Source organism: Cryptotermes secundus, unplaced genomic scaffold (assembly GCF_002891405.2).
Source record: "Cryptotermes secundus unplaced genomic scaffold, Csec_1.0 scaffold883, whole genome shotgun sequence".
Taxonomy (NCBI): domain Eukaryota; kingdom Metazoa; phylum Arthropoda; class Insecta; order Blattodea; family Kalotermitidae; genus Cryptotermes; species Cryptotermes secundus.
This window is the reverse complement of record NW_019720722.1, coordinates 359,766-422,323: the sequence shown is the minus strand read 5'-3', so window position 1 is coordinate 422,323 and position 62,558 is coordinate 359,766. Positions and strand designations below refer to the sequence as shown.

Genomic DNA, 62,558 nt, shown 5'->3' with positions numbered 1-62,558 from the left:
CGTTAATGCAAATCCCCAAACAATTTTATTTGCGGATGATACTAGTGTAATCTTCAGTAATCAAAACAATACTGTACTAGGAAATAACTTGAAGTCTGTCTTCACTAATGTGAGGAAATGGTTTAAGGCAAATTTACTCTCACTAAATCTGGACAAAACCTACTGTATGGGATTCCACTCTAAGTATATTATTAATTCTGAAATACAAATTAAATATAACAACAAAATTATTGCCAATACTACCGAACTAAAGTTTCTTGGGCTAGTACTTCACAATACTACGTCTTGGAAGAGTCACATTGATATGTAGGCTTCCAGATTAAACCAAGCGTGTTATATTGCAAGAGCAGTTAGACCTTTCTTATCATTAAATTCCCTGAAGATAATCTATCACGCTTATTTTCATTCGGTTATAACATATAGTTTAATTTTATGGGGAACTTCTTCCCAGAATATCAATATTTTCAAACTCCAAAAGCAAATTGTTAGAATATTAATGGAAGCAAGACCCAGGGATTCTTGCATAATTTTTTTTTTTAATTTTAAATATACTACCTCTAGCATCCAAGTACATACTCTCCTTGGCTCTGTTTATGGTTACCAATAAGTCATTGTTTAGACAAAATTCTGAAATTCATAATTTTAATAAAATGAGTAATTCATGTTGGTCTGTATTGTATATTTGTGCTACATTTCCAGATGTTACTTGTCAGTAATCTTATTGATTATTCACACTAGAATAATGGAAATATTTTAAAAATTGATCACATGCAATGTAGCGTCACAGATCCATTTAAAACAAAACTATAAAGGTTCATTCAGTACTGAAGTGCACAGAGTTTCCATGAGAGGTCTTAATGCAGTTCTCCCTTGTAAGAATATATTTATATGATAATCATCTTTATAAGGACCGCTGCTGTGGTCTAGTGGTCAGAGTTCCTGGCTACAGATCCAGAGGACCCAAGTTCGGTTCCCGGCACTACTAGATTTTCTGAGAAGTGGTGGGTCTGGAGTGGGGTCCACTCAGCCTTATGAGGATAATTCTAGGAAATAGCGGCTCCGGTCTAGAAAACCGAGATTAACTACCGTGGGGATCCATTGCGCTGACACCCTCTATCCGCAAAAGTTGGCACTAACTTTGCTGACAAGCTGCCATGGCTTGGTCAGTATAGTATGCTTTCGGACCACAGGCCACGGAGTAAAAGTATAATGATCTTTATAACATTTTAAAGGGTACTATAACTTTAATGAGGAAATCTAATATCAGATTTCGTTCTGTTTTGTTGTTCTGGAGTGCAGTGTGCAGATAGACTGACACAAAAAACAAATGAATACAAATAAATATTAATACACAGGAAATTATTTTATTTTTTTAAACAATTTTGTCTTTTTGGTTATTTGGGGTTTTGTTATTATGTTAGTAAATTACTGGGAACACAGCCCTTGGTCGTGTTAATCTCTAAGTGGCAAGACAGCTTTGTCACCTGTACCATTTCTTCATCACTGTTACATAACAGCTGTGTGGTAGCAGAACTTGAAGATTGAACAAACCTACCTTTATATCAGGTTTCATAATAAAAATGTCGTTGATGGTACAGATATTAAAACCAGTAAAATAAAATGGTTAATGTTGAAGTCATGATGTATATAAACATTACTGTGTAAAAACACTTCACTCCTTGTTTCATCCTAGCTACATGCCCAACCCATCATGGCCTTCAGGATTTCACTACTCTGACAATACCAGGCCATCTGTATAGATCAAGTTCATCATTATATTGTAAATTTCACATTTCATTCCTTTGTCATTGTGTAGGACATTTTATTTTGACACTTGTGCGTTATTAATTTCAAAATATTGTTTCAAAATATGTTGTTTTCTCACATTGCTGATGTAATCGTGTAATGTTCTTTTCACTTGCAGGTTGCAATTCGTGCTGCTTTTCTTGGTTTTATTTTCTCTCTGGGACTATTCTTGGCAGACTTGGCGCCACCATCATATCATGTACTTGGATGGTACATGTGTTTCATGTCGTTCTTCCATTATTCAGAGTTCTTGATGATAGCATTTACAAACCCAAGAACTCTGTCACTTGACTCCTTCATACTGAACCATAGTATAGAGTACGGTATTGCTGCTGTTGCCAGTTGGATGGAATTCTTGATAGAACGATGGTTGTTTCCAAGTAAGTCAGCAGTTAATGCATTTAGTGTAGTAGCTAGGCAATGGGCTGGATGACCAGCAGCAGGAGCAAGTATTATCTGGAGTATTCAGCGAAAATTGAAGTTCTTCCTCTTCCTCTTCGGAACTGGATCGAGAGTATATCCACATGAACCCACAGAGGTTGTATCCGAATCTACTGAAGAGTTTTCGTCCAAAAGATCAAGCACTTGTTCTTCAGACAAGTTACAAGAGCAAGATGCCATGGTGAACTAAATAGCTCAGCTAAGGGATGGTCCCAAGGCAGAAAGGAAATAAATGCTGACATAGGCGTCTGGCAACCTCGCCAGGCAACCTCGATCCCTAGGTTCATAACATCGTAAATAAGACAACGGATACTAAGTGGTTGAATAATTTTTCATACCACACTTTTTCCCTTGTTTCCTACTAAAATACTTCTGAGGTTTGGTTTCTGAATTCCCATCAGCATAAGAAAACCTAGGAATACCCTAATTTCATTCAAAGTTGTGGGAACGCACTTTTGAAAGTGTGATTTTATTTGCGTCAGGGGCAAGAAACTGTCCCGCCAGACAAGTTACGTGACCAAGATGCGATGGGGCTCCACTAAGAGAGTGTTGCAAGGCAGAAAAGAAATAACAAATTCATAAATGTTGACACAGGCGTCAGGCAACTTCGGCCCCTAGGTTTGTAACATCGTAAATCAGACACCGCTGCTTTGTCGCCAGTAAGCCAAGCCAGTAAAAAAAAAATACACACACAAACACAGATAACAAGCACTCAGTGGACGTTAGCTAACAAATTATCTCTCTGAAAGCAACTCAGAGTGTGAGTGGGAACATTTCTTTCATAAGCAGCAGACACCAGATGCTTTGTCCCAAGCAAAGTGAGTAAAAAAATACCACACACAAACAGATAGCGAGGAATGAAAGAAGTCAGTATTAACTCACATATACATTCACTGGAAGTACATACATCAGAGCGTAGGCATTAAGAATTCTTAGTGAAAAGTTTGGATGCAACATATGCGACGCGCATGCTTACAGCATGGGTTTGAGCGGATGCAGACGGTGCGTCGCACGTGCTTACGGATTTAAATGTCTCCACGTAAAGTCATGCTCAAGCGGTTAATACCTCTTCAATTTATTTTGTACAGCTTTAGTCACCTCAAAAGGTTTAGGTATCTACTTCAGGTACTTCTCCTGTGGAGTTTATATGGGGTGTTTGAACAAAAATAAATGGCCTGTTAAGATTAAGTAAGGTTGTACCCCTTAGTGTCACACCATGGATGCATATAGGTGAAATGGAGATGTTCACATGCTCTTCACCCCTTTATTAGATGGAGGTGAGTGGTTAGCACCACATGTGGAGTACAGTACCCTCACAGAAAGAGCCTCCAGTAGCCTATATTGGTTGGGATGCTCTGTGGCCCCTATATGATGGTAAAGAGATCTCTTCCAGAAATCAAACTTTACCTGTGATAATTTACTCACTAATAGATGTTCTGTACTCTATGCAGTATTACTGAACTTGTAAGTGCTGCTTAACAAATATTTTGAAGGTTTGTCTTACAATTTCTTGCAGATTTGAAGGAAGTCACCTCTGTGAGCCTTATTGGTGTGCTGCTCTGTGTGGGTGGTGAGTTTCTTCGTAAACTTGCAATGTTCACTGCCAAAACGAACTTCAATCACGTTGTTCAGAGTGTTCATGAGGAGGGTCATCAGTTAGTGACCCATGGAGTTTATAACTACTGCAGACATCCTAGTTATGTAGGTTGGTTCTACTGGTCTATAGGCACTCAGGTATGCATATAACTGGAAAATTATCCTGTTTTTGTATGCTTGCTTGGCACAAAAGCATAAAGAAGCAAGCATGTCATAGGAAGATCATATGTTGCTCTCCACATGTTCTGAAATTATTTTAAAAACCTTCAGTGAAATTTTTTTTTATTTTGGATTTATGCTAAAAGTCAGCAAACTTAATTTGTTTCATATCATTCCAGTATTGTCGGTTGGAGGTGCACTTTGTCCCTCGAGAAACATCCTGTAATATCCATCAGATATCAGGTTGGATGGCCCAGATGCCTATCTTGATATTGTGGAAAAGAGAAAAAGTCTTACCCATGCTGGGGATTAAACTCTTGATTCCTCATAAGGCACAAAAACAGCCTACAACATGTATTAAATGGGTTTTGCTATAGGTGTTGAGGTTTACTGCAAGTGATTGTCCAGATTGTAGTCTCTTAGGTGGTGAAACTGTGTAGTCTTGTAGGCAGACATGAATATTTTAGAGGAAAATGCAGCATCCATGCTCAAGGTGTTCCTCCTGTGATGAAAAACTACTGTGGCCATGGAAAGGCCCATTTTCCTGTTGGCCTTGGGCATTCCTCCATGTCCTCTTTCCCTCCGTTGTATCTAAATGAGATCTGTGGTTTTTCTCAGTTTCTACAGGCAAATGCTGGGACTGTACCTTCATTATACCATGACCACATCCTGTCAGCTGACACTACATAGTCTCAGTACTGACAGCATCATTAAGTAACCAAATAAAAGAAATATTGCCTACCCTGCACACTTCATCAACTCTGAAGATAAGGGTTGCATGCTCACCCAAAACATTGATATCTGCTTACAAGTTTACGTAGTGTCAACCCAAAAGATCACAATCTGAACTGAGTTTCACTGTAGTTATTTACATATTTCCTCTGTGGACTTCATTTAGAAAGTTCATGGCGTCAGTGAACTATGTGTTGCTGTTTTTTATTGATTAGTCTCTTACTCTCAGTAACTGCTCCTCTGTTTATCTTTTGTCATACGGGGTGTTCATCGCATTTCACTGACATTTCCACCAGGATGAATAGTCATATGACAGAGCCTTCTGTATTCTTCTTTATCCTCTTATAAGTGATTCTGTTTTATCTCTGTCCACTCTTTTCCTTGGCTGTTTTGTATATCCTTCATCACTCAGTCCTTCTGCCTTGTCCCTGTTCTCAATTTGATATCTTCATTTTTCATAGTGTCAGACGAACCCTCATCCTTGCATAACATGTCTATACAACTGAAACCTTAAGGATATGGTATTCCATATGATATAAACCCAGCTTATGTAATATTTTAATCCAGGAATAATTTTGTGTACTGTTTTTTTTTTTGTAACAGCTGATATTAGTCAACCCGGTGTGCATAGTTGCTTATGTAGTGGCCAGTTGGAAATTCTTTAATGAACGTGTGTTCATAGAAGAGAATATGCTTCTTCACTTCTTTGGAGATGACTACTACCAGTATCAAAAACGAGTGAGCACAGGTCTGCCCTTTATACAGGGTTATAAACTTGAGCTGTGAGAATGTGTTATATGATTGATTGTGTTCATCACTGCAGTCTTCTAGCAAATGTTCTTCCATACACATATTACTGTTCCTTTTGTATGGAATGCATACAAAGTGGTTATTTGTAATATTTGGTTTCTAACATTTTATGAGACCAGTTTTTATGTTGACTGTTGTATAGAGAATTTATTGAGAGCCATTAAAATACAGGAAATCCATTTGAAATTACATAAAAGTAAAACAGTTTATTGTAACACTGAAAGTGCTTCCTGTATTTTATTGCAACTTTGAGAAAAGGCTACAAGAAACCCTGAAAGGCTATTACACTTGAACATGGCCTCCTCATGTTCATGACAAAGAGTTTTCTGGTCTTGTTTAGAATTAGTGTGGTTTATTATGTAGTAGAATCTTGCCCCTCATATCTCTAATGTATCTTGGGCATTATGCATAAGCAGTGTTTTTTATGTACTCTCATACAGAAGTGTTCAGTGAATATGGGGATGAAGTACTAGGTCTCCCATAAGCAGACCAGTTTAACATTTCCCTTATAAATGACTTCCAGGGACATAGAACCATAGCTTTTCAAATTCATTCTTCAGTGCAAACTTCACGCCCTTAACCATCATATCTCGTCATTAGAACGGAGCCAGTTTCTTACAACATTATGTACTGTCTCTTGATATTTTGGTATAAAGGAACTTCGTGAAAGCTATACACATATCTACACCCTTTTAATATTTTTAAACTGCAAACCATTGAAATTGTTTTGCCCTCTGCTGTGGAGTTGATGACATTTTGTAATTTCTGTGACATGACCTCTACTTGCCATGCCCTGCAGTAACATATCTGTTCATACACATTCAGGGTTCCTTCATGTGTATAGAAACAATGGGAAATATTATATGTGGAGTGATGGGTTAATGGCTTTTTACTTTTATATCATTTCAAATGGATCTCATGTATAGTACAGTGAAATACCATCATAGGTCATGTCTGTTTCTGTGCATGTTTCATTTTTCAAACCTCTGGATCAATTTAAATTAAATTTAATATTGAAGACATGCAGTGTTGCCAGTATTTCATTTTAGTTCATACCAGTATATCTTCCTCACCATACAAAGTGGCATAAATTAATATTTTGTTGTATTGCAAAATAAAATTGAAAAGAAATCAACTCGGATAAAAGTTTCAGATATTGATGAAACTTATATTTATGTCATTTATTTTTGTGTGATATAAGTTCTCCCTCCCCATGTTTTCCTTCATAAATTTCATGAAGTTATGTCTGAATTTGGGGAACACCATTGAGTACTGCATATTATTTTCCTTTGGTTTATTTTGCCAATCCTTTATGCACAGAAATCTTTTCCCTCACCCTTTATTTGTCAGCATGTATGCATTGTTGTCTTTACACAATTGAAGCAATAATATTCACAGTTAGGCATGAATGAGTAACATCAGCAAGACAGTAATGCTGAATAATTTTTATTACTTGTTGTTTCTGCAGAGAATGCATTTCACTACTATGGTGCGATGATCTGAGAGTTTTCAGCACACTCTTCAGCTGCAAGCATCCAACACTTCCACCTGGTGGGCTGAATGATCTGTAAGCTCTCAGTTTTTTGCACTTAGGTAGTTAATAATACACCCCATAGCAGCACCGAACCCATCATGTTTGGAATAATGAATGAATGAATGCATAAGGTATTAGCCTTAATAATCTGGCCCTTGCACTGCAACCTTCAATGATCTATATGTATGGAATAATCTTATGTGCTGTATTTGACTTCCATGTGAAGATGTGCCAGCATGAGCAGGGACAGTGCTTCTTTGTCACACATTGTCATCTACTGTAGTTTATTCTATAACATTCATGGAAACATAATAACCTCGCCTCAAAAGTTGGACATCCAGGTACTTTTGTAAAATTGATTGTATGCTTAGAATGTATTGGCACAATGACTTTTCTGCTGTGAGTCTCTGTTATATAATTTTGTCATTACATTCAGACATGCTAGCAAGCAATTTGCCTGAAGTGGTAATGTATTTGACTTGTATTCATGAGTTGCCTGATTCAAACTTCCCTGAGGCTTCAACTATCCTAACTGTTTTTATAACTTTCATGCCCCCTTCCATATAAATGTTGGAATAGTAACTTGAAGTAGCATGACTGATTTTTCCCCAATTCTTTCAAGTTAATCAAAAAGGATTATCCTTTTATATTACTTAATGCTCAATAACCTCTGCAGTTGATACAGCATAATTAGATAACCTGTGATCCATCAATGTGCAGACATTCTTCATTTTATATCATTTGCAAATGTGAGTTTTAAATAAAGGCGTTGATAATAAATGCAGTACTATGATTCAGTTAGGAGGGAAGTGTTGTGCAATATTCCGATACAGTTTGGGATACCCGTGAAACTAGTTAGGTTGATTAAAATGTGTTTAAACGAAACATATAGTAAAGTCCATGTAGGTAAACATTTGTCTGATAAATTTCATATCCAGAATGGTCTAAAACAAGGAGATGCTTTATCGCCACTCCTTTTAAACTTTGCTTTAGAATATGCCATTAAGAAGGTCCAGGGAAACCAGGTGGGACTGAAATTAAATGGGACACATCAGCCATTGGTTTATGCTGATGATGTGAATCTATTGGGTAATAATGTAGATACCATAAAGAAAAACACAGAAACTTTAATTGACGCAAGTAAATAGGTCGGTCTAGAAGTAAACACAGAGAAAACTAAGTATATATTGCTGTCTCATCACCAAAATGCAGGGCAAAATCATGACATGAAGATAGGAAACAGATGTTTTGAAAATGGGGCACAGTTCAGATACTTGGGAACAATGATAACAGATCGAAACCTGATTCAGGAGGAAATTAAGAGGAGATTGAACTGAGGTGTAATGCTTGCTACCATTCAGTCCAGAACCTTTTGTCTTCTCGTCCACTGTCCAAAAACATAAAAATTAAAATATACAAAACTATAATTTTGCCTGTGATTTTGTATGGGTGCAAAACTTGGTCTCTGACATTAAGGGAGGAACATAGACTGAGGGTGTTTGAGAACAGAGTTTTGAGGAGAATATTTGGACCAAAGAGAGATGAAGTGACAGGAGGTTGGAGAAAACTGCACAAAGAAGAGCTTCATAACTTGTACTCTTCTCCAAGTATAATTAGAATGATCAAGTCAAGGAGGATGAAGTGGGCAGGGCATGTAACACGATTGCGGAAGACAAATGTGTATAGGATATTGGTAGGGAAAGCCAGAATGAAAGAGACCACTGTGAAGACCAAGGCGTAGGTGGGTGGACAATATTAAAATGGATCTTAGAGAGATGGGATGGTATGGATTGGATTGATTTGGCTCAGGATAGGGACCAATGGAGGACTCTCGTGAACACGGGATTGAACCTTCGGGTTCCATAAAATACTGGGAAATTCTTGAGTAGCTGCAGAAGGGCTCAGCTCCATGAGTAATCTTTTCCCTATTGAACTGGAATGTGAATAAATACCAGATTTTCAATATTCATTGTATTTGTTTAAGATGTGTTATTATTTTTGCCATATAATCCTTTCCATTACTGAACTAGAATATGAAAAGATTTCAGATTTTCAGTATTCATTATATTTCTGTAAGCTATGTTATTATTTTTGCCATATTCTGCCCTGTACCTAACTGGTGAAGGTGAATATACCAGATTTTCATGTATCATTAAATGTAGTCTTAATCTTGTTGACAAGGATGTAGTTCACATTCTTGAGTTCCATCATTCTAATGAAATTAATAATAAATGGGTACCTGAGTATTGTTGCTTACTGTGCATGATTTATAATACTTAAACATAACCAAAAAATATGTTCTGTGCGGCTTTCAAGTGTAAGTTTTGAGCAGGTAACGAGGTATATAAGTGTGTCTGATTAAAACAGAATTTTCTTTCATATTTCCCCATCTTCAGCTTTCCTAAATACATGTATTCCATGTATGTTACAGCTCACAATGTTCAGTGCATTTGGATAAAGAGGTGTGTGATGTGAAAGAAAGCTTATTATTTTCCAGGCACTTGTGAGAAAAATAATTTGCAACCTGATATATACTGCAGATGGTCCCACTACGTTTTTTTTTTTTTAGGGGGAAACAAGATTAATATCACTTCACTCATATCCCTCTTCAAAAGATATGGGTGAAGTGATACTGAACTGATTTAAAAAAGGGGGTGTAAGAACCTCAGCAGTGCAAGAGATCTGGTTGCAAAATTATTTATTGCTATTCCTCCAAAAAAAAAAAAAGGCTCTCTGGGAAGGGGGGAGCGAGGAGCAACCAAAAGGTGATATGTTAGCACGCCTTCTTATCGTTTGTGCTGTCGGATCTGGCTGCCATTTTGTATTTTGTTAGGGGTGAATGCGTAGAGATGGCAGAAGCATTGCATCGTGGTATCATGGCGGCCATGTTGCTAACCAATAAAATGAGAGTGTCAGTTCTTGACGTTCTTGACAGAGGGCAGGAGGAAATAGAATGGCAGACAGTGGTAGTGGCAACGACTTTCTAGGACAATATCGAGCAATTTCGAATAAATTGAAGAAGTACGTAAAGAAGACTAGTATTATTATGTAGTTGAATGGTGTCGTGAAGGTTTGAGGTTGTGTTGAAGAAGTTGTCATATGTCAAATGAAAGTAGGGATTAAAAGTAATTTTTGTGTTTCAGGCGATTTCTTAGAAAACCAAATGTAACTGAAGCGAGTGACCAGTTTGGTGAGTTTGTTTTGTTTGTTTTTTGTTTGATTCGTGGTTTGGTGGACTAGGGAAGTCTTTGGTTTGAAAATTTAGTTTTGTTTATAACATGGATATTTTTAATGTGGTGTGTATATTATGCAGGAAAACTTGCCCTTCAGTGTGAGCGTGAGGAACTACCACAGTACGCAGGGTTGTGTTGGGTGGCAGCTGCCAGGTGTGAAAGTTCCTTAGGAAATGGTTCTGGCGAAGCATGGGACGTAGTTCGTGCGGGAAGACAATTTTTGACAGCAGAAATTAGTGCGAAAGACCTAGGTTGTCCAAGTCCTGGAGGTGAACATGTGCAGGTAATATGAATATGTTTTGCATCAGAAATATTTCCTGTTTACTTGAAATAAAAGTAAGGCTAGGATCGACCCCCTCAGGTCAGTGTTGAATTCTGTATGATATGTTAACTCAATGAGGAACGAATTAGTGATAAATGTTGTAGTTAACCCTTGATATAGTGCAGGTTTCAGGGGACAGCTTAAATATCCCAATTATATGTTAAACTGCTATTTATCTGATTTTGGAATCCCTGATATGTATATTTGGCCCATGACAAAAATATGTGAAATTTAAGGTACGTTTCAGAGGTATGTTTCACCAATGCTGCTGGCCCAGACCAGTAGATTACTTACATTTATACCTTCTTAGAAAAGTCATATTAGAGTAAACAGAATCATACTTTTGTACAGCAAATTATGGATCTTACCCTCTGTACCCACACACACTATAGCAAGGAATATTGTACTCTCACAATATAATCAGAACAATTCATAGAAGTGTGGACGATGTAAAATATATGTGTGGTCATATTGGAGGACATCATCACCACTGCAATATACCTGAAGGTAAAGTTGTCCCTCTGCTTAACTAAATAAGCACTATGCTATTAAGGTGAATGGGGAAGTGGATGTACAGATCCATATTTTCTTGACCTCAGCACTATTTGGAGGTGAGTTTTCAGCTTCATGCTCTGGCCGCTTTATGCCTGGGGATCCGAGACACCTTGTCCCGTGATATCATTCCTGTTGTGTTTCATCTTCCTCTTCATTTTGACTGTTATAACAGTGCAGTTGAAGTCTGTTATCTCTGTGAATATAAATATTCCTTCTTCCCCCTACGTTACACATATGTATATATGCAGTAGAGTAATAGAATTATAAATTTTTGTGCTAAAATAATAAAATATAATAGTCACATTAATAACAATGATCAGCTTTGGTAATTGTCAAATATCTTTTGTATAATAGCTAGTTAGAAATTTAGTTTGATATATTTAGAAGTTAGATAAATATAGTGAAGAATTATGCTACAAGCTGAAACTTTGCAGGTTGGATTGCCGATGAGGTCATTGGATTTTTCAATTGACCTAATCAACTCAGTCTCTAATAGAAATGAGTACCAGGAATCTTCCTGTTGAAAAAGGGTGGTCAGTACATAAGGCTGACAGCCTCATCGCCATCTGTGGGCCAGCTGTCTAGAAAATGTGGGAGTCTTGACACCTCACAACCTGATGGGCCTCCTTGGCCTGTTACAGGGATAGCTTTACCTTTAAAGACATAATTTTCTATTTAGTGGCAATAGCTCAGTAAGTACAGCCATGGGCTATGGACTGGATTGCTAGCATTTGATTCCCTGCAGGGGTGAGATTTTTTTATCTCTTCAGTGCCCAGACTAGTTCTGGGGCCCACCCAGCCTCGTATTCAGTGGGTACCATAGTCTCTTTCCCTGGGGGCTAAGTGGCCGGGATATGAAGCTGACCGCTCACCTCCATCTTGTGCTCAGATCAAGTATGTGGAACTATACATCCACTCTGTCACAGGTCCGCATGTCATAATGCTTAATTAACCGAGCACAGGGATGCTTCCATTATTGCGTGTTCTTTTTTGCCATGGAAACATGTCCCCAAAGGTGTACCCTATCAACAGCTGTTGTACTGTTGACTGTTTGCACACCTCTTATTTTACAATGGGTCTATATGCCACATTATATGTGTGTGTGTGTTGTGGCATACCACCTAAAAGCTACGAGGGTCGTACTGAAAGTCATGAGCAACAGTTTTTTGTAAAGTATCATGCTTTATTATTAACAAACCAAATACAACATCTCAATCTACAGACCTTTCTTTATTTTTCCACATAATCGCCACTTCTTTGTACACATTTCTCCCAGCGTTCTGGGAGTTTGAAAATTCCCCTTCTGTAAAATTCCGTTCCAGCCATCCGAAGACACTGATGCACTGCTTTCTGAATTGCCTCCCTTGTCTCAAAACGTCCACGCAGCTGATCCTTCACAAATCTGAAAAGATGGTAGTCAGATGGTGCTAGATCAGGGCTATAGGAGGGGTGTGGAAGAACTTCCCACCCCATCTTTGCAATTGCTTCCAAAGTGAGGCGAGTGGCATGGGGGCAAGCATTGTCATGCAGGATGATGATGTTTCATCCTGGACGTTTATCGCGCAATGCACGACGGAGCTTGTGCTCTGTCTGGACATAACGAGTAGCATTGATGGTTTGTCCAGGAACTCTGCCAGAATAAACCCCTCTGCATCCCAGAAGACTGTGCCCATCACCTTCACAGCTGATGACACTGTCTTTGCCTTCTTTTTTGATCGAGAATGCAAATCCATACTCTGCCGTTCCATTTCAGGATCAAAATGGTGAAACCAGCTTTTGTCACCCGTCACAATACAGAGCAAAAAATCATCGCCTTCGTGTCGATATCTCTGCAGCAGTTCTGAGGTGATGGCTTTTTGCTGACCTTTGTGGTCTTCGGTCAATAACAGCAGGACCCAATGAGCACAAACTTTCCTATAGCACAAGCTTTCAATCATCTCCTGTACTGCACTCTTCCCTATTCCAAGTTTTCGGGCTATTGTGTCCACAGTCACACGCCTGTCATCTTGAATGATCTCATCCACTCTTTCCTTGTTGCATTCAGTTGAGGCTGTTCGAGGATGACCGCTCCGAGGCTCATCTTTAAAATGTTTCACCCATCTTCGAACACTGCTTGCAGCCATTCACACACTTCCATAAGCACGCTGAAGTCTCTGGTGAAATTCTGCAGCAGGGATTTCCTCATTCACAAGAAATTCCATGACAGCATGCTGGCGAAATGACATATCGTTGTCAGCCATTTTGTTAGGAGTGATACTGGTCACGTGATGCAAGCTATTAACGTCACAAGACACTCAAGGTTAACACAACAGCTGGTTCCACCTAGTGTATCTGAGTCAAAGCAGATGCCTACTGTTAGGCAATGGCTAGGTATCCACGGTTCTGTAGCGTTGTTGGGGTGACAATGAAACAGGTTGAAGCAATAATGCATATGTAAGAGTTGTTACCATGCAAGTGAAAACCCAAAACTAGTGAAGTTCCCACAGCAACATATACACTAGCTAACTAGTGGAGTTCCTGCTGCAATGGATACACTAGCTAACACATGAAACGGGATCCTTGAACAAGATGTCTTCTAGTCTGTCCAACTGTCGGTTGTAACAGACCAAGAGAGGTCAGAATTGAGATCAGAGAGAGAGAAGTGAGAGCAGAGAAGACTGGAACAGTGAGCAGACCAAAGGGAAGACCAGATCAGAGGTCAGTTCAGCGACAGTGGACTAGTCAGGTCGCATCATCTGGAAGACATTATTTTGGAGTGATTTAGTTCAGACTGTAAACGAGTTATCCAATAAAACAGCTTTATGTAATGCAAAATCCACAATTATTTGTCATGGAACCCCAAACACATTACAAAACATATATAATTTCCTCTTTTCTGATTGAATTCTATGTCTGGATACTGGTTGCACCACATTTTCCATAATCTTGATCCATAGCTCACCGATTTCATTAGAGTATATCCGTTATATGGTCAGGTATGACACTTCTGTACAATTTTGTTCAGTCAGAATATTTATTGAGGACTACTTACTATCTTCATTGTCACTGCTATAAGTTCTGCAAAATAAATATAATATAAACATGAAATATAATATATATATATAATAAATATGCCACCATTTGACCGGGATTCGTGTAGATTGGTTTGCCAGTTTTTTTCCTTTTTCTGTGCTTATTGGCAATGATTGTACATTTCCTCTTAACCCATTGTTTTATTCTATAAGTATTGTCTTTACTTGCACAGCATTTCCCTATAGCTTCTAGCTGTTTCCATCTCACATTCTTGAAGTATGCTTTGTTATTCAGTCTGTCATGTCAGAAATATTGAGAGACAGGGCATGAAGAAGTGTCAGTAATGCATCTAATCATTTTCTCCATCTGGTGTCACATTTTCTCACTTTGTTTTATGGCCTGCACTACTTACTAGAACTGAATTGTTCCCCACTTTTAGTGGAATTTTGGCATATTTCACAATTTGGATACAGTTGGCAACCAAAATGAGTTATAATAAATTTTGCTTCAAAATAGTACAAGTCACATACCACCAAATTGCACAGAAATGCAGTCATTTATTTAAATTTATTCATTGTATTCTTTGTCTGTTTGATTTGTTGCAGGCAGCAATCAGCTCTTTTTCACATGCTGCCAGCCGGTGGCAACACCAGCATACCCAAGACCAGCCACTGGGTGGGACCCACCAGTCCCAGTGTCCACTGGCTGCAGGACTTGCCCTAGAATTGGGGCAGGCACTGAGGGTAGACTTGGACAGGATAGCAGAGGCAGCAGCACAGTACAGACATGCAGCAGATCTGCAGCAGAACAGCCCCCTTGAGCAGCTGAACAGTTTGGGTCTGTTAGCAACCTGCAAAATTGAACTAGGTCAGAATCATTAGTTAGAACTACTTCTCATCACTTATCTCACACTCAATTATGGTGCTTTTGCCATATGTAATAAAGGTTTTTTTACAATGTTTGGGTGAAGTCTGTCTTGACAGTTTATCACAGTCACTTTCATTGAGGCCTATGGAAAAATGATCTTCCTGAATAACATTCATTTTTGTAATGTCTTTAACTTTAATGTTAAAAGGAGAAGTAAGTGTTGCATTAAGTAGTAATAATGGGTTTAGAGGTGCTTCAGCAGCATGGTTATTCACGCCTCTAGGTAAAAAAGTAAAGTTATCCCTGTAACAGGCCATGGACGCCCATAGAGTTGTGAGAGGTTGAGACTCCCACGTTTTCTAGACAGTTGGCTCACAGATGGCGGTAAGGTTGTCGGCCTTACAGCCTGGCCACCCTTTACCCCCAAGAACATTCCAAGATTGTCCTGGTACTCATTTCTGTTGGAGGCTGAGTCTACCCCAGGGCCATAGTGTGGCTGGAAGGGCTAGGTAAATTGAAAAGATCCGCCTCATTGGGATTTGATCTCGCAACCTTCCAGCTTGCAGCATAGTGCCTCAACCAAATACACTACTGCATGCCCCTACCTGTGTTACATTGAAATATAATATGTTTCAAACTACAGTTGTATCTTATCCATAAAATATATTCATACTTTTCCTTCTCTTCTCTGTTTTCTGCAGCAGTCAAGTTGTAATTGTGTTTGGATATGTCATGATATTGTCACCAGTCTCTGATTACAGATATTTCTATCTCCTCTTTTATAGCAGTGGTTATTTGAAAACTGTGACATCATGCGGTCAGATTACAAGTGGTCTTATGCTATATCAAAGGAAATAACAACCTGAAAAATAATATTAACAGTGAGAGGGACTGACTTAGTTCTTTCAACAAATCACTTTAGAGGTTGGCCCTGAAAGTATGCATCTCCCATCAAGGAAGTATCATATTTACTCAAATACAGCAGCAGATTGGAAAGTTAGTGTCATAAATTTATTTCTCTCATCACATAAAAAACAACACATCCAAGGTTGTAGTCCACACTAAAGCCACTTTTCAGCATAATTGTCCTAGGCATTGAGACATTTATTCCACTGATACACCAGTTTATTGAAGCCATCCTTAAAGAACTTGTGTGCCCTTTGCCTGGAGTTATGCCCTAGTGTGGTTTCATGACCTTNGTGTGATTGTGAAATTGTGTTCGTACACCTGATGATGACCTCCTGAGGTCGAAACATGTAGTGTGGCAGTAAATAAAAAACGTGTTGTGTGGTCGGTAGATTAACTTTAACATTTTTATGTTTTGCTATAACCCAAACAAGTGGTAGTCACTTGGGGTGAGATCAGGGCTGTACGATGGATGATGCATACTCTCCGTCTGCAGGCAGTTTGCTGTTCTTGAAAGCAACTTTTGAATCCATCGTCCTGTACACAGTTTTCTTCTGATATTCCTGCTTCGAATATCAGGGCCCAAAATATTCACTTTTTTGACTTAGGAGAATTGTCATCATTCAAATTACTGTCACAGTTGTGCCTGAGAGTGTGTATATGCCATATCCTAAATTCCTATGATCTGTTATGCACTGATGACATATTTGTTGTTGTGTTGCATTTAACTTTCCTGAAGGCTGCATTGTGGCATCAAGTGTGTCTGAACTCTGGTAAAAGAATATTTGTACTGAATAAATGTCTCATGCACAAGGGCATGATGAAGATGAATTTGTCATTCATGACTTAAGTTTTTAAGTGGTTCTATCTATTTAACTTTATTATCTGGGAACAGGGGATGGTAAAACTCCAAAATATCAAATTTCATATAATCTACTTATCAGGTGTTGAATTACTTGTGGACTGATGGATTGATAAACAGAACAGACATGGCAAAGTGAGTAGGTGCATTTTTACAGCTTTTCATTGTAGATCCCTGTGTACCTGCTTCTCTTTCCCATTGCTATACAAATGGACGTAAGCAACACCATATTCTTAATATATATGACATTTTTCCTGGTGGCTCCAGTACCTCTGCAAGAGGTTCAATAGCATATGGAGGTTCCTTTTAAAAGTGCCAAGCCAGTAGATGGCCATGTGCTAGCAGATTTCCATTGTACTTCACAATAAGCTATATTTATTTTGTTGCATAATTGTTAGTTGGTGTACAACAGTCTTGACCAGAAATTTGTCATATAAATCTGTGGAAACAAAATTTCTAACCTCATTGGATTGGTGGAATGCATAGAGAAATCAGAATATGCACTGTTTCAGGTGACTATGATGGGGCACTATCTGTATTTAATGAGATGGTGTCAGTTTTGGAATATGCTGGGAAGCCACTCTTAGGTGTTTACTGTGATATCATGCACAGGTATGCAGTACACACTTCCTTATCTTGTTAAACATATGCATTTGTATTTCACTGCAGACTCATGAACTGCTTTGCTGAAACTGAGTATTCAACACTGTAGGAAAGCATCCTAATTTCTATAATGAAATGCTGGTCCATCTATTTGATAGCACACTGAACCATTCCTCTAATGGTATTTATACTTCATTCTTGCAAATATTTTCGCAGTGGAGTTCTGACTGTACACTAATTACCTCGCATAACTGTTTTGTATATGTGGAAAAAATCTCATTATGTGTGATAAATATAGTTGCCAGGATATCTGGCCAAGTGCTTCAATCTCACAGCAGCATCAAGCACATTAAGCACACATCCAACAATTCCCAGCACTTCTCACTTTCAGTGTAGTTAATTCAGTTCGTGTATGGCATTATTTGCATCATTTATGCAAGTCAGTCATATGAAAACAACTACTTTTATTGTAAAAATAAATGGAAACAGCCTTTTCCAAGTTTCTTAATCCTTGTTTGTTTTGTAGATGCTTAGGTTACAGAATGTGACCCTTAGTAAAAAAAAAAAAAGTAAAGCTATTCCTGTAACAGGCCGTGAAGGCCCATAGGGTTGTGAGACGTTAAGGGCCCCACATTACCTTGACATTTGGCTCAAAGATGGCGGTAAGGTTGTCAGCCTTATGTGCTGGCCACGCTTCACTCCTCAGGAAAATCATTTAATTAATTCCTGGTACTCATTTCTGTTAAGAGGCTGAGCAAACCCCAGGGCCTAGTGCGGCCAGAAGGGTTAGGTCAATAGAAAAAAATCCAATGCCAGAATGTGACCCTTGCATTCACTAAATACGTATTTATTGTCTCCATGCTTTTGGGGTTGAAAGTGATGACAGTCTTTGAGTTCCATGTTCAGGAATGTGAACTAAAATCCAGTACATGACATGTGACTTCTTCCCCTAGAATTTTATATTATTTATTCTTTCATATTGTTTAATAAATAATGGAGGTCTGTATACAATCTTTTGGGTTGTGATGCTGTGTGGCATTGAATCTGTACCCCCTAATCTTGCCATTTCTGCCCTGAAGGTAGGGGCAGTGGGTTTTTCCTGAACAGTTGGAAAGTTGTACTTCTTTTGGCTTATTTTGGACTTCACCCATCGTCCGGTATATAAAAAGACAAAAAACCACAACGTTTCGGAGACTGGATCTGTCTCCGTCTTCAGGTGTATAGGGAAGGTTTAACCTACTCAGTTGGGCCCCTTAGAAAGAGCTAGTCTCAATCACTGGACAAACCTTGATCTCTAGAAACAACCTATGAACAACCGACAACCGGTTCTGTCAGTGGGAGGAAAGAATAAAATCGCAGTAAAAACACGATAGAAAATTTGTGCCAAACATGCACTTGTCAACAATGTAAAGAAACAGAAGTATGGGTTGGAAAGTTCTAATGGTACATGGCATTAGAACCCAAATGACTCTGTGGACTGACTTGGAAAATGTCAACTCTTTAAATACTGTTTGTCAGTAGCACTCTTAAGCTGTTGTTGCTTTTCTTCTGTGGGAAAATATAATTATTCCTTTTTTGAATCGAGAAGGCTATTACTTTACTTTCATATCATTCTCTTAAAAAACTAGCACAGCAGAACGATAGAATTCAGTTTTGGCCTTTCATATCTTTGTTGATTTGAGACACAATAGCCATGAAGTTGTGTAGTAATATGAACAGTTAACAGAATTTGTGTGAAAGTGAATTCTCTTTTCAAGGTGTGAAATAACACGGGTGCTACTCCTGTTAATTTTGCAACCTACAGCACAACGCCTGCCTCCAAATCTAGCCCAAGTGTTAGAGAAGTATGCCTGGGGTGAGGATGGAAGTGTGCCAGGTAACTGAAATCAAAGTTCTTTCAGCTGTCATTGAAAGTAATTTCTTTATTAGCTTTTACAAAGGTTTGAGTTTGGTACCCATAGTAGGGAAGGTTTGTATTACCATCCGCACAAAAGCATTGAAACTGCTGTCAGAATTATGCTCTAGAATGCTGTGGGAAAGGTACAAATTTTCTCCCCCCCCCCCAGTTTAAATATATGTTTCATTGAATTTAGTATGGTTTTCTGTTTTCAAAACAATAACAATTAATATGGGCTGTATATTCCTCATGATTGAGCCTTATTGATTGTTTAACATTTATGTCATGCTTGTTGTGTGACTGGTCCAACTGGCTGAGTGTTGCTATATCACAATGCTAAAATACACCTTTATTTTTGAATGATGTCGACTGCTGCATACAGACTTCCATTATGCTTTTTTGCTGCGAGTTATTTGTAAATGTCAACCCTATGAGGGTGAACATGGACATTGATCTGCATAATCTTATTATGCATGTGTGCAAGGATGATGTACAGACTGTATTACTGCCAGTAGAATATGTTATTCTCTGCTCATGGCACAAATTTTTAAGACTAAAAAGATATATGAACAGGAGCTCACTTCATAAAGTTATTTGAAGCACTCTCACCTGACAGTGAAAGTGAGCTTGATGAAGATTCAGTAGCATTGAGTTTTAACAATAATTAAGAGGTGAAGGTGAGATAAAATTTGGTAGATAACACAATACCCTTAAATTCTGGTGGTGTGTGTCCTTCCAGAGGAGTTCTTGGTCAGTTGTGGATGCAAGAGGCAGTCCATGTGACACAGATTCTACACATCAGTTACTGTCTTTCTGGTCATCATGGAAGTGATCAAACTTTTTACGGCAAATGGAAAGGAATGCTACAACCAGTATTTGATTTAGATATACTTTGTGGTGATAGCAGATGCCCTTGGCTTCCTGTCATCATTTTGCAGGCGATTGTGTCTTTTTAGTTACAGTAATACAAACAGAACATCCAATATGTGATGCAGTGAAAGATTACAGGTCCCCACTTGAACAGTTCCGTATACCATTTTACAAGAACATAATGAAAAGTAAACAGTCCTTCCACATATTGAGATACCTACATTTCTGCAGTAATGTGAATCTGCCAGACAAGTCTGGCAAGGACTGTGACAGGCTTGGAGAATTAGATCTTTCTTTTGTAGGTTCAGTGATGTTTGTGCTGAATTTTACAGTCTCTATGAACATTTAGTTGTGAATGAAGTTAACACATTATGCTATTTGGAGGGAGAATTACCTTCAAGCAATATACTCCTGACAAACATTAATGCTTCAGTTAAAGATAGCACTACATATGAAAGAAAATCCACCACTTTTGCCTCTACAATCTTGCAGTAAACTACTGCCATGTTGTTGCAAGCAGTGTGTTTCTCTCCCCTCAACATCCCTCCCTGACACACACACATGCATGCATACACACTGTGTGAGAGTCATGAATTACAGAAAAATTTGCTATTAGTGACATTGATATGTTTTTTTGTTACCATCACATGCACTACCAATTATGATCAGAATAAATACTGCATTCGCTCTTAAGATATGTAACTGCAGATTCAGAGTATAGGTATATACTTGTACATTTATTTAAACTTTATACAGTATAAGCATGAATTTTCCCTTATGTAAGACACATTCAATTTACATGTGTTCACAGCCTCTCGAAAATGATGAAGTTTTTGTTAGCATGCACTGTTTGTGACACAGCATTGTTCACGTTCCACTCTTTCATATTGCTGGCCAGCATTCACCGTCTCTGTCTTAATATTGCTATCTCTGTTGCTCCTGATCACATAGACCCCGCCAACCAAGTCTAGAGCATAGGCAGAATGACTGTATACACAACACTGTAGGGCGACCAGTTGAGCATGTATGGCACTATTCTCTTGGTTCTTAACTTTCTTTTCTAAACTTCCAAAACACATGATATGATATAAATTATCTGGGGACACAGAGCAATTTTATGAATTCACATTCATGATACAGCTAAGTTTATGTGTGACTAAACTTGAAAAGTATGTTTCTGCATTGTGTGGTATACCTACTGGAGTCCCAGATGCTTACAGTAATTTCAGAAGATCATCACTATGCTGTCTCACAATAGTTACTATTGCAAAGATCCACATTACTGTCAGGAGTCAGTCTGTGGGTTAGTGTGCTGTGGTTGCAAAGTTTATTATTTCCATGTAGCTGCTGGACCAGTTATGATGGATCAAACACCATTTTGAAGGGTGTGTTCATATAATATTTAAGTTGAAACAGAATAAAATTGTTCCACATAATTTTAAACAGTATATTTAGAACATGCTGAAATAGTTGCCTGGGTTTGAACTGCATCTGGGCACTCACAATTCCTGTAAGTGCAAGTTATCAAGAAGTTGGCAGTAACTATTAATTTCATGGTACCTGTACCAGATGCTTGTATTTCATTTTGTAGGTTTTATTATCTGAAGTGCTCACAGTTCTCATAAGAATAATTAGTTTTAATATCTTGTGTCACAGAGTATTGGACATATTTTATTACAGTTGTGGGACCAAGGCAAAAATTATGTCCCCTGCTGAGAAAAGAAGTCCTTTTTATAGAAATTGTTCGTGTCTGAAACAATTGGGATTTCAGAGATAATCAGTAACTTCAGAGAGCCAGGGGATTCAAGTGAAATTTAATAATTTCCGGATGGCTGAGATGGGGCTTTGAATTCACCAAAACATTCATGTATAGACTCAGATATCTGTGTTATACAGTTCACATGTTGTAGGCAAATCTTCATATGTCTGAGTGTGAGTAGTGATTTACACTACCTTAGTAAGTCAGCTTGCTTTTATGTCCTTAAAACAGAGGACAACTTGACACTTTTGACATAATACATGTACCTCCTTTTGTCATTCAAGCAGACATTACCCTTTCACATAGTTCAACCTCCTCCCATCTTGTCCAGATTCTTCTAATAAAATGTGGTTAATAGGATGAAGCACCATGTTATCAGAGAAGTGTTATGTTCCACCACATTACTGTATACAGAATGATCCTTTATCAGCTGAATTCTAAAATATTCTGTAGACTTTTCTTGCTTGTGTTTTCTTATGTAATAATTTTTAATTTTGCAGTAAATACATCAGATAGTGCTAAGAGATTAAAGAGCAAAAAAATTGTATTACAGATTTTTCTTTGGTGTTTTGAGTTTTAATGATAAATAGATTACATAGTGGTACTGTTATATTCTGATCAAGATGTAATACTTAATAAAATACATGATTATTGTTAACCTTTGCAGTGAGCTTCCTGACAGAAGACCAGTTCCTCCTCCTTCAGTCTCTAGTTATGGCATGTCAGTCACATGATATGGAATCTCTGTGCAATCTTGAAGCTGAACTGTGGTGTCATTTAACATCAGAACAAAAAGATTTACTACGGACTCTTGTCAGAAAAATGAGCAATGGAACAAAGTGAAAAGTGCAATAGTGAATGCATGGAGATAATACTGAAGCCCTGTTCAACTTTTCCACATTGAAAATGTATGTAGCATGTATCTGTATTTCCTTTCTCTTCAGGATGTTGTGTCATATACACGGCTGGTGCTGATGCTGACTTAACCTGTATCTGGTTTCATATCAGTTATGGCCTAATAACCAAAATTACTATAAATTTTTACACACACACACACACACACACGGGAGGGGGTACACGCGCACGTGTGTGTGATGAGCCTGTATTGGAGTTGTGGCTATATGTCACAAGCCACTTTTTCACTGGTGCTCTACATAAATGATTATCTGAGCGCAAATATGTGTGTTCAGTATTTTGCCAGTGTGACAGTACACACAAACAGGAAGAAGGTTCTTCTTTCAAAACGGTGTGTTGATGCCCGATTCAAAGCTTTAGGCTAGATTGATTATGGTCTTCTTGGATCTGACACACTATAGTTTCATAGATAATTCCCAGTGGGTTGGAGGAACCTCCTGCCTGAAGCCGTTTACTGGCAATTTGTAAATGATAGTAGTGAATGAGAGAAATACCATGTGGCAGGAGAACTTGTGCACATAACAAATTTGCATTTGAATAACTTTACAAAATGGTAAATTTTCTTTGAAATTTTTGCTGGTTGGATGGGAATGGATCCTTGGGTACTCAATAACTGTGAGATTACTGTAATATTATGCACTTTGTGTTGATGGCAGGATTAGTATATGTTTATCATTAGAAGCTTCTAATCAGTATGTGTAAAATTTCCAATTTATTTAACATTTCTTTTCACTTATTTTCTGATTTAGAGAACTGTAACAAAATGGAATTCATTAGGAAATATATGTAGCTGATAATTTATTACATGTAAATCCTATAATTACATTCATATCAAAAATGTTTATCTTAACTTGTAGAAGATGCAAAATTGGAACACTGCCTCTTACCCTGCAATGTCTGAAAATGTGGTCATTGAACACTGTAGCTCTGTTACTACTTCTGGTGTTACTGTGTCTTCCAAAGCTTCCACAAAGACTTTTGTATATAGAGGGTATCGCGTGGTCAGCGCAACAAATCTCCATTGCCGTTAATTTTGGTTTTCTAGACTGGAGCAACTGTTTCCTTGAAATAGTTCCTCAGTTATCCTCACGAGCCTGAATGGACCCCATTCCAGACACACTACCCTCTTTCTGAACTGTTGGAAATATTAATGGCAATAATTACATATCTGAATGTATAGGCAAATCATTATGCCAGTCATTTAGTGCTGAACAATGTAGTTCATTTAGAAAATTAATGTGATTCTGGGTGCCTCTTTTAAGTAATCACGCTTTACAACATTTATTTTTTGACTCCAGTGTTTTTTGTTTTACAGACACATTTAGCATGAAAAACAAGCAGTAAATCTTTATAAAGAAAGCAGACATTTTATGAATACTGCTTTCTCACCATTATCTTAAGAACTGAATAAACAGTTTGAACCGTGTGGATGTACGTTTTACTCCAGTTATTTCCACAGTCAATAATGTAAATGCAAGATACAGGCTTTTTTTTTTTTCACATGCAGCACAGAAAAAGCAAGCTGTCAGCAAGATATCCTCAAGTATATTTTACATTAAGGTAATATTAGCTTAGGTTTTCATAGTTAGGGATTAATTTTCATGGTTTTATTTTGTGTCCTGTTAGATATCAGGTTAGATTACATTTGGTTTGGTTATATTAGCTTAACTTAACTTAGGAGTGTGGTTAAGTAGGTATTAAAAAAAAGGTAAAGCTATCCCTGTAACAGACCATGGAGGCCAATAGGGTTATGAGTTGTCGATGATCCCACATTTTCTAGACATTCAGCTTACCGATGGCAGTGATGTTCTCAGTCTTACGTGCTGGCCACCCTTACCCCTAGGAAGATTCCTTGTGCTCATTTCTGTTAGAGGCTGAGTTGACCCCAGGACCATAATGTGGCTAGAAGGATTAGGTCAATTGAAAAATTCTGTAATGATTAGGTAGTGGCTTTTGATAATAGAATTTTTCTATGCCTTTGATTTACATTTTGGAAAAACAACAATTAAGAATTATTTAGGAATTGGAATACACCTGTCCACTCATTTTTTATTGGGTTTCTGGAATTGTCTATGTAATGTAGGGATAAGATTCATCTTGTGGGAAATACATTGTAGTATTCCTTTTAGGATCTTGCTGACATGTTACTTTTTTCACTTTTGAAGTGGCTAGAAGAGATCTTGAATAGTTGAAATTGTATTTAATGTGAAATTGCTGGAAATGGAAGAGAAAGTACATGTTTCTTGAATTCCAAGTCTGTAGTAATGGAATCGAAAAAGTAATACAGAACTTCTTAACAGACAGGATCCTGCTAGTCGTAACATATTTAAATCTACATGTATAATTCATTCCAGTTTTGTGACTGATTCAGATCAAAACAGCAAGGCAGTCATGATTTCAACCAATGCATAGACTCTCACATTTAGGTGTTAATAGAAGCCCGTGGTTCTCTTACTAGATTGTGGAATTTATGTATGAAATGTGTATCAAAGATAAAAAATAGTTGGCAAGATGTGAGGTTAGCTGGTAAGAAGCTTTCATACATACAGAGGGAATGTGGCATGACTTGGGTTTTACTGAATAGAAGTATAGAAGTTGGCTGTTATACCATCCTAATTTGAGCACCGCTATTCACCATATGGGATTTAAGGTTTTCACAGCAGTGAAGATTTAGATTATGGTCTTCTGGCATATGACATGGTGGAATGTGGTTGGTACTTACTAACATTTTGCAGGAACCTTGGGAATTACTTATTAGACAATACACATACATGTACAACTTTGGAGTTTCTGTCTCATGATTTTATCAGAAGCTCTTAAGGTACATTGTGTAAAGAAATTTGCTTATCCCAATTGAAATGTGTTTCTTTTTAGCATCAGACATTCTAGTTAATAAGTTTGCCCAGTTACATTCACCTTTCTATTTCATTTATGAAGGTAGAAGTTTTACATTTTCTCTGGATAACACAACTTTTTGGGTGAGTTCAACCTTAAGTACCTTTCTTATTCTGTAATTATCTGACATGGTAGAAGAGGAGTGGTATTGGCTATAACTGATTTTAGCAATTTGTAAAGATTGGCTTTCTTTAATTGAAGTAATTTTGAAATTGATATTGGCGTTCTTCACGGAGAAAGTTAAACACACAATAATGAATAAAACTCCATGAAAAAGTGGATACATGCTTCTACATTTTCAACATTTGTATATCATTGTTACCTGAACTCCAAACAAAGGGATTTTGGAATGTGAATAACATTATAGATGTCTTACTTGCTCTATTTTATATGTGCCTAACAGTTTTAAGTTAAAAATATTGAAAATCTGATTGCAAGGAGTTGTAACACATTTGGAGTTATTTGAAGTATATGAAATAGAAATTCGGCATCTTAGTGCAGTATTTTGAAAACTACTATGCAATATAATTTTCAACCATTCTGATGAGTAATAAGTCTTTTAGATGTACAGCATGAATGCAGATTGATTTAACAGATTGTTTTGAAAAGTATTCATATTTTAAAACAAAATAACTGCAAATTTATTCTAAAAGATTTGTTGACAAATATTTAAATAGTATGAAAACTGCTTTCATACTTATGCTTCTCCATTTTGAGCATTCCATTTTTAAACTACTACTCTTAAACATTAAAGGTTTAATCCTTTAATGAACGTGTCTTGACAGCACAACTTTAAGACAGCATAATGATTCCATAACACAAAGCTGGTTGTAATGTATCACTGAGCTACAGTATACTGCCAGTTATTCATGCTAAAGAATGGGAAAAGTTGTGTGAGTAATGAAAGAACATAAATAATCAGAGATATTCATGGTTGTTTAATATAGGAGTTCTGAAATTATGCATTATGTCCAATTCTTTTAATATCCTCAAAACCATAATACTTAAGAAAACTGTATTGAATATAAAATGTGCATTTAGTTGTGTCTGCAATTTATGTTCAAAACATTTTTTGCCCCAACAAATATGTGGCAAGATATGCTTGAGATACACACAGAAACTTATGGGTCTATGTGTGAAGTGGTCATTGAGATTGTTTGATATAAATGGAAATTCAAGTGACTTGACATTTTTTTCATAAAAGTATTGGTATCAGATTTCATGAAAATCCATCCAGTAGTTCTTGAGTTGTTTCATGCATTCAGATGAACAGATGGACAGACAGATTAGGTTAATTTAATAGGGACTCCAGTTTGTGAACATGCCTGCAAAAGGCAAATAGATGAGCTGCAAGCCAGGTAATCTACACATATGTAATGGGATTATACTGTACTGAATAATCTGTTCTTGCAGTGACCTACTGATTGACTAAGATCTATTCTGTGTCTCAGCTGCTGCTTGTGCAAGTAACACTCCAAAAGCATGCATTATCTGTTTGGACAGGGGCACATGCCATTTTTCAAATACAAGGTTGACTCCTCAGTGTTGGATTCTAAATTTCTCCACTGTTTCTGTAAAACAGGCATTGAATTATATTGGCTATATCACATGAACTTTGAACTGTATGCTTTATTTTAATTCAGTATTTTCTATATTCAATAGAGTTTTCCCACTTTAGTTTTAAACTTGCCACATAGCTTTTTCTTTGTTTTGAATATTTGCAATGTTATAAATATTGGATCATAGCATTGTATCGTGTCATATTTCTTGTTTGCTTCTGTCAGCACAGTCTACACATAGATATACTAACACAAGGCCAGCCTGCAGTACTACATGACATGTGAACTACACCATTTTATATTCATTGACTACAATTAATGCATCTTAACTAATAAGAAATATTATAAGCATATTTGACATTTTAATAGTTCAGTATTTCAGTGTTTTCAATTAAGATGAGTACAAATGCATTGCACTAATATGTACATAACAGAATACACCCATATGTAAACATTAGCCAATGCAGGGAAAAGAACAGATAAGTCAAAGGTGCATGACAAAACCTGACAATGGCTGAAAGGCTGAAACATGTTTTACTCATAAACCTTTAACATTCAGTATATCTATACATACATTGTTTTGACGGAACCAAACTATGAATTTGCAGTATATAATTTTCTTTCATTTTTCCTCCCTTATAATCCTTTTTTTTTTGTACTGATACAGTTAAAGTATTTGGGAAAACTTTTTTGTTCAAGGGCCAAATGAGACATAAATATGTTTTGTTGAGCTGGAAAGAAGTTATAATATGCCAGTTTAGAAATATATGTTCTTAACTATCCTCAGAATAAACCAAAGTGGATAACTATCCAAATTATATAATTTGTTATTAGTATGTGCCAAATTAAATGAAATTGTGCTGCTTACACTTTATGTCAAGTTTTCCACTATTCAATGAAAATTTTGACTTTGCAATGCACAATACTGCAGTAAAATATTCATCTGTCATCAGAACTCTTAAATCTGATTTGCTGAACCCTAAGAAAGAAAATGTTTGTTCAATGTGGAAATGTGTGTTCTTGAGTATCCTCAATCAACAAAAATAGATAACTGGCAAAATTATATGATTTATTATATCTATGCATCAGATTAATGGGAATGGTGCTGCTGACAGTTTAGGTCAATTTTTCCACTACGTGATGAAAATGTTGACTTTCCAATGCATAAAACTGCAGTAAAATATTCATCTATCATCAGTACTCTTAAATCTGATTTGCTGAACCTTAAGAAAGAAAATGTTAGTTTGCAGTTTTATGTAGATGCAAAAACTGATAACATCTTCATTTCATGGTCTTAAAAACTGCTTTATTGTGTATCACACAACAGTAAAAAATCATCACACTTCACAGAATTGAATTTCTCTTGTAGTCTTTATCACTCTGCAGGTCAGGCAGTCCCATCTGAAGATTATCAGGAGCCTTATCAGCATAAAAGCAGAAAGAACAAGTCAGGAGTTCAATATCATGTTCTACTTTATTTAAATCTTAAATCACCACAGCATTCTTTGTGTAGTAAGACTGTTACTGTACTTTATTTCACATGTGTTCTTCACAGTGTAGAAAAATATGTTTATGTGTACTTTTAACTTGTTTTTAGAACAGGAGCACTTTTACAATTAATATGTTGCTGGACATTATCCATCATCTTGTCTGTTCTTAAAAAACCGTCTAGTTTCTATCAAAAACACAACGTTTCGGGAACTGGAATCTGTCCCCGTCTTCAGTAGTCTTTAGTAGGTTTTACCTGAAGACGGGGACAGATTCCAGTTCCTGAAACGTTGTGTTTTTAAAGAAACTAGACGGTTTTTTAAGAACAGACAAGATGATGGATAATGTCCAGCAACATATTAATTGTAACAATTTACCATCATCACAAACTTTTAGATCTTAGGAGCACTTTTGTTCTGAAAACCTGAATTGCTGTATACAACTCTTGTATAAAGAGGTCTTTTCCTTGAAAAATCCAATTTTATTTGGGTTGATGTTCTAAAATGTCAACTAAGAATGCCAGGTCAGTATTAAAATTTTTGTCATTCAGTTGTGGGAACATTATATCTTTACCTTTCATATTGAAGAACATTAGTATTTCCTTATGTAAGTGCTACACTTGCTTGAGGACTTCACCTGAGCTCAGCCAGCAAACAGTGGAGTGATGTAGTACATCAATATGTACACTGTCCTGAACCATCTGTGTTTCATGTATGACATTCGCAAGTTTCACAACTGTGCTTGTTAGATGGTTCGTACCTAAGGCAGTTTTGCAGAGTATCCTCTGCTGAATAATACAGTGAAAGAACAATATTTTTCAATTAGGACACATTTCATGTATACTGACATGCATTCTTTTCAAGAGGGTTAGGTATTTACCTGTCATATTTGATCTGTGTATGATCACACAGATTAATTTTTCCATGGCAGAATGTGTCATTCCACAGTTGCTGACAGCCTTTCATAAAAATCATCACCAGTTGTAGTGCCTTTATAACTTTAGTAGAAAGTAAGTCAGTAAAGCTGTCAGCCTTGTTATTCACATCTTGTGTAATGAGGAGTATACGTAATTGAGCTGAATCACATCAGTGCTGTCATCCAACTTTGTAGAGAAGTACAGGAACATGATTGTTTAACTTCCATATGATGTATGATTAGTTTTCTTATTAGCTTATATTTTCAAATGCTGTTTTGTTTTCTAGGTGTAGTGCTTCAGGTACGTCCATTGTATACTGTTTCACAAAATCAGTGTCCAAAAACGGTATATATTGCTTAAGTATATGCCACTAAAGGGCTTGCTGAAGTTGCTGCTTCCTGCAACTTGTTTTGGGGTACAAAACGATTCCCCCCTTCCCATATTCAACATTGGCTATTTGGCCTTCATTGTTCTTGTATCCAAAAATAAATTGGCATAATGTCCTTTATGATTTAAAGTAAACGGACGTTTGAGATTGAGAATGTTGAACACAGAGACTGACACCACAAATTAGAAAAACAGTGATAGATCTTACAGATGTGAAGAAATGTTTCTTTACTTACTCTGTATTAATCTGTTGGTTGTTGCTTTCTGCACTCATTTTGCAGGGATAACTATTCACTTTTATTAAGAAGAGAATATTTTTTGTATTCAAGAGATACAAATTCTGAATCACTTATTTCACTGAAGAGAAGCACTCAACTGACTGCTCACAGGTGGGAAACTCATTGTTACCTTACAGACATCATTGTAATAGTATGGCCCTGTCTCCATGTTATCTGTGTTAATTATTAACTGCAAACTTTTGATAAAAGATAACTAAATATCAACTGCACATGGAGTACAGCACTGGGAGAGTAAATGATGCCGTTTACAGTAAGGAATGGCAACTCATATAACAAAAGGGTGCTGATTGTGCATTTGCAGGAAGATGCTGTTACTTGCATACTTAAAGTTGCCACTTCTGCTGCATTCAGCTTTATATGGTGTAGTCTGTGTGAAGTTAACTGGTTAACATTACATTTCAGATTGGCCATGTTTTATTTCAAAACAAAAGGACAAGTTCATGTAGGCAAAGCTCACACACACTGACTGCTGGAGTCAGCGAAAATTGGTGCAGCCTGGATCCAGCTCATGGACCACAGTTTACTTGTTCCCAACCTAGAGTGACAACATTTTCTCTTTATTTGTTCACCTGAAATTGGGAATTAAGTATAAAAACAACTAAGAAAAGTGTCCATGAATAAATTTAGGTATTGTTTTATGGTTCTGCAGGGACATGACTTCTCCGTTTAGTGCCGATATTTATGACCTCTGCACATAAATGTATATCTAAGTTGTACATCTATTAATTCTAGTTCTTGATAGCCTTTGCATATGAATTTGAAGAATTATAAGTATAGTAGGTAACATAAGTTCTTATTTAGCATACAAATTGCTGCAGTAAAAGTAGCACATCATTTTATTTAGTGAAAATAAGGCCTGTTGGCCTGCTCTATCTCCAAGACCTTGCAGTCACTTTACCAGTCTTCCCAGGTAAAAGTAATGTTATCCCTATATGTAATTAAGCACCATGCCTTAAAAACATATGAGGGAGTGGAGGAATAGCTCCACCATTGTTGACCTCGGCATTAGATCGAGTTGAGCGTTCAGTTCACATCCAAGACACTTTATTCACAGTACCCATTGGGTGGAAGGCTGGGTGTGCTTCAGTGGCAGACTGGACACTGTGAAGAGAAAAATCTTTGCTGCTACAGGGAATTGGTCCCTGCCCGTCCAGCCTATAGCCTGTTGCTGTAGCAACTGAGCTATCCCTTCCATCATCTCTATAGACCTTTAAATTAGTAATTTAATAATATGCTGGATAATCTTTCTTCCTCCGTTCCTAATAAAAAATATTTATGCAGCATTATGTTGCTTGAGGAAGTAGCATTGTAGCGGTGTTTTTAAATATAGCATGTTTCTCATTTTTTCAAGTATAGATAGGCCTGTAGATTGTACATGTAAAAAGGAATGTAAATTTGGAAAAATAATGTTCATATGCATGAAATATTAAATTATACATATAAGAGTCGATATAAATTTGGAAAAACATGTTCAAATGCATGAAATGTTACATTTTTAAATTTAATAAAACAAGATGTAAGCAGGATATTATTAAACCTTTCACTAGATGAACTGAATAAATGAAAAGAGTGTTTTCTTTTGAAAGGAATTAATTTAACTTCTCCAGTATATTGAAATATGAAGTTGATTAAACTGGTTGGCCAAGTGGTTGGACTGTACCTGTTTCTATTGGTCTTGTGCCTCTTTAATTCCTGAACACTGCAATTTTTTTATTAAATTACAGATGGGAAAAGTTATAGTAATAAATGGTTCTAGCAGAATGAGTTTTCATTACATTGTCATAGTATGACTGGCACTTGTAGTCCTGTGTATACAGTTTTCTAGTATCTTAAATATGCATAATATTAAAATATTTTCATGTAAAAGTATGAAACTTTAATGGGGTATTTTATTTTTTGTACAGTTAACATCATTAAGATATTAAAATCTTATTTGATTAAGATGAATTTCTGTATGCATGTGGGAAGAGTTCTTTTTTATGTAACTGAATATTATTGTTGTCTTGGATGTGGTGCCATATAGTTGAATAGGTAGCTACAAACATTTTGCAAGAACCGGCTGCCTTCATGTTCACAATAGGAAAGGAAACCATATGGGGACAAATGGTTCATGATACAGGGAATGGCTGAAAGTGAACCAGTGGGAGTGGTATAACTGACTGGAAAACTGTAGACTTAAAAAGACTTGAAAGATGGAAAGAAGGAGAAGTGAGTGAAGAAAACAAAATAAGATAAAATAATAGAAATGGAGAGAAACAAGAGCGAAGAAGATTAAAGTCCAAAATAGAACAAAAGACAGGTCAAAATGAAGGAAGTGGAAACAACAGACCATTTTTCTCCATATGGCTTATGCTTCTACCCTGAAGATGGCAGCAGGTTCCTCTGAAACCTACCAAACTACACAGTATCACTTGTCAGAAGACAATAAACATCTATGCAAATTATGACTTATTTTTGCAGTGCATAATTCTGGTATTATAAAGAACTCACAAACTAAAGGATTTTTGTTGTATTTCATCATGCCTTAGTTGAAACTTGTAACTCCTTACCTTCCTTTTTCTTGTTAACTCTATACTTTCTTTTTATCCCCCCCTGTGAATATGATGTCATTCATACACATTACAAATTTGTTTTTCAATCTTAATTCAGCCGTAAATTTCTGGTCAGAATGCACCCACCTTTGACAACTATGTCTGTAAGAAAATGCTATCCAGACAAAAGTGTGAAGTACAAAGGAATAAGTCTCTATTTCAGCATCCTGTTGCAATTGTTTAACTTAACGTCCATGTATTTATCATCTGTCAATATTGCAACACTTATTTATTCACTAATTTTAATTTTAGTTTAACATTATACACTTTGACGCTACATCTTTTGGCCCCAAACGACCATCTTCAGGTGTCTTGATATGTTACAAATACTTTATTAAATTATGTTAAAACTGTTACACTGTGTTAATCCGTGTTAAAATCACACGCTTTAGTTCTCTCTTCAGGGTAAAACCAGATAAAATCCATTAAATTTTCTATTATACCCATGTTATTTTGGTGTATTTCATTTCTCCTCACATAGGGTGTTGTCCCTTGTTCATAAATGTATGTCTGTCCAGGGTGTTTTTTGTTTCGGCAACTTGCCCCTCACTTTTGTAGCCTACTTTTCAGATGTGACTGCCATATGCCCCTGGTTTGCCTGTTTTTGTCACAGCATGTGGTGTTGTCTTTACTAGTCATAACTGAAAAGTTATGTCACCCCATGTGAGGTGAAATGAAATGCACCAAAATAATGTGGGTATAATAGAAACTTTAATGGATTTTATCTGGTTTTACCTTGAAAAGAGAAGTACAGCATGTGAGTCACCAACCTAGAAGTAACTTAGTGAAGGATGAGAATGGTGATCTGCTTTGCATATTCCCACAACATATTGAATAGGTGGAGGAACTACTTCTCTCAGTCATTGAATATATATAGGGTCAGTGATGTCAGACAGATAGAAATACATAGAGCTGAAGTGTTAGTACCTGACCCTACCCATTTTGAGGTTGAAATTGCTATTTCAAAATTGAAAAGGTATAAATCGCCAGGTAGTGATCAAATTCTGGCAGTACTGATTCAAACAGGAGGTGAAATATTATCATACGTTCTGAGATCCACAAGCTAATTCTCTTTGGAATAAGGAAAAATTGCCTGATCAGTGGGAGAATTCTATTATTGCACCAATTCACAAGAAGGGTGATAAAACTGACTGTAGTAATTATTGTGGGATATCACTGCTATCAACTTCATACAAAATTGTATCCAGAATTCTTCTCTGAAGGTTAAGTCCATATATAAATGAAATTATTGGGGATCATCAGTGTGGATTTTGACATAACAGATCAACTACTGATCACTTCTTTTGTATTCATCAGCCGGAGAAGAAATGGGAATACAATGAGAAAGTACATCAGCTATTCATAGACTTCAAGAAAGCCTATGATTCAGTTAGGAGGGAAGTATTGTACAGTATTATCATAGAGTTTGTGGTAATCGTGAAACTGGTTAGACTGATTAAAATATACTTAAACGAAACATATAGTAAAGTCCATATAGTGAACATTTGTCTATTAATTTCCCTATCCAGAATGGTCTGAAACAAGGAGATGTTTATTGCCACTGCTTTTCATCTTTGCTTTAGAATATGTCATTAGGAAGGTTCAGGAAAACCAGGTGGGACTAAAATTAAATGGACATATCAGCTGTTGATCTATGCTAATGATGTGAATCTACATGGTTATAATATTGACACCATAAAGAAAAACACAGAAACTAATTGATGCATTGAGGAAGTTGGCCTACAAGTAAACAGAGAAAACCAAGCATATGTTGCTGTCTCATCACCAGAATGCAAGGCGAAATCATGGCATGAAGATAGCTAACAGATCCTTTGAAAATGTGGCATAGTTCAAATATATGTGGGAATGACAGCAACAAATCAAACTTGTTTCAAGGGTAAATTTGGGGGAGATTGAATTTTGGTAATGCCTGCTACAATTCAGTCCAGAAACTTTGCCTTCTCTCCTGCTATCTGAAACATTAAAATTAGAATATACAAAACTATAATTTTGCCTGTGGTTCTATATGGATGTGAAGCTTGGTCTCTGACAGTAAAGGAGGAACACAGACTGAGGGTGTTTGAGAACAGAGTGCTTAGAATTTTTGGACCTAAGAAAGATGAATTGACAAGTTGTTGGTGGAAACTACATAATGAGGAGCTTCATGACTTCTATGCTTCACGAAGTATAATTAAAATGATTAAGTCAAGGATGATGGCATGGACAGGACATGTTGCATGAATGGAGGAGAATAGGAATGCTAGTAGGATATTGGTGAGAAAGCAAGAAGGAAGGCGCTCACTAGGAAGATCTAGACGTAGGTGAGTGGATAATATTAAAATGGATCTTAGACAGGATGAAGTAGTATGGACTTGATCGCTCTGGATCCAAATAGGGAGCAGTGAAGGGCTCTTGTGAACACGGTAATGAACATGCGATTTCCATAACATGTTGGAAAGTTTTTGAGTAGTTGGGCCACTGGCGGATTCTCAAGAACTCAAGATGGACTCAGCCCCATCGTGTTACTGCTCTATCTTTCCTAAACAAGGAGTAACTTTTTATGGAACCGAAAGATCTACTGCAGCCGTATTAATTTGTACTCCTTAAATGTAGATGGCATCACGAACAATTGACATACATCTGTGATTGTAATAGTTACCAGGTATAACGTGGCACGAATATCTGTCCTTGTCGGTTCGGGAACGTTAGTAAGGTTAGTAAGGTTGGTAGCGATTGGTCGACGATATGGACGTAAAGGCGCGTCGAAAATTTTGTTTGCAAATTATTGTTATTTATTACCTGACGCACCTGTTAAAATAATTTATAGTAAAAAAAAATAAAAGGAAACAGTGCTGTATGCTGTAAAATGTGCTGTGTTCGAAGTGGTGTGAAGAAAAAGTGATTTTATTCATGCTCTCAGAACTGGCTGACGTGCTATACAAGTGGAGAAACCGAAAAAAGTGAAATAGTTGCGTGTCAGATTTTCAGTAAAAGATGAATAGAAAAAAATATGATGTATTTACGTTGTTTGTGTAGAATCTGTCGAGATGTGTCATCCCGATAAACGCTTGCAGTATTGTGTAGAAGAAACCTTTTTCCTTTCGTACAGCAAAAGAAGAAATCGGAAGAAATGGCCAGGTGGACATCTAGAATGGATGTATTGGCGGATTTGAACACATTATCGAAATTTTCGGCAGAGTGTGATAGCGAAGAAGATAGTCCAATTATGCCATACTCCTCATACGGGCGTGGGAGTTCTATTGAAGATAACAATCTTTCAAGACTACCTTCCCCATTGCTCAACATGGTATTATTTATTAAACGTGTACATGTAACTGAAGTCAGTGTTATTATTTTACGTATACAGATAGTTTAATATAGGATATAGTTTCAGTACATGTTTATGCATTCAGGTTTAATTTTCCAAGGTGCAGGAGGCAGACTTCCAACTACAACAAAGTTTTGAACAAGGAGCTGGTAGAGGAGAGCGAATTTTGGCTCTCAGTCGCTATCAACAGGATGAATCTCTTCAACGTCAGCTAAGAATGGTACAGTTTTTAAGAATTCATAAAATTATATTTTATGTACTATCATAGTCACACTTTGGACTTCTGTTTTCCCACTTATTCAAGTACTTTATTGGCGGAATTTAAACTGAAAAGTTTACATAGAATCAAATAAAATAGTGTGAGTAATTGTGGTTGATAGTTTGGAAGGGATATAGATGGAAGCAATCATTGACCATTTTGATCATTAGTATGCACCTGGTGAGATTCAGGAAAGCAAGAAAAACATCAATCCCCTGCTGCTACTGCATACTGAGTACATTGCTGATATGAAGCACATTAAACTACCATGTTCTGTTTAACCATGACTCCTGTGTGAGTAATGCTTTTCTATACTTGAGATGCAAAAGTCCAACATTAAAGGGGAATGCTTTAGTGGTGCAAGGGTTATTTTCTTATACTTCTCATTTCCATGCCTCAAGTCCTCAAGCGAACTATATCAACCGAGAGACTGCTGCATGTGGGTGAAGTTAGGGTGTCACGTGGTCAGCACAACAAATCTCCGTGGCCTTTAATTTTGGTTTCCTAGACTGGAGCTGCTATTTCCTTGAAATAGTTACTCAGTTATCCTCATGAGGCTGAGTGGACCCAGTTCCAGACCCACAACTTCTCAGAAAATCTGGTAGCACAGGGAATCGAACCCAGGATCTCAGGATCTGTAGCCAGGAACTCTGACCACTAGACCACAGAGGCGGTCGGCAGTGTAGTTGGTTGAAGCACTATGTTACAAGCTGGAAGGTTGTGGGATCGAATCCTGATGAGGTGGATTTTTTTTTTCAATTTACCTAATCCTTCCACCCGCACTATGGCCCTGGGGATGACTCAGCCTCTGACAAATGAGTACCAGGAATATTTGGGGGGGGGTAAAGGGCGGCCAGCGCATAAGGCTGACGTCACCACCATCTGCGAACCGGATGTCTAGAGAAAATGTGGGATCCTCAACGTATGTCAACCCTATATGCCTCCACGGCCTGTTACAGGGATAGCTTTACCCTTTACTTCTCATTTCAGGTTGTTCCAGAGATAAAACTCATGGGCTTTAGCAGACCAATGTTGTTTGCTGATTATTATGTTCTCAGATGCCTCAAGTATAGTACCCATGAACTTGTCAGCAGCATGTGCTGTAGCATTAGCTTTCTCGAAATACATATGTTGTCTCTCTTCTGTTGTCACTTGATTGATGAAGAGATTCAGTACATTGCTTGCATACATATCTGAGTTCAGTTGTGTGAAAAGCTATTAAACCAGTGATTTTACACACATTTACAGCACACCACACCCTACTTTTATACTGTGTAATGGCACTAGTTGAATGGCATATGGTTTTTCATACATCATGTATGCATACTTTGTGCATTGACATTATTACAAAGGTAAAACTGTGTCACATTGGTTATGAACAGTAGTTCTGGATCGACTATGCCATTGTGCACATTTTTATGGCAGCCAGTTACAAAAGTGAATTCTTGCTGCAAAAACTGGTTGCTTAAAATCATGCATATATTTTATTTTATATAGGTGAAGTTTAATTATTACTCAGCTACAATAAATTTAAACATAAAAAGTGTGGGGACTAACTGCTGCAGGCTCTTATTGTGGGGGAAGGAACAGATTAAAGATTTATTAAATGATTTCCAGAACATTCAGAATTAGTTTTGACAGTTTACACACAGTAGTATAGATGCAAGGAAAATATTAATTACATTCTAAAGGGGTAAAAGTTTTCTATAATACCAGATGATGGAAAAAGCCAAAAACCCAGTAAGTCTGTGTGAAAATATTGTTTTAGTTGTTTGTTTTTGCATTTTTTCTTGTATCAGAAAAGAAAATTCCATCACTTCAGTTTTCACAATGAAAAATATTTACATTCATTGATGAAAGCATTTTAGGACTGCTTTATTGCTCATTGCCTTATTTCTTAACAAAATTAAAATAAAGAAAATCCATTTCATACTTGACCCTTGCATTACCATGCTTATGGGTTAAGTTGTACATTCCTGGAAATGTGTCAAGACTTAATAGACTTTTCAGTCTAGCACTTACCAACATCAGTGCCACCATGATCAGCATGTTGAATGTTGTTTTATTTGTTTTATCACAGGCAATGGGGCCTGGATATTCAAATGAACTAATAGAAGAGTTCATGCGTAATGGTAAGTAGCTTTAGTAATTACTGACATGCATCTGTGCATATTTCTTCAGGTATTGTTGATATTATGAACATTAATTTTTTTTTGTAGTAGTTCTGTTTTTGTTGTTTCCTCCCTTCCCCTTAAGAATTCATAAAAAAATCTTCACTGCAATTTGACTGGTGCACCTAAAGCCCCTTCTATCCTAAATGCTTGAAAATGCTATGTAATTGTTCCTGGGCCTAGTGCTTGAAGGCATTCATATTTTGTTTGCCTTGCTTAATGAGATCTTGTGTAAAGCTAACTAACTGCATGATTCTTTGGTATGTCATATACAGTGTTTGTATTTGTATTTATTGTAAGTTCAAGAGATCCAAAGATGGGTATGAATGAATGTGTAAGGGGTGGGACTTCTCGGCCCTTGCACCGCGACCTACAGTGATCTATTGTGATGGATATAGAACATGTCATAAAATAATATAGAGCATAGAATACATACATAAATATTACATAACTAGACAGTACAATGAATACAACAATAATACAAATTATCTATTTAGATATTCATCCACAGTATAAAACATATGAGTATTCAAGAAATGCCTTAATACAACCTTGAACTTTTTAAAATTATTAGATGTGTTCTTGATCTCTATGGGCAATTTATTGAATATTTTTATACCCGCATAATAAACTCCTTTTTGATAAATAGTTAAATTAGCTTGAGGTAGATACAAAGCTTGTCTGTCTGGTATCAGTAGTATGAGAATCAGTGTTTGATGGAAAAATAACTTTATTTTGCAATACAAATACTAACAACAAAAATATATATTGTGATGCAAATGATAAAATATTTGTAACATTTGAGGCTTTCACGACANTCCTCCGAAACGTCGGTTAACACCACATATACACGGTGCCAAATCCCAGAAGACTGCTTTCTTAATAAAATATTTAACTCTTTAAATATGTTTCTGCACGAAACTATTGCCATATCCCAACATCGCTCTAATAGCCTTTTTTTGGGGGGAAGAAAAATAGTAGGACTATGAGATGAGTTTCCCCAAAAGATGATACCATAGCTCATTAAGGAGTGAAAAAAGGAATAATAGATTACCTTTGGAGCTGAAATAGACATATAATATTTCATATTTTTAATCACATAACAAGACTTACTTAATTTTTTTTACAAGTAAATCTGTGATTCTTCCATATTAAAGCACTATCAACTATAACTCCCAAGAATTTAGTACTGAGGGTACTGTTGGTAAACTTATTATTATGATTATTGTAAAAGTATCCGACATTATTGTCTTAGTTTTGAATTGCATACAGTGTGTCTTATTAAAATTTAAAGGTAACTTACTAGCCCTAAACCATCCATTGAAGATTTCAGTTGTTATAAGAATATTCCTGTTAAGATCATTTATATTAGAATGTGAAAATAAGAAGCTAGTATCATCAGCAAAAATTATAGAAAATTGATTTAATATTTTAGGCAAGTCATTTATATATAAGAGAAACAATAAAGGTCCTAATATAGACCCTTGCAGCACTCCCTGTTTAACACTAAGCCAATCTGAGGATACTGTATTCACATCACTTTTATGTATTACTGGTCTAATATATCTGTTACTTAAATCAGATTCCCAGTAATACCATAAAATTTAAGTTTGAACAGCAAGATATCATGATCTACACAGTCAAAGGCTTTCTCCAGATCACTGCCACTAATTGTTTGTTGTTCATAGAATTTAAAATCTCTGTAGTCAATTTGTAAATTGCATTATCTGTTCTTAATCCTTTCCTAAATCCATATTGGTCAGTACTTAGAATATTATACTTATTATTAAGATGTTCTAAAGTTCTTATATATATTATGGTTTCAAATATTTTTGAGAAAGATGTTAAAAGTGATATAGGTCTAAAATTAGATACATCCCATATATCTCCATTCTTATACAGAGGTTTTATTATCACATATTTTAGTCTATCAGGAAAAAATCCTAACCTTAACATTTTATTGCATATATAGTTTATTGGTGAAATTATAAATGATGTTGGGACAATGACGTTTTGCATAACTGCTCCAGTTCTGAAGTTGTTTTCAGATGAAATAATCTGAAGGGTAACCATGTATGTGTGAAATAACATGGTCACATATGAAGTTACAATCTGTCTGAATAGGGTAAAGTGAGGACTAAATTTAGATATAGAGAGTTTTGAAGAACTTATATGTCTGTGTCATTTTTGTGTTCCCCTTTTGCTACTTAGTAATGGTGAACTGCACGTTAGATTAGTAGCATTTACAATGAAATATATGTGGCATTCCCTTGCAGAATTAGTTATATTTTAAGTTACATGTCTTGTGTTTCGCTTTTTGGACACACCATTATGACTGTCTAAATTCAGAATGGCTGCTTGTGAAGGTTTTATGTTCCATATATAGAGCAAGAGCATTAAACTACCACACTGCAATGTTCGACTATAAATTTTTAACGTAGTTTTTGAACATTTCAACTTTTTTAATGACCAACTCCATGAACTAGAGTAATTCTTGAGAAGCTGATGGTCACTCAACAGATTAATAAATCCTGTGCCTATTACATAACCCATATGTTCATTACCATACATACAAAAGCCCAGCAGCAGGCTCTTTCCTTGAGCTGCTTGACTCCTGTCCACATCTTCACAGCCTGTTTGCTTAAAAATTAATTTTAATGTTATGCTCTCATCTGTACCTTTGCCTCGCATATGGTCTCTGCCCTTCTGGATTTCCAGCAGACAATTTTTTATGTAGTATTTGTCCCAGTCATCTCGTACCTATTTGGTCTTGCGGACACCTTTTGAAAAAAGTTATGAAACTTCTTACTGTGTAATTTTCTGCAAGCTGTTATTTCTCTTTTAGGTCCACATATTTTCTTCAGCACTTTGGTGTGAAATGCTGCCAATATATGTTGTTCTTTTAGGATAAGAACTCAAGTTTCATACCCATAAGAAACAGCAAGTAAAATTATAACATAGAGCTTTGGCTTTTAGGAATAAGCCTCATAGAATGTTGAAGGTTTTTCAGAGTTTTAGCAAACATTGCAGTTTCTTTGTCCAGGATTAATGATTAACACAAAGATGGCAACTATGGTATTTGCTTAAATGGAAGACCAACATTCCTTGCAAGTTTTTGCTGGAAGCCAAAGTTATATGTTGTGAACTTCAGCCACAAGAACATGAAATTAAGGTAAAATTATAGTTCTGTATATATTTTAATTGTAGTTTGATAGGTGACAGGAATTACAAGTTTCTGAACCTGATGGTAGAGTACCAGAATGAGTCTTGAGTTGAACTCCAAAGCTTGCAGTACCCTACCCAAGTGACAGAGTAGTTTGGTTGTTTGTCAGAGTTCCTTTCTTTTGATTCTGATGTCTGCTCATTCAAACCATGTGGGGTTCTGTTTTTAACTCAGCATGGTGGATTACCCATTGACTAAATTGTTGAATGGGTAACTTTTAAGTGACAATTCTAATTAGGATGGTCTACTAAAACGGCCTTTACAGAATTTTGAAGGACCAAATCACCTGACTTTCTCCCATGGCCTTGTTATCCAAAACCTTAGCCATCACCTTGGAGCTTCTTCAGGCTTCATAATGGGATATTATAAAGTGAAATTGAAAACCAGTTTCATTAAATCGTTTCCCTATGTCATGTTACTGTAAATAGTAATAAATGTTTTCTCTCTATGTGCTTTGCAATGTAGATTTCTTGTAACCTTTTGACTGCCAGGTTCTGGCATAGAACCACCTTCTAGAAACATGAAGGCTACTGTGATATAACGCAGTTGCACAGATAAACCTAGAATTCTTCTTCAGACCATCTTCAAGTGACCACAGATATCAGTCCTGTGAAAGTCTGTTCTGTCCTCTAAACATCAGTTTATCACACTTAATGCCATGTGTTGACAGAAATAATGTACTGAATGATTTGCATCAAGCCAGTCTCTTTAGCTGTGACAGTTAACATTCAAGTATGTCAAGCAGATCTAATCAGATCGTGGCCAAATGTATTTTAATTAGCCCAATTCATTCAATGGTTATATAAAATTCATTTTTTTCACACTGTCCAAAATTTACTGAGTTTTTGGGTTTCTGTGGTAGAAGTTTTCACATGCTTTGTTAATCATTTCTATAATTGTTAAGCCAGTGCTTCTTCCCCCTTCAGTGGTGTCTCCTCACTTCCAGATTTGGCTCTTGGGTGATTGTTTTGGTGTCATTGTGAGACCAAAGGTAAATACTGTTATGTGGAAGAATAAAAATATGATAATGTTGATTGTAGTCTACACATCTGTGGTCATTTTAATTTTTACAATATTGGATGAATGTTATGGCATATAGACCCATTGCTAAGCAGTAACTCTGTAAACAGTGACCATTCTTGGCAGTGGCTTGGTAAAAATGTTTCCATTACTATGCAGCAGATTCTTGATAATGCAACATTAGAACTGTGTTTTCTATGTGGCCCATGTTGAGATGTTACAAGCAAGGGACAGAGTTCAGGCAGTTTTGTACGAGAGGCTGTGAAGAGAGGACCTGAGTGTGTGAAGCTGAAGAATATCCACTGTTAGAATTCTTTGCCATGGAATGGCTGGTGAAGACACAGCGGGCTGAAAAAAGGCTTAGGTGCTGTGATGATTTGTGAATTGTGGAGATTAGTGGTGGCGCTGTAATTACTTTTACCTACAAGTCGTGTATAAGTGGTCAATAAATCCATTCACCAGTCCAAACCCTGTCTGAAGTCACACACATAATAGGTGACAATATATTTAAAGTTGTACTTCCTTTCTCCACTGTGTGGTACCCTGCTAACCTCATTGTTGACTGTTAATGTTCAAATGAAACAACAGAATAATATATGTAAAGATGGAAATTTTAGTAACTTAATAAGGTGACAAAGGAATTGTACTGGATTCTCACTTTACTTCATTGAATTCAACAGTTCTTTTCTTGTCATCTTTGTCAAATGTAATTAGTAGAATTTGCCATAAACTAAAGGTTTATGAGATAGTACATATTTTAGGCCATATTTGAGTAGTGGAAGATTTTTCAATTTAACAGGATGGTAATCCCTTCCTGCCACCAAAAAATTATTTATAGCTTTGTTTAGAATCAGACCATTGTTATGTTTCAGGCTGTAAATTGATAAATTACTATTGAAGGGAAAAGCGGCCTCCGTAGTCTAGGGGTAACGTTCCCACCTCATGACTCAAGGTACGTGGGTTCAAACCCGGTGGAGGTCGTGGAATTTTTAAGGGCAGAAAAATTCAGGGAACAAGTCCTCCAGGAGGGACTTTAAGCCATGGGTCCCATGTCATAGATTTACGGCATGTAAAAGATCCTCATATCTCTAGGAGACCTCTTGAGCAAAATTAGGCAAAAATTTCACGCCCAAATAGTATCCAATGCCTCCAGTAGAGGGGGAAGCATCGGATACCAGTGCCCGAAGAGGGCCAACCTCGCTGGCAGAATGGGACTGATAGCGAGCACCAGTACCGGTAGGGTATGGCGACAGTAGAAATTAAAGGGGGGACGTACAATAGACTACTGGTCGCAGTGCATGGGGAAACCCACCCCCTCCAAAAATAAACACAATTGAGATGAAATGTAGTGGGTAGGTATTAAAAATGAAAACGAAAAATGTTCATAGTAAATAGGGCCTTTGCAAATGCAGTATGCCCATATGATTACAGCTGTAAATACTGATATCTTGGTGTAGTTTCAGATTACATCATAACTAAGATAACATAGTGGAGGCCAGTGAGAAGATGCATGTGTATATGAATAATAAGATGCTTTGGGTAGAATCAGAGGACACTGGTTAATTAATATAATAATCAAACGACTTCAGAGGTGAGAACAACGAAAGAAAAATTGATAGCAAATAGAGTACACCATCCAGATGCAGCGTACAATACGGCAACCACTTTCCAGGCTTACAAACTCATATTTTGACCAGTTGCTTCAAGCTGACCCCCTTGTTGCTCTCCAGCCCAAGCGAAGAATGACAGCCCCATGTCATCCAAGTGCCGGTAAAGCTGACAAAAAAAGCAAGGGGGACAAGGGACAACTTCTGGGAAAGAAAAACAGAAGAGTGAACAGAAGGCAGAGGTTGACTTGAACTGCCTTTTTCATGGTTCTGGTCCGTGTACCATGTCAAGTGTCTGATTTGTGCTGTCCACTGAAAAGCTTCGGGTCTTATTAGGATTCTTGTGGCTTACTGTACCACAAAATATGCTATGGAGTGAGGGATTTTCAGTTATTGAAAGTACTATGGTAAAGTATAACAGTTCTTACAAATTATTGCTTACACCCTTATGCATGTTAGACTCCATGTGGCTATTTCACTCACCTGTCTCTTGACTCAGCTTTGCTCTTAGATAAGAGAAGGGAAGAGTAGGGCCCCTGGACTGCTTTTGGCCCATGAAATATATATGATGGTTCTAGGCTGTGTTCAACCATCATTATGTCATTTATCATTGTTATTTCTACAGATATGATGTTCACAAATACACAAGATTTTAATGGATGTGCAAGCATTTCAGGATCTCTTAGTACGTACTATATATGCTATACTCACATGTGTATGGACAAATGTAATGGTGCAGTCTTCAGATTTGGTTTCATATATGTTTCAACAACTTCAGAACGTTAATCAGAATTTAGGATATTACGTAGAAATTAATTATAAACAATGCTGTTTTAATATTTGTGGTGATATATAAAGTTTGATTGGCTAGTTTGACTGATTGATAGCAGTTAACTAGTATTTTAAGTATTTGTAAAATATATTGGGAAATTCTCTCTGACCTCTGAGCACTCCAAAATAGCCCCATTGGGCTCTTGAGTGAAAATAGTTGCCCTCTGCTGCCTCAGACATGGGGATTAAATGCATTGCAGACTGTAGAACATGAAACAACACTTTTCATCATTTTTGTTGCCTTTAACTCTGTGATAAAATTTTACAAAACTCTTCATTTCATGGGATGACTAATAATGAGTTCTTATTTTGCAGAGGTCGACAGTGACAATGAAAGCAAGGATGGGCAGTTTGATAATGCTGAGCAAGGTACCTTGTCCTGCGAGGCAGTACCAGTCCATAGTTTTCAGGAAGGGACCTCACTCTGTGAGGCAGCACCAGATCATACAGAGGATACAACAGAAGCAACCTCATATCCATCATCGTCATCTGCAGAGCCTGTGAAAGTGGAAAACACTGATGCAGTGACATCTAGAGAAGCTCTGAAACCCAAGAAGTCGGTGCGCCGAAACAGGAATGCCCTTCTTAATAGCTTGGCTAATTATAGTACAGGATTAGCTCTTAAATCTGATAGTAGAAATGAAATTAAGACTAATTCATCAGCGCAGAATCATAACAGTGCTTTAGCCTCTGCAGATGCAGTTCCTGACCGTTTTAAAAATAAGTCTAAATTTCCTTTGGCAGCACCGAGTGCTGGAGTAAGTGTTCATGCTACACCACGAGTAAGAGAAAGTGAACGCAGTTTTCAGTTTAGAGATGAGGATTTTCCTCCATTATGATACACAATAATACGTGTTTCAATTATATTATGTTCTTAATGCAGGGGATCGTGTTTTCAGTGTTCGTTAATTTAAAGTTTTCCTCATTCAGCATTAAACTGTATTGTTGTGTCAAGAATATCAGTGTTAAGTTATGTCCTTTTAAAATTTTGCTCAGTTTAGTGTCCAGATCCATTGCTTCCCATATACACCTAAATGGGAGTTCAGCAGTATTATTTTATTAAGGCCTACATTTATTTTGAAGAATTTTTCTGGTGTTACCACACAAATTACTAGTGGCTTAAAAATAAACAAATCAGTGAGTGTTGTTGCTGAAGATTTTAGATATTTTTGTAACCAAGAGTGTGGAAAGTGAATTAACCCTTCAAAGCATGAAGTTTATCTAAATAATACTTAAAAATTAATTTTTGTTTCAAAGGAAATTCTGTATAGAGAAGTAACCATTGTTCATTGAAAATCATACAACAGCAATATATACACTGTACACATGCAGAATGTAGAGTTTTTGAATATGGGACAGGTGGCACATGTAGTAACCACTATGCTTTAACCTTTATTGGACGGGCCATATAATTTCCGGTAGGGGCAGCTGGACGGAGTTTATTTAAATGCCCGCCCTTCTAGAGCAATAAAATTGTAAGCATGTTTCTAAAAATGGTGTGATTTCTACATTTTTTATGATAAACGAACGAAATGAACGCTCCTTTAATGTAGAAAGAATATAGAATCAGATATTATAATTTACAGAGTTTAATATCTGTAAAAATTTTTTACACAGATTCCCCCCCAAAAAATTCCCAAAATTCATACATTTTCTGCACCATGCGTTCTAGCAGTGTAAGTCCTTGTAGCAGCCTCATACAATGCCTATCTCTTGTTGAAGCTTATTTATCATATGGGACATTTCGGTATGCACGACTGTGGGCGTCTGAAATCGCTTGCTCTTAGAAATACACAGGAGAACATTCTCAGAATATGGTGTTGCCAGATCGGTCATTCGTTCATTCATTGCAGTCAAACCATTGTGTTTGTAACGATTTTGAAACATCGCAATATAAGGTTAGCCAGCCATGACATCATGTAGCATGTTTGACGCAGATATTCAGTTCAGCCAAGACGTGAATGAGATTATTGTATGTGTGGGTTCGAGGTCATGATTTATGGCTTCTTATCTTGGTCTAAGCACAGAGATTCACTGCTAGAGAGCCGTATAGTTTCACCATGGCCACACGATGACGTATGGAAGATGCTGAAATTGAGAAGCAGCTGTTCAATGACACAGATTCGGACTGCTATTCAACCAATTCTGAGAGTGGCGAGGAAAGTTGGAGTTCTGATGCTGAAATTGAGAAACAGCTGTTCAATGACACAGATTTGGACTGCTATTCAACCGATTCTGAGAGTGGCGGGGAAAGTTGGAGTTCTGATTCCGCGGATGAAGGGTCATCACCTTTGTCGGCAACTTGGGGACTGCCAGATCAGTGTGGCTGGAGAGGTGTGAATAATTATTCTGGTGTAGCGGGGGGGATAAATATCACTGCAGCTCGACATCACTGGCCTGCTTCCTCTAAATCGCAACTGAGGTGTCGTGTGTGCTCTTCGCGTGGGAAGCGGTCTAGCGTTCGTATGAAGTGCGTGAGCTGCGATGTTGGGCTCTGCATTTCGGAATGTTTTCGGCAGTACCATACGAAGGCCACATTACCATAGATGACGCAGGAAGGAAGGCTGTTTCCTCATGAATATGGTGAACATATATCACGTTAGTAGAGCAAAAATTTAGTTTTAAATTTAATTTAAAAAAATCTTTACACGCGTGCAATGTGCGAAATCATATGAGGTCGTTCGGCCATATGACGTCGGTAGATTACATTAGATCACGCACGAGGGAAGGCTGTCACCTTATAAAGGTTGTGACCAAAAATCATGTAAATAGAACAACAATTTATGTTTTAAATTTAATTTTTAAAAAAATCTTTACACGCGTGGAATGCGCGATATCATATGATGACATTCGGCCAGCTGCCCTAACTTTTAACGACATCATATGATGACGTTCGTCCGATAAAGGTTAAAGGGTTAATACAGTAGATGGTGCAATATAGAGAGACGTAACTCCTGATACTAAAATGAGAGTCTCAAAACATATTTTTTCATTTCTCAGGAATATGGAAAAAGAAAGAAAATAATAAAATGACTGTAGCTTCTGAAGTGAATTTTCTGTGATTAGGAGCTACATTCTGATAATAAAAATGTAGCTGCAGAAGGTTTCATACCATAGAGATTCCTGTATTATGGTTCACAAGGTAAATGAAGTGTTGAAAGACTTATAAAAAGATGCACTGACATAAAAACTTTAATAGGAACCAAACACATCATTTTGCATAATACTTGAAGTTGTTATTGGTGAAGAGATGACAAGTTGTAGGCATCAGCAAGATAATGAGAACTACCTATATATGGAAGAACTGGGATAGTGCAGTCAGTATAGGAACTGGCTACAGGCTGGATGATCAAGGGGTTGGAGTTTGAGTCCTGGTAGGGTTAAGAATTTTCTCTGCAGCATCCAGATAGTAGGCTGTGGGGCCCATCCAGCCTCCTATCCAGTGGGTACCGGACACTCTTTCCCTGGGGGTAAAGTGGCCAGAATGTGAAGCTAACCACTTACTCCAACTAGTGCCAAGATCAAGAAAACGTGAATCTGTACGTCCGTTTCCCCACATGTCTTCATGGTGTAGTGCTCCATTTAGCTAAGCACAGGGATAACTTCACATATGTATGGAATTTTAGGTTCTTGCGTTGATGAATACTGTAGTGTGTAGAGCTGTTGCCGTACAACAACTGCGAGATGGGTGGGTATACCAGGGCCGTTTGTGGGCAATGGCCTGGCAAACACATTCCCACAGCAACAGGCAGGAACGCAACAATATAAGAGCTGTTTTCTGTGTGGTCTGTATTGAGATGTCATAAGCAAGAGACAAGGTTAGAGCTTAGTCATTTCCGTACAGGAGTTTGTGAAGAGAGGACTTTAGTGCATGAAGCTGAAGAATCTCTGCTGTTAGAAGCCATTGCCAGAGAACACCTTGTGAAGACACAGCGGGCAGGAAAAGAGTTAAGGTGTGCTGTGGTGATTCATGAATTTTAGAAATTAGTGATGGTGCAGCAGTGATACAAGTTATATGTAAGTGGTCAGTAAATGCATTCACCTATCCAGACGCCATCAAGAGGCACACATACTGCGTGACAATATTTAGGTTTTGGTCTTCTGGTTTGTTACAGCTGTACAGGAGTAGATGGACAAAATAAGTAAAAGGGATTACCTAAGTGTGGTTGGGGCACCAAATGCAAGGATAGGAAATTAGAAAAAAGCTTGTGAATTAACAATGGACTGAAATTGATAAGATCTGTTAGTCTGTATCTTTATGTGTTTTAAAAACTAGAGACATATTTTTCAAGAATAAAGACACTCATAAATACACTTGGAGTACCAGAGGTGGTAGTTCTATAATTGTGTCATCTCCCTCTCTTTTTCTCTGTTTGTATACGCACGACACCTAAGGACCGGAATAGTGGAGGCTGAGCAGCAACACCGAGACATCCATTGCTAGACAGTGGGTTTGTAAACAGGTTCCTGTGAAAACAAATACGCAGTGTTGGAAACACTGTTTGCTATGCGGTCTGTGCCAAAACCAGAGAATGGCTGTGCTGGCAAGGGCCAGCAGCAGTTTACCTGCCAGGACTGTTGTCATTGGTTAGCAGTCGCTCACCGGCTAGCAAGGACAGGAGCTGTTCAGTATGGAAGCCGTAAAGGAATCCCCATTGTTGGAAGCCACTACCAAGCAATGAGTCGTGAAGAAGTAACAGTTATTTCTAGATTGTGTAGAATAGTGAAAATGGTATAATTATTTGTAGTTATGAGTCATAAGCGTTCAATAAATGCAATACTCAGTCTAAACCCTCTTGTCTATTCCCTAACATGAGAATTCACTTGAAATGTCATAGGTAGTAGATCTATAACTGACTGTCACCTCTCTCTTTTTACATATGTATGAAGTAGCCATACGTTGCATAACACATGCCATTCCAGCAGATTTTAAAAGTCATTAATACCACATTTTATTCAATCATGTATTTCATTAAAGGCATTCATTTTTATGACTCAGCAAATGGGTTAACTTGTTGCACCATCTCATCCAATCATTGCATTATTTTGGTCATGCACGTATGGTTTTGTAACAGCACAGTCAGTATAGCGACTAGCTATGGGCTGGATGACCAATGGGTTCGAGTTTGAGTCCTGGCAGGGTCAAGAATTTTCTCCACATCGTTCAGACTGGCTCTGGGCCTACCCAGCCTCCTATCCAATGGGTACCAGAGGCTCTTTCCCCAGGGGTAAAGCGGCAGGGGTTTGAAGCTGACCACTCATCTCCAGCTAGTGCCGAGGTCAAGAAAATGTGGATCTATACATTCACTACCCCATATGCCTTCACAGCATAGTGCTTAATTAGTTAAGCACAGGGGACAACTTAACCCTTTTTTTTACCTTACCCCTGGTCTGATTGGTTTTCAAGCCATTATGAAGTTGTCTAAATCCTGGCCTATGGCCTCATTTGGATATAGTGATGTGTTTATTTCTGTATATTAAACCAACAGTTTCTTTACCTTCATACATCCCTACAAAAATTTTCAACTTTAATTAGTCTAAAGATAATGAATAGCTGAAACTCTGGGTAAATGGCTGGAAATGTTACTTTTCTTCAAAATGCCACACAGAAAATAGTTAAAGAAATAGATTGATTGTCACTTTTGCTTCATATTTTGGATTCTTGTGGTTCAATTTGGAGCCAAGGGGATGGGTATCCTTATTAAGGCTTTCTGTGGATTCTCAAAGTCTCTCCATAGAAATGCTTGGGTGGTTCCTTCTGTATGATAACAAATTTATCACTCAATCTTTCTTCCTTCTGACTATGTAAATTGGATTGCAAATCTGGGAGGCCATTCTTAGATAAACTAAGAAACATCTTCAGGTGTTTTGTTACAGATATTCAATCAAGACCTTAAAACTGCTACACAGTTTCGCTGTTCCAGTTCATTTTGGAAACCACATGCTGCAGTCCTCCTTTAATTAAAACAAGATAAAATTCTTTTATAATTCGTTGTTTCACTAGACTCAGGGTGTCTTCACTTCCATAAATTATATTAAAATGTTTTCCCCGGCAGCTTGTTGCTCACGTTAGTTATCTGTAATTTATAAATTCCTATATTATTGTTGTTTTCTATTTGTTGTTGTTGTTGTTATTGTTATTATTATTATTATTATGTTGTGTTTGTTTATTTTTGTTCATTTGTGTTAGTTAAAAGATATAATTTTTATATCTATGAAATGGTAATAGTTTCCATGTGTTGATAATATCCTGATGATGATGGTCATTTTGACTGAAACGTGTAAAGGATGAAAAATTAAAAAAAACAACTTATATCACACTTGATGGTGGTTAAAAATCTTACATATGTCATTATAGTTATGGCATTTTCAAATTATAATAACCTGCTTTCCATGTAAATTCTTTACATCTTTAATTTTTCAGTGCCTAAAATACATGATTATAACTATGGACCTATTACATATTTTAATGAAAACATTTGCAGATGATAAAGGATTTATAATGCTGCATTGACAGTGACCTGCTTTTCCTGTTAAGTGAGGTAATAAGGAATCTGTAGAGGAACCCAGCTTAGTGACAAGTGGGAAGTCGGTTTATTAAGGGCAAAAAAGAAAATGACGAAAGTCACCAGATTTCTTTAATATATTTCAGTCATTACATCATCATAAAATACACATTAACAACTACATATTTAATATAATTATAATTTTAATAATTATAATTATTTTATAGTTGAATGTGTAACTTTTGCTGTTAAAATACAGTACATTTCTTCAACTGAGTACTGCAAAGTGACATCATTTTTAATATAATACACTTATAGGTAAGAATCTTTAGCCAATATGTAAACATCAGTACATAAATTAGAATCGCATTGAAGACACAGAAATGAATTTGAGATCAAGCCCTGTACAAGATCCTCCCTTTGATGTGCTGTTAGGCAGTTTCATAGCAACTTCATATTCAATAAGAGTAAGATTTCCTTGAAGCTTACATATTACAGTCACATTAACATTAAATCTGAGCTTAGTGTGTAGATGGTAATGTGTGTGTGAATACTTTATTAAAGCAAATTCTTTAATTAAGAAGAAATATATTTTAGGAGATCATAGCATACACGTAAAATGTATTACATTAACAAAATATTTTATTCCAGAACTGAAACTGTTTTTAGATATACAGTACACAGTATAACTTATTTCAGTGTCTCCTTTTGATGTGAGCTTATAAATAACAGGATTTAATACATCTTTATATAGAAATTCGTTAAACTCACCTATGGCCACTCTGTTTATATTCCACAACCTTAATCAATGATGAAAGGTAGTATAAGGAACAGAGCAAAATATTTTTGGTGTTTTGTATTTGTAGAATTCAGTTGCATCTCCTACAACTGAACACATTAGTCTAAATACACTTTATACATAAAAAAATATATCTAAAACTTTACAGTAATTTTATAGACATTTATATGTAAAGCAGTGACAGTTTATTACACTCAGAGAGACTAATTTAATGCATGTAAGAACATATTTGATAAAAGTAAGTTCTTGACATAAATCATAATGAATTAATTAGCTCTAAAAATTAGTAAAAAATGTGAAATTTACCTTTGTAATACAGATTTTTAATGAAAGTAAAATATAATATAGTTGCACAAAATAATTTCATAATTACTATTTATTAAATTATATGCCTCTATCCAAGGATTCTCATGACACAGATGGCTAGGTTCTCTCTACTGAACAGAATTAGACCTAATCTAAGTCTGTATGTTGACAGGTGTATCCTCTATATCCTCTATAGGCATATTTGCTTAAATTTTTATACATGGGAAAACGGAAGGAAATTTGTAATTTTAAAGAAGTGCTTAAATACATTTTTTACTCTCAGTCGTGCTTTAGACTTGCAAGCTCACAATACGATAGTAACAAAGTTATTTGGACTAGGGGTGTGCTGTAGACCAATTCTGTACCAGTCTTCGATGATTTCGTTCATGCAGTCCAATTTACAACATGATCCAGAATTTAAAAAGCCTAATATTGAACATGCTTTAATTGATAACTATTTTAAATAAGTCAGGTTGCTTTGTTTATTGTTCTCCCTACAAGTACCATGCCAAATGTCGAGGTATAATGATTAACACTGCTATTTTGATTTCTAAAGTTCCAATGTTTTATATGGGTTCACAGATCGGCTGTCCTGATTGAGTCTTTCATGGTTCCCCTCAGCCTATCTAAGCGAAAAGACAGAATAGACTGCTCTGTTCCACATATTTTCCAATCCATAATTCACACAATCGCCCCGAATTACCAAATTCATTTTATACACTGTATTATCGCGATGGTGTATAAACTCGTACTCTGTATGTTGATGTCTTAAATAGCGAATAGTGAAACCCATGATGTGTGTGTGTGTTACAATAAAATTAGTGTTTATAGAGCTGACTATTATTTTAAGGACATGCTGTATTACACAAATCCACTGAATGACCGAGTATTGAGGGTCTCAGTTTATTTCATATTGCGTACGATCTGTTAAGTACAGCCGTTGCTATGCAATAGGCCAATAAACAAACTGCCGTTTCTGAGCAACGGCTTGGTAAACACGTTCCCGCGGAAACTATTCAGGCTATCGCTAAACAACCGCCCATAACGATAGGAAACCTGCTGGAAGTGGCATTTTTGTCGGGTCCTACCCGAGGCTATATAACGATGACCCCAGGCCGACTGAGTGAGTGTTCAGTGGAGAGTTGAGGTTTATCAGTTCAGTTGAGCTCTGCAAGGGAAGCCGAGAAGAGATGGCGCTATAGTTGAGTGAGTTGAGTTGAGCTCTGCAAGGGAAACCGAGTATAGATGGCGCTATGGTTGAGTGAATTGAGTTGAGTTAAGTTGAGTTCTGCATGGGTGGCTGTGACCAGAGGACCTGAGCGCGTGAAGCTGAAGAATCTCCACTGTTAGAGGCCATTGCCAGGAAACTTGCAATGAGACTGAAAGGGCTTAGCGCGTACTAGTGATTTGTAAAGTGCGGAGATCGGCGATGGCGCTGTGATTGCTTGTAGTTCCGAGTGGTGTGTATGAGTGGTCGATGGATCCATTTACCTATCCAAACCCCGTCTATAGTCCACACTCCTAAATCATAACAACACAGTATATGAGATCGCGCTGGTGTACCAGAGTTGTTGGAGCGGTAAGAAGTTTGACGTGCAGAATATCGACTGTGCTGATCGAAGTCCATGGTGTTACTCAGTCCCTTCTAGTAATAAATGGAATAGTATGGCCTACTTTAAAACAGGACATGACTGCCTTCTACCCAGTACTTCTATGTTCACAGATCATCGTTTCTTGCCATTCGAAACAAAATAATTTTACACTCAATGGAGTTTCTTTTATGGTTTACAATGCATCTTGTATATGCATTGTGGTCAGTATAAGGGCGCAAACCATTAACTTATTTATACAACTTTAAACTGAANTATTCTGGTCCCTAGTAAACAAGGGTCACACTGTGACATTAACTGCAATCATACTACTACTACACCGATAACTTTAATAGATATTTTATACGAGGAAACTGGAGACGCTACATGGTTGCGCTCCTTATTGGATAGTTACGTCTCTCTGTGCGCATGTCTCTAATTATGACACAGAATTGCAAACTTGAATAATGACGTCGTTAAAAGTCTCAGAAGCAAGTGTATCATTACCGGCTTCCCTTAATTTTACGTGACATATTTCACGTCCCTTCGCACTGAGCTGGCCACACAATCGCTCTCGTACACACAATTAAAAAAAAAAGTTCTTTAGATGTCTACGTCAATGTACAGCCAGCAATTCCCACCAGATGAGTTGAAGCACGGGAATGTTGCAAATTTTCTGTGCGCAGGTCCATCTGCAGACTTTTCTAAGCAGTGATGAAGTACTCATGGCGCTTCTTGCATTTCTCTCTCATGATGTAGCAAAGTGCTATGGTGATCAAAATGGCGATAGTGATTCCCATGCCAATACTCACCCAGATGATTTCTTCGTTGATTCCACTATGATTTCGACCTTTGAACAAAAAAAAACTTCACGTAAGTATTTATAAATAAAAGATTACTAACCTTATCGTATTGGAATTGGAGTGTCCATCTTCTTGGATAATCATAGAAGACAGAACTCTTAAAACTTATATTTTTATAAAGTGTAATATTTTAATTTTTGAAGGAAATTTTAGTGCGTCTATTAGAAAATATCATGATAAAGCATCATATTGCATGATTCTGTGGCTTATTTCACGTTTCGTCAACATCTTCCCTTCTATTTTATTTCAATATTAATTTCGATGTTTTTAATTTTTCTCTTTCGTTTTATATTTTCTTTTCATTTCCTGCTGCAAACGTTAGTATTACTTTAATGAAATTTTCGAACAGACTTATTTTCTCTTAGAACACTAAAACTTTACCCAGTGCAACAGCTGCAACAGTTTTTATTTATTAATGAGGCTTAATGGTCATGACGCCATCAACACATATTTCCTTTTAGTTCTCTGGAGACTGCAAAATAATTAAATAATTGTTACGAATTTTTTAAGATTATGCATCTAAATATTGTGTATCTTTTCTATAAACACACTGACCCCCACACACAAAGGCGCCCATTAAATAAAGAATCACAAATAAAACTGCTCATTCGAATACTGACCAGAACAGCGGCTATTCTGAGGGGTTTCTGGTCTTCCTCAGTTTATCCAGACTAATGTCGGGACAGTATTTTAATTTGGGGCACGCAGTAGCGTAGTTGGCTGAGGCACTATGTTACAAGCCGGAAGGTCGTGGGTTCGATTTCCGATGAAGTGACTGGAATTTTCAATTGACCTAATCCTTCCAGCCATAATATGATCCTAGGGTCGACTCAGCTTCTAACAGAAATTAGTACCAGAAATATTCCTTGGGGGTAAAGGTCGGCCGGTGCATAAGGATGACAACCATCTGTGAGCCAAATGTCTAGAATATATAGGGGCCTCGATGTCTCAGAACCCTATGGGCCTCTTTAGCCTGTTACGTACAGCCTCGTACAGGGATGCCTGTACTTTTAGTATTTTAAGTTAGACGATGATCGTTTCCTTCCACATCATGTTCAGTTCATTAATCTTCACAATCTTATCATTCAATGCCATGCAGACTGAATTACTCAGAATGTTGTTAATAACCCGCGAAACAATAAAACCATGACACCATGATAATTCTACGAAGGAACTAAGACTTTAATTTATGTCTCTAATGCACTGTATCTTAGGCTAGGAACACACACAGCGACATCGGTCGCATGGAAAAATATTGTACGATTCTTTTGCCGTACGACCTCCTTTTCACACTAGAGCGACTTTATCCTCACCGAAGGAACAATGAACGATGGACCGAGAGCGCGTACTTGCTATGTGGTATTTTCACCGAAGCCGCAAAGAAAAACGGAGGCAGTAGGAAAGATTGCACTGGGCGCATCCAATTAAGCAAAGGCGAGATGAAGGTGTGGTTTGGTCCGACTGCTCTCCGACTGTCGTACGGTAGATGTCGCATGTCATCACGTATGAAAGCTAAGACTACACTTTATATTCTACTACTTGATGTGACATGAACCGTACCGACGTCATACGACCTATGTCTCTATGTATGTTCCTAGCAACACTGTACACATACTTATCGCTTTATCTGCGTATGTATAATATTGTATTAAAAGCTAATATGATATTTTATATGAAGTTTCTAAATACTTTGTTAATATTAGCAGTACAACGAAACTCTGAAACCCAGACTGTCAAATACTTTTCATGCTATCTTCTAAATCACGCAACGCGTCTGAAGGATGTACTCCAGATAATGTAAATCGGCCAAGCAATGTCCGGTCAGAAAAGGAGTTACAAATACGCCAACTTCCTGGAGTCAGAAGCACGTGCGACATTAGAAACCAACCAAATATATTGTCACGTGTAGGGTGGTACGCGTGACGAAAACAACGGGTTCTAAATCGGATGAATGGATATATTGGCACTTCGGTTATAATCTCTGTTAATTACAGTTAACACAGCGCTATCGCTGTATTTACACAATTTACTGTTGACGTTTGCACACGCATCAGGAGTCTCCTTCTTCATTAGTCGTCTCCTAATAACGGATCTCAACACAGAAACTAGCGCTTCAAATCAGTTTGAAGTCTTCTTGCTATTTCGTCTTCAATCACTCTGTACTCCTCCTTCCTAATATGTACTCAGTTAATCTTCACAATTCACTAAGGACATGCGTTATTCTGGTCCTTGTACTCTCAACTGCTGAATCCTCCTGGACTCTCAACTGACCTGAATTCTCCTGGACTCTTCACTATTTTAAGCTACAACAGGCTCCGTACGGACAACACAGAAAACACAGGTATATTGCTGCGTAAGCAGAACACGCAGATAACAAGTCACATGATAGCTATCTCGCCTGTCCATTGGCGCGCTGACTGTTGCCTAGCAGCGAGGTATAAACATTCGTCCTATTGTTGCGTACGCTTATCGTGGGGTGTTTATCGGGCTGTTGCCTGGAAATGCGTTGACATGTCACAATATTATCTATTGCATAAAATCTCTAATATAGAGCATAAAATGTCCTCCAAGTCTACCACGGAGCCGACATCAACCCTATCTTTCGTCTGTTGACAGTTTCCGTGGTGTCCTACTGGCTTGCTTCAGAGCATCTTTCGTTCTAAACACTTACTGTGCCTCGTGCTTCGTTAGAAACATAACTGATTCGACAATCGATTTCGATGTGGTGTACATAGGAAGAAGGGACAGATCTTTCGCAGAAACTTCAAGACTGCCATACCGATCACCATTCAACCAGTAGTCCATATCCAACCCTCTATCGTGAGGGGTTGTTAGGCCTGTTTGAGACCCCAGTAGGCTGCCTGGATAGTCTGACACCCAATATTTATATAATTAGAGATTTGTATATAATGCACGGAATTTTTTTTTTGTCTCTCTACGTGTGTTAATTGGTTGAGGTGCTACACTACAAGCCGGAAGGTCGCGGGTTCAAATCCCGATGAGGTCATTGGATTTTTTCAGTTGCCTAATCCTTCCAGCCGCACTAGGCCCTGGGGTTTACTCAGCCTCTAACAGAAATGAGTACCAGGAATTAATTAAATAATTTTCCTGGGGAGTAAAGCGCGGCCGGCGCGTAAGGCTGACAACCTTACCGCCATTTTTGAGCCGATTGTCTAGATAATGTGGGACCCTCAACGTCTCACAATCGTATGGGCCTTCACGGCCTGGTACAGGGGTAGCTTTACTTTTTTTTTTTTTACTTGTCTTAATTTGTTCTTCGGCAAATCCTTTTAACCTGACATCCAGTGCATGTGGATAGATGGAAGGCTGGGCAGGTGGATGCAGTAGGTATGTGAGCAGAATGCAGGGAGCACTATTTTGCTGCGAGCACGAGTTCCACAAATAGAAAAATTGAATGATTTCTACCGTTATGAAATTGGATTCACGTCTCTGTTCTACCCTTCTCTCTCTCTCTTCTTTATTGTCTCCATTCTTTTTAGCTAAAAGGACTTTTATTTTTAATAAATCTTCCGGACTCTCTGCGCTGTGGAAGACCACTCTTACCGAGGAAATTGGCTGAATTGGTTACGCTATTGGATACCTGGTTCGAAAATAGACTGGGAAACTTGGTAGCCGGACTGAGCGTTTTCGTTCTTTTCCTCACTTACTCCAAGAAAATTGCGAAATAGTACCTCAAATAGGTCAGACCGCTTTCTTGCATATACTTTCAATTTATTATTCCCGCCATACAATAATCCCATGCTATATAATTACAGCGTTAGCACACAATTCACATGCTGTGATACCGCTGTAAATATTGACTGGAATATTTAGTATAAATATAATGTTTTGGACACTATCCATCATCCTGCCTTTATCTAAAAACATCGTCTTCTTTATTTTTCAAAACACAACGTTTCGGAGACTGGATTCTGTCTCCGTCTTCAGGTTGAACCTACTCAGTCGGGCCCAATCAATAGAGCTGGTCCCTAGTCCCAGTCTCCGAAACGTTGTTTTGAAAAATAAAAAGGACAGTCTCTTTAGATAAAGACAGAAAGGTGGATAATGTCCAGAAACATAATATTTATACTATTGTACTGTCGTCACAAACTTTTAGATCTTATTTGAATGTTTATATCTGAACATTCCCGTTAATACGACAGATTGATGTAGGTTAAATGTATTTGGGCCCCTCTGCATTATGATCAATTCGTTAATTTGTATAGACTTGTTTGAAGAAGAGGGAAACAGTGTAGAATAACCACGGTAATGTCCTCCGATTACGGGGGGAAGTGACTGGCTTGTTTCTGAAGGATGGATGCTTTCAGAATTCGATATTCAGAACTGGTGGGAAATTTATAGGAGAAATTTGGAGTGGAAGGGTAAATTTATCTTGTTATGTTACTGTGTGAATACCATGCATTGTGATACGTAGACGCTGTGTATAATAATACAAATCGATCTGGCACAGTAATTCAGATATGTATTTCTTTTCGAGATAGATGATATGTAGATATGTATCATAAAAAGGAACTTCAGCGAAGGAGAGACAAGCAGACACACCATATAAATAGGTGGGAACATACGGTTCCGCGCAAAACGCTTATATGCGATTGTACCTTGCAAAAGAATAACTGCTGAAGGAAACAAATAAGTATGAGAATTCATCCAGAACTTACTATTGTGTTAGAAATAAATTTACGTCGTTATGAAGAACTTGTTTTCAGAGCCCTCTGCCTTAAATAAACTGATTTATATAAAACACTTCCCTGCAAGAACTTGAAAGCGTTGTGGAGTTACCAGTTTTTTTTTCTCCCAATTTTGGGACTTCTTCGATATTTTGTTCCCTGAATAAATTTTGTGCCTCAGTAAAAAATTGAAGCGCTCTCTATAATCCACAATAGACTGCAGTCGCAGATGGAGTGTATTTTTAGGCTACTTTCCTGAAGTAAGCTTATGCGATCTCTATGCTGTCTGTGTGTCTGTAAATTCCCCCTATTAGCTTTCGAATGCCTGCACCAATCTTCATGAAACGTGGAATGTATATCATGGCAGCTGAGCCCATCTGAAAGACGTATTTCTTAAGTCCCTCCCACCGGTCTGTGTCTGTCGCTAGGCAAAGAAACAAGGTGGTATAAATTTGGAGGTAAAGCATAGGAATTCATTCAACCGAGGGTAACATACTCCTGCTCAATGTTCCAGGTTATTCTAAAGTCACGTTACCCAGATTATACCCATATAGCAGGGAAACGTTATTTTATTTAAAACAAGATGCAAATTGAGTAACTATAGCAATAGTACAACAGCTGGTAGAAAGAAGTGCTATGCAAAATACTGAACACAGATGGAAATAATCACAGGAAAACATTTCACCATCTCGGTAAAACGACTCTTAGGGAGGCAATATATCATAAACTGCGAGGAACATGTTATGTTCATCAGGCACGAATATTCGCTCGCGCTGAGAGAAACAGAAAATATATTACAGATTAAAAATTCTGCGAAAGGAATACAACACTCTGCCTTTTCTACAACGGACAAACCTTATAATGGACAAATTCCAAAATCAGTTGAATTTTAATAAGAAATAAGTAAACAAAACACGCAATTTTCCAAAATTAATTAAGAAATTGATTTTTAATGCTAGCAAACAAATTATTGGTTGCTGCAGATAATTTATTTTGAATGCAATTAAAATTCAGGTTCCATAAACAATCAGAGGGAATGAAGGGTGTCCCGGAATTAATTTGTTTCGAACATATGCCTAAACCTCAAAACAAAAAGAGATAGGGTGTTCCGAAATTAATTTATTTCGAACATATGCCTAAACCTCTAAACAAAAGGAGATAGGGTGTTCAGAAATTAATTTATTTCGAACATATGCCTAAACCTCTAAACAAAAGGAGATAGGGTGTTCCGAAATTGATTTATTTTTAATGTAAAGAAATGAGCAAATATAAAAGATAGGTTGTTGCAGCAGTGATGCATGTACATGTAAAAAATTGAATGATATATGAGCGAATAAATCATCAAATAATAAGATAAATAATGTGAATAGAACATTAAAGCAATTGCGAAGGAACTCCTAAGTACATAAATATAAAGTAAACATCATATATAACTGCTGTCTGCAGCTCGTTTGACCAGTATTCTAGATGTTTTGCTGACACGGTACGAAATATCACTCAGTTAACAACATTTAGCGGTCAGTATTCGTCATTTTTCTCTATTTCTTTTCGAATATTGACAATAAAATTCCTCGTCTGCAATATAATCGCTTTGCAGCACGTCTGACACACATCCATCTCAGGAATACATCCAATCAATCTTTTACGGCGTTCATGATAACCGTCACGTATTCAAGAGGAAAACGATCTCTCGAAATGGAGTCTGAAGTCTGGAAATCATTCTCCATGAGATTCGGTCCGAATATTCTGCTGACAACACATTACTGCAGAGGCTCCACACAACATTCTTCTCTTGAGTATTTAAAATTGACAGTAGCAATAAACATTTCCGATGCTGCATTTCACTTAACACAATTTATATATCCATATTAAATTAAAGATAATCTTCATTGGCGAAACGACATTGCATCATAAATATATTTGTACCTAAATTATTAAGCATCAAATTTACTTATAGGAAGTTGTCTGTATTTCTAAATGAAAAGCCTATCTCATAGTAATAGCAGTAGTAGTTGCAGCAATGGTGGTGATATGGTAGTAGAATGATGAGGACAGTAGTAGTAGTAGTAGTAGTAGTAGTAGTGGTGGTGGTGGTGGTGGTGGTGGTTGTGGTGGTGGTTGTGGTGGTGGTGGTAGAACTGGTAGAATGAGAATAGTAGTAGTAATAGCAGCGGTGTTGGTGTTAATAGAATTAGTAGAATGATGAGACTAGTAGTAGTAGTGGTGGTGGTGGTAGAACTGGTAACTGGTAGAATGAGAATGGTAGTAGTAGTAATAGCAGTGGTGTTGGTGTTAGTAGAATTAGTAGAATGATGAGACTAGTAGTAGTAGTGGTGGTGGTGGTAGAACTGGTA

At 37.1% G+C, this 62,558-nt stretch overlaps 3 protein-coding genes across 8 annotated transcripts; all 3 read left to right on the top strand.

The window, feature by feature from the left end:
• Positions 1-1,924: 1,924 nt before the first annotated feature.
• Positions 1,925-5,715, top strand: LOC111872397 (protein-S-isoprenylcysteine O-methyltransferase; the record flags this gene model as incomplete). Its single annotated transcript, XM_023866253.2, is given in 3 exon segments — positions 1,925-2,186; positions 3,764-3,981; positions 5,338-5,715. Coding segments are annotated over 3 exon segments (663 nt in total), but the record flags the coding sequence as incomplete, so codon positions are not given.
• Positions 5,716-10,002: 4,287 nt separating this feature from the next.
• On the top strand, positions 10,003-33,230 carry LOC111872380 (40-kDa huntingtin-associated protein). Of its 4 annotated transcripts, none has more exons than XM_023866232.2 (7): positions 10,003-10,099; positions 10,222-10,268; positions 10,392-10,594; positions 14,806-15,067; positions 17,348-17,447; positions 19,196-19,314; positions 30,826-33,230. In XM_023866232.2, the coding sequence occupies exons 1-7, from the start codon at positions 10,032-10,034 to the stop codon at positions 30,867-30,869; spliced, it is 843 nt and encodes a 280-aa protein (XP_023722000.1). In that variant the 5' UTR covers positions 10,003-10,031; the 3' UTR covers positions 30,870-33,230. The 4 variants fall into 4 exon arrangements, with proteins under 4 accessions (XP_023722000.1, XP_023721972.1, XP_023721990.1 ...); XM_023866204.2 differs by lacking the exon at positions 30,826-33,230 and adding an exon at positions 22,632-26,735; XM_023866222.2 differs by lacking the exon at positions 30,826-33,230 and adding an exon at positions 20,075-20,204.
• Positions 33,231-35,723: 2,493 nt separating this feature from the next.
• LOC111872404 lies at positions 35,724-46,875 on the top strand. Of its 3 annotated transcripts, XM_023866277.2 has the most exons (5): positions 35,725-35,982; positions 36,124-36,321; positions 36,443-36,562; positions 38,682-38,733; positions 45,769-46,875. In XM_023866277.2, the coding sequence occupies exons 2-5, from the start codon at positions 36,145-36,147 to the stop codon at positions 46,290-46,292; spliced, it is 873 nt and encodes a 290-aa protein (XP_023722045.1). In that variant the 5' UTR covers positions 35,725-35,982; positions 36,124-36,144; the 3' UTR covers positions 46,293-46,875. The 3 variants fall into 3 exon arrangements, with proteins under 3 accessions (XP_023722055.1, XP_023722045.1, XP_023722035.1); XM_023866287.2 differs by having other exon boundaries at positions 35,724-36,321; positions 36,449-36,562; XM_023866267.2 differs by having other exon boundaries at positions 35,725-36,321.
• Positions 46,876-62,558: the final 15,683 nt, after the last annotated feature.

Coding starts and splice junctions, on each gene's coding strand:
- LOC111872404 (XM_023866277.2), top strand. CDS start 36,145: ATGGCCAGGTGGACATCTAGAATGGATGTATTGGCGGATTTGAACACA. Junction 36,322..36,442: donor CTTCCCCATTGCTCAACATG/GTATTATTTATT, acceptor TAATTTTCCAAG/GTGCAGGAGGCAGACTTCCA. Junction 36,563..38,681: donor TTCAACGTCAGCTAAGAATG/GTACAGTTTTTA, acceptor GTTTTATCACAG/GCAATGGGGCCTGGATATTC.
- LOC111872380 (XM_023866204.2), top strand. CDS start 10,032: ATGGCAGACAGTGGTAGTGGCAACGACTTTCTAGGACAATATCGAGCA. Junction 10,269..10,391: donor TGAAGCGAGTGACCAGTTTG/GTGAGTTTGTTT, acceptor TATATTATGCAG/GAAAACTTGCCCTTCAGTGT. Junction 19,315..22,631: donor TGAGGATGGAAGTGTGCCAG/GTAACTGAAATC, acceptor TAACCTTTGCAG/TGAGCTTCCTGACAGAAGAC.